Source organism: Pagrus pagrus (assembly GCF_965226575.1).
Source record: "Pagrus pagrus genome assembly, chromosome: 21".
NCBI classification, from domain to species: domain Eukaryota; kingdom Metazoa; phylum Chordata; class Actinopteri; order Spariformes; family Sparidae; genus Pagrus; species Pagrus pagrus.
This window is the reverse complement of record NC_140208.1, coordinates 14,200,604-14,271,603: the sequence shown is the minus strand read 5'-3', so window position 1 is coordinate 14,271,603 and position 71,000 is coordinate 14,200,604. Positions and strand designations below refer to the sequence as shown.

General features: G+C 42.8%; 5 protein-coding genes across 15 annotated transcripts in view; 3 read left to right on the top strand and 2 right to left on the bottom strand.

The window, feature by feature from the left end:
- Positions 1-10,920: 10,920 nt before the first annotated feature.
- Positions 10,921-17,123, bottom strand: LOC311250598 (heparan sulfate glucosamine 3-O-sulfotransferase 2-like). Its single transcript, XM_084342424.1, has 2 exons — positions 16,371-17,123; positions 10,921-12,317 (listed from the first exon to the last, which is right to left on the bottom strand). The coding sequence occupies exons 1-2, from the start codon at positions 16,859-16,861 to the stop codon at positions 11,699-11,701; spliced, it is 1,110 nt and encodes a 369-aa protein (XP_084198550.1). The 5' UTR covers positions 16,862-17,123; the 3' UTR covers positions 10,921-11,698.
- Positions 17,124-22,868: 5,745 nt separating this feature from the next.
- Positions 22,869-26,634, top strand: LOC311250469 (uncharacterized protein). The gene is made up of 4 exons (XM_084342167.1): positions 22,869-23,044; positions 25,081-25,276; positions 25,371-25,558; positions 26,013-26,634. The coding sequence occupies exons 2-4, from the start codon at positions 25,087-25,089 to the stop codon at positions 26,055-26,057; spliced, it is 423 nt and encodes a 140-aa protein (XP_084198293.1). The 5' UTR covers positions 22,869-23,044; positions 25,081-25,086; the 3' UTR covers positions 26,058-26,634.
- Positions 26,635-33,924: 7,290 nt separating this feature from the next.
- Positions 33,925-43,263, top strand: lrrc4bb (leucine rich repeat containing 4Bb). The gene is made up of 3 exons (XM_084341673.1): positions 33,925-34,600; positions 39,124-39,710; positions 39,817-43,263. Exons 2-3 carry the CDS (start codon positions 39,468-39,470, stop codon positions 41,806-41,808), a joined length of 2,235 nt encoding a protein of 744 aa, XP_084197799.1. The 5' UTR covers positions 33,925-34,600; positions 39,124-39,467; the 3' UTR covers positions 41,809-43,263.
- Positions 43,264-57,015: 13,752 nt separating this feature from the next.
- LOC311249927 (testicular acid phosphatase homolog) lies at positions 57,016-65,514 on the top strand. The gene is made up of 12 exons (XM_084341367.1): positions 57,016-57,101; positions 57,384-57,514; positions 58,586-58,681; positions 60,352-60,438; positions 61,505-61,660; positions 61,910-62,008; positions 63,462-63,557; positions 63,997-64,129; positions 64,417-64,499; positions 64,610-64,716; positions 64,982-65,163; positions 65,366-65,514. Exons 2-12 carry the CDS (start codon positions 57,425-57,427, stop codon positions 65,473-65,475), a joined length of 1,239 nt encoding a protein of 412 aa, XP_084197493.1. The 5' UTR covers positions 57,016-57,101; positions 57,384-57,424; the 3' UTR covers positions 65,476-65,514.
- A 149-nt stretch (positions 65,515-65,663) lies between these two features.
- The window catches only part of LOC311249926 (myosin-binding protein C, fast-type-like), a 25,685-nt gene continuing 20,348 nt past the window's right edge, over positions 65,664-71,000 (bottom strand). For all 11 annotated transcript variants that reach the window (XM_084341356.1, XM_084341359.1, XM_084341360.1 and 8 more), the window contains 11 exons: positions 70,920-71,000; positions 70,592-70,780; positions 70,354-70,488; positions 69,980-70,147; positions 69,701-69,789; positions 68,466-68,661; positions 67,799-67,938; positions 67,462-67,621; positions 67,177-67,313; positions 66,797-66,983; positions 65,664-65,815 (listed from right to left, as the gene is read on the bottom strand). The exon at positions 70,920-71,000 is cut by the window's right edge and continues 24 nt beyond it. In XM_084341356.1, the coding sequence (XP_084197482.1) occupies positions 65,790-65,815; positions 66,797-66,983; positions 67,177-67,313; positions 67,462-67,621; positions 67,799-67,938; positions 68,466-68,661; positions 69,701-69,789; positions 69,980-70,147; positions 70,354-70,488; positions 70,592-70,780; positions 70,920-71,000 (1,508 nt within the window). In that variant the 3' untranslated portion in view covers positions 65,664-65,789. The remainder of the gene's footprint in view (positions 65,816-66,796; positions 66,984-67,176; positions 67,314-67,461; positions 67,622-67,798; positions 67,939-68,465; positions 68,662-69,700; positions 69,790-69,979; positions 70,148-70,353; positions 70,489-70,591; positions 70,781-70,919) is intronic.

Genomic DNA, 71,000 nt, shown 5'->3' with positions numbered 1-71,000 from the left:
ATCCTACACGCTGGACTTTTGAAATTAGACATTTAAATTGGCAATATCTTAAAGAGAGACTATTTTACTTTTGATAGCACGTTCATTCTCTTAATGAAAAATAATAATTCAACACAATCAAGAGTTTTGCTGCTTCAGTCGTAGTTGGTGTGGTATGGCCACTAGCTCATGTTGGCTAATGTTAGCAGACATTAGGTACTGTAGGTAATTTGCAATATTCAGAAGCTAAATCGTTACTTGTGGGTCAAATTGGCTGCTAAGTTAGCTACATACAGTAGATTAGCTTTAAATTACTGCCAATTCATACTATTTCAGCTCTGAAAAATAAAAATATGCTATTCAAAGATAATGTTTGCAGTTTTATTAATGGTGAGATTAGTTTAAAGGCAGCTTGAGTTCATGTTTGATTTGACGTCCAAAATCTTTTTGTTTGTCTTCTCAGCAGTTCTTCTTGTTTCCAGCTGCTATGTCTTCAGAGTACACGATGAGCCTGCCTGTCCACCTAAGTGCCTTAAAATAGCAACGAACACCTTGCATCAGAGAAAATGAAATCAAACAAAAATAAATCACCTATCATAAAAGCTTCCTCTCGCATTATTTTTTCATTTTCTGTTTGTTGGTCACTCTCAGAGTTCGAGTCAAGTCTGAACTCTGAACCCATTCTCTCTATTCAGTTCATCATCTATAGAGGATTTTAACATCACGGCAAGTAACAGCCTACACCCAGCCTAATGTATTCTCCATGCGAGCGTCTTTTTCTCTCCACCGAATGAAAAACAAATTCAATTATTCACTTGTTTCAGGAGCGAGCGTGTCAATTATTTCTCTCCTTTTGAGTCCAGCTATGCAGTTACTTTAGTTCCCTTTTAATTGGAGATGAAAAATCTAGCGAGCCTTGAGTGCAGGCGGAGAGAGAGCTGCTTTTTAGGCGATGCAATATACATGACGTGTCATGTGGGACATCCACGGTTGAATTACATAACCCCCGAGCTGTGAGCGGTGCCTTGAAAACAACTTTAACACCCAAGGAGACTGTGCTGTTGTTTGTGGACCAGAGGCAAGTCCCATAAACTATCAGGACTCGTCCTTACGGCATCCTTCAAGTGTCATTTATGATCACAAAAGCCTTTTTCGTGTAATAGAGCCGTCAATACAGAATTTAATCTGCATCATCCCCAACAGATTTAATTGTAAAATGGTTTTAACTTGAGTGTTATTTTCCTCAGACTTCCTCTGTTTCTGCTCAAGATGGCTGAGGATGTACTGAGGATAAACCTTCACCTAAAATGACTGAGACCCAGCAGCCACATTTCTCCCACACGCTGCTGCACAGTCATTTCTCCTCCATAATGCACAGAAGTGTGTAGCTGGAATCCCGAGGCCTCGCCAACACAGAAGACTCATCAGGATGCAAGAGAGCAAGGTGTGAAGTGTCAAAGTTGGACATACAGCCAGCGCATGTCTGCCTCGCTTCCTCTGACACTCATCCTACACCATTGGCTGTGCGAGGAGTGATTGACTGAGAGGTTGATTATGCTTCTTCCAGCCAGGTGGTGGTTGGCAGGCAGAGAGACGCATATCACCAGATTGCTGCATCAGCCAAAGTGTGAGGCCACAGTTTCTGGCACCAGCGTGTCTGGACGAACATCACAGGAATAATAAAAAGATGCAGGGACGTCAATCACCAACCAAAATGTGTTTTTTCTCCTCATTCCGTTGGCAGAAGTCTCTTCATCTAGTATCTTGTATCATTAGAGGCTTTTGCCTTTTGAGCAGTGCTGAGACGGAAAGACAGGCAAGGCTGAGCGGGTAAAAAAAAAAAAAAAAACTCGAGGATTCTTGGGTTCTTGTGGGAGAAGGGGGAAAGTCTTTGATGTTGTGGAGTTTCATGGAGGCAAATAACACACTTTGATATTTCATAAGCCATCTCTGCTTAAAAAAAAAAAGAAAAAAAGAAAAAAGAAAAAGAAATGCGGGCACAAACATCTCCACATGCACCCTGTCAAAGATTAGGTTTGAATTACCACCCAACTGAAAGATTTCCAGCTATTTTGGATGCGGGTATTTGTCTTACACACGGCACAATTTTTTTTATTTTTTTTCCGAAAGTTCCAATTTTCCAGGGGACTGGTGAGCGAGTGTCTGTCCTGTTTGATTTCCTGAGGAAGGTAAATCAGTGTTTGGATGAACATAAAAGGTAATGTATTCATAAAAGCTGTGATGAGTGCAGCTGTCTCCAGCATCTGACATCCAATCTGAGACAAGCCGCCTGGGGAGGTTGGACCATCCTCCGCAGTGTGCGAGTGTGTGTGTGCGTGCGTGCGTTGATGTTTATTGGGCACAGCAAAGAATTTATTGTCTGATAGAGAACAATTTTAATTCAAGTGAGGGAAAACACTGCAGGTAAAATCACTCAGTATTTCCTTAAACTGCCTTGATATGTTAAACTAAGACTCACTAATAGGCAGATCTATCATCAGTGTAGCTCAGTATTCGAATAAACAGGATTATTTTTTATCAGATTATGATTGAAGACGGGCAGTCAATGAAAAATACTAGTAGATAAAAATGTTGACCTAACAATAAGGCTGGGCGATATACAGTTTCATTGCTGAGCGTTGTAATAAAAAACACATTATTTGGATAATAGTGAATATCCTGAGATGAGGGGCTAAATTGCATTGTGGGTAATGTAGGCATTACGTTTAGCGTATTCACAGACTTCCTTCCGCAGCTCCCAGAAGTTATAGTGCCAGGCTACAAAATAACACCGTTAGCTTAATAATTTAAGTACACAACCAAACAAAAGGTCTCGTCGTTTTTAGGCATATTAATGCAGAGTTGTTACATATTGTATCTTTAAACAAATTTGATGATTATCAGTACAATATCATGCATCACAGTTATTTTAGGCCAGAATAACCCTGAACCCTTGAATTCTAGTCTATCTATGTTTAATGTACTAATGTGAAATCAATAATACTAATCAGGGCTCCTACACTGGATGCATTGCTGCGTTTAACTTGTCATTTAGGTGCATCAGCACATGATTCAAACGCACCCAATAATACATTTTAATTTAACTTGTTTACAAATTACGTAAATGTTTGTTAAAAGGAATAAATGTGCAGAAAATGTTTTTCTTCATTTAAATCACAGCACATGCAACAAGAAATTTCAATTAAACATCTGACTTGCTGAATATCAGGCGCACCGGTGCGACCAACAACAATGTTTAGTCTCACCCTGGAGCCCCTGTCATAATTTGAACCTATTAAATACGTTTTTAAAAGCCCAAAGAAAGGCCATTTTGTAGCAGTCCAATTGTTTGTGACTTGCTATTTTACTTTGTTTGGGCTGATTTCCCTCATGACTAATTGTAGGGGATTCAGATCACCTGCGCACAGGTGGGGAGACTGACTCCTGATTTGAGGAGTGGAAGCAGCTTGGGGCATTTCCCTCCACAGCCAATCAGGGTGTCATCACACCCTGCTTGAAAGGCTTGAGAGGTGGGAAATGGCACACCGGTGGCTCTCATACTGAATCTGCCCCTAAATTACGGAGAACCTCATTCCTCCTTAGATTTCTCATCTTTCTTGAGGGAACTTTGTTCATTTGGGGAACCCCTTAAAACCCAGGCCCCTTTACACCTTCAGTTTACCATTTTATTTCCCTGGGGCTTGTCGGAGCACATTTCTTTATTATAGCAGGAAGAGGCACTTGTTCATTATATCCAAAAGAGGCATTTTTTTGTTGGTTTATTGTCTTAAGTCTTTCTCACCAAATTTTAGGGAGCATTTAATATTTGTCTGCAGGCTCTCACACTTGATCTTCCCCTTTTCTATACTTTTTTGTATTTATAATATTTGTCTATGCATTTGACTGATGTGTAATTTAGACTAGCTCCACAAATTAAAACAGGCTTATGCAGGATCATTTTGCAATCTTGAATCTCCATAATCACAGCCCTCACCCAGGGCTCCATATGTTGAAGAAAAACCCTTCTTAGTGTTAAAAATGCAGCACAGAAATGTCTCCCCGATTGATATGAGTTCCAATTTTCTCTTGATCGGGGTTTAAAAGACGTGTTCTCTCCCTGAAAGAATCATTTGGACATTCAAATGAGGAAGCAGAGCAACCTCTATCACGCTTCCCTCATTGTTGCTCCAGCTTTGTGAGGCATCCCGCCTAGAGAGCGCTGCCACATGATGTAAACCCCCATCAACATCCTAATGCGCCGCGTGTCGACTCAGGTGTGTTCTGGAGTCCGGGGGTTGCTGATACATCAGATGTGTTTCGCTTTTTTCTGCGACTGTGAGGTTCATCTGGCAGCCTTGGGATGAGGCTTGTTATTCTCCTCAGTGAGACACGAGGCACGCTCTCTAATTAGAACACATCTCCTGGTGAGAGAGATGCTGAGGTCTGACTACTCCTCCAGTCTAATCAGTTATCCACCTCACTTTAGCTCCTGCGCAGGAAACAGACTCCCGCTCGTCTGACAAACGACTACAACAACAAGGAGATGGCACTGAACAACTGTTTCTAATTTGAAGGACTTTGCAGAATTTCATAGATGCAAATCTTGAAAGGGCACGCGCCCAACAAAGTCTCACATCTTTGCCATCTTCCTCCCCGCTCTCAGCTGGAGACGAGTTAAAAAGGGGCGGCAGGGCGGCTGTTGATTTGTAACATCGATGCAAAGATGTGAATACAAATGAAAACACCAGTCAAGTTGCAGCTTTTCGACGAAGTCTGTCCAGACATTGAAGAATTATAATAAAAGGCGGTGTAGTTCTTGTCGAAAGTGGGAGTTAGCACTGTATTGTTTTCACTTAGAGACTATTTCCCCAAATTAGTACAGAGGGATGATAAAGAGCTTCGTCACATGGTGCACCTGAGGCTCAATATCAGAAAAACCAATAAGCTTGTGTTGGATTATTTGCTGAGAGAAACAAAAACAGAGTCAAATTCCTTGTATATGTTCACATTTGGCCAATAAAGCTGACTCTGATAGCACTGAGGAACGTGTGTGATTCACACACATGTTCCACCGAGCAGCACAGGAGATCTCTACAATCACCAAATGTGAAATATGGTCCCAGTCTCCCCCTCTGTTCCTGAGTTATGACATTGAATAATGACTGGAAAAATGTTTTTGCAGAACATAATAATGATGTCACAGTGGGTGTATCTGATATCGCTGTGTTTGCGTACCTGGAACATCATAATTAATGTGCTCCCGGACCAGGATTTCAACTCACGAAACAGCAACAAAATCCACATGTGGAGCAAGCTGCTGTGGCTCGCTCAGGAGGCTGGGGTTCGTATCCTGTTAGGAACAATATTAACATGGTGTCCACTTATTATTTTCATAGTAAGTTTGTTTATTATTTTTCATTTCTTTTCAGTTTTCTGTGGCGGTTCAGGAAACTAAAATTCTTTAAGAAAAGAAAACATTGTTTGGGTTAAAATACACCCTTTACTTTGTGCACAGTGCTAAGCTATGACCTTACAAAAAACGTGATTGGCCGGTTTCAAGATGACCTTGATATCAACATGGCGATATCAAATCATGCTGTCACAGTAGAGGTGACCTTTTATTTTAAGAAAAACATTTTATTTTTGCTGTTTTCGTGGCTTTATTAAACAGGACGGCAGAGAGGACAGAGACAAAGAGACAGGAAACAGGATGAGAGAGAGAGAGGAGGATGACGTGCAGCAAAGGGCCACAGGTCAGATTCAAGAGACATTTGTATGAAATTGAGTTCAAGTTCTTGAGTTGTGCCAAAAAATGTGTTACAGTGACCGTTGGCTACCAAAATCTACTACTAGAATAGGTTAACATGCTTAATGCTCAAAAAACACATCAGTTTTCTCATACTGTTCACTGCTGCAGCCCTGTGTTCCTCCTCTGTCTAAAACGCTCTGTTTTAGCTCCTGTCTTTCCAAGCCCCGCCTCCTGAATACCCAGTCTACTCTGATTGATCAGCTTGCACACGCCTGAGACAGTAGTACAACAACAGAGCAGCAGTGCTAAATTCATTCTTACGTGCCAAACTAGCCGGTAGGCATACAGTATATAACGCAGATGTTTGACATGGCGATGAAGTGTGATGTCACCAAGTCACGGATGTAAAGGCGGGACTACTGACGAGGTGTTTGAGGAGCAGTGTTTTCTGTGGGAGAGAGGAGCTTCTGTTGGTGCAGACTTTGACCTTTTTTAACTTTCAAGATCTTTAACATGCACAAGAACCTTTACAGTATAAATCACTGAAGGAAAGGAAAAAAATGAAAAAGTAAAATAAATTGCTTTCTTATTGTGCTGTCAGGTACCGTGTTGAGGGCAACAGACATACATCAACATAAGACCACAATGACCTTTACCTTTTGACTGTTGACCATCACAATCTAATCAGTTCAGCCTTGAGTCCAAATAGACGTTTGTGCCAAATTTGAAGAAGTTCCCTCCAGGTGTTCCTGAGATATCACGCTATCACAGACAGACAACCCCACAACATAACGCCTCCGGCCACGGCTATCCTCGGCACAGAGGCGTAAAAAATGTTTTCCGGCTTTCAGCATGGCCTCGAGCTACAAAACCACACTGTTTTGCCATAAACATTACATGGCAGCGTTGGCCGACATTTAGAATGAGCTTCTCCACTTCGCTGGTTTCCTCCTTAAGCTTAATAGAGCACATCACATGCACACTCTTATTAAATGTCATCCCCACAGACCGCACTTCCAACACTGGTCTGCAAATAGTTGTACAACATGTATCATTCCGTACTTGGGACTGTGCCACAGTTGTCAGCACTTCATTTTAATTTGGTCTCCAAAGCCACTGGTGATTTCGACCACTGGGACATCCTGTCGGCTGGAGAAGTTAAACTATTCTGAAGCGTTAGGACTGAACGAGGTGTGCTGCTGAATCTCTGCCTCTGCAGTGTCAGCTGCTGTCTCACTTGGCTACCGGGGAACCTCATTCTATCTCATGCGAGCAACCCGGGCGAGGGACGAGGAAAGCTGTGCGAATACTATTTTAATTCTGCGCGGTTTTAAATAGAGCACGCATGTAAAACGAATTATCCTGTAGGCATGCATTAGAACTGTTTTAGCATTGTAAACGATCGTGAGGGGAAAAAAATGTGCGATATTTCAGGGAAGGATTCCTTTTGCCACCGCTTCTATCTCACTTCTGAGCTCATTAAAAATCCAAAAGAGGGAATGTTTTAAGCCACATTAACCAGCAGGGATTCTACATTATGTGCATGAAGAACATCAGTGTGACATTTAAACACTCTAAGTCTGTCTTCAGCCACGGCGCTTCGTTTTTTTTCGTTATGTTTTTGGTGTTTTGGAGAAAAGTAGGCCTTTTCTGTTTTGATAAGCACACAAAAAACACTCCTGCTTTTTTTTGCATTATCAATATCATCATAAAATGATTATCAGGATTGCTCTTAGCCTCTTTCTTAACCTCTCTAAGGAGTGTGGGAGATAAAAAAGAACAAGTCTTAACCCAGCAATAATAGAGCAGCACACTAAAGTATTAACGGATCCCTTCAGCTCCTTCAGGTAATAGCACATGATGTGAATTGTACAATAAGGGAGAAAAAATATTTTCATTAAAAATGTAAATAAATGTGCTCAACACAGTCGGCAATAACCTCGTACAGGGATATGTTGGAAATCATTTAATCATAATGTTGTGAGTTTCAGTTTGAGTTTGTACAAATACTCATTAAGCTTAACAAGCACCTCATTAGCTCGAGTGCAAATAGGTCACATCACAGTGCTCCAAAATGCAAAGGATTTCATGATTTGCATGGGCTGGTTCCAGAGGGAAATTCATATTTGAAAAGAAAGCTATAAGTGTGTGTGCACGCGTGTGTGTGGGAGAGAGCGAGAGAGAGCGAGAGAGAGAGTTTTGACCTGCAAGCAATCTCTGGAGAGCCGTTCACTCGCAGAGTCTAATCAGACTCCGGCTGATGCTTGTTCTCGGGGATTGCTCCTCTCCAGCCCTCAGGCCTAATTAGGACCCATGTGTACCATACAAGAGAGATGCCGCTCACTGTGACGACTGGATAGACGCTCACCTGTGTGCACAGAAAATGAGCTGCCGGCGAGCATGATGACAAGACGGGGCATCAGAGGTGGTGCAGCGACACTGCCTACGCCCCCCACCTGGAGGTCGTATGAGTTTAATGAATGTCAGGGACGGGGAGAGAGAGGCTGTGAGGAGGGAGAGACGGTGAGAGAGAGAGAGGAGGCAGACGTCTGGGCTGAGAGAGGGTCACAGACAGAGGAGCATCTTTTAAGGTTTTTCTCTTAACAATGGACTGTGACCATTTGCAAAAGGAGGCAACGGATGAGGAAGAAGAGTAGCCCGAGCACACGGCGGAGTAAAAAATAAGAACAGGTTTTTAGGCTTTTCTCAGCTCAACCGTCTGTATTTCTTTGTCAAACACTGAGGAATCTTCAAAGGGTACTCTGTTACATGCAAATTTCAATGGTGCTTCAGATAAAGTAGTGCTCAAACAGATAAAAGTAGCAGACTTCTGAGGTATGTAGATAACAGAGAGGACCGATATGTCCCACATTTCACTGCAAGGGAAAATATTATTAATGAGTATTATTAGTTAAGGAAACAGATTTTCAGAGTTCAATGCTCCGACGTCTCTCACTTGTGATATTGAAAGGAACACATGAAAAATGCTGGGTGAATCTCTTCTGCTTTGTACTCCTGTACTCTAGTGAACCCTCGCCGTCTCCAGTGTGTCTGCTCAGTCTTGTGTAGGATCTGCATTTTATGAAATGTATATAATTCTTGCCTGCTCTTGTGTCTATTCAGATATAATTTTGGAAGTGTGATGAATATCCGTGAAACCTAAGCTCCAGTGTGTGGGATTTAGTGGCATCGAACGCTGAGGTCGCAGATGGAAACCAACTAAATACCCCTCGACCCCGGTGATGATACACTAAAGAAAACGTTTGAATTTTTTAACTTAATTTCTGCCACTAAATCACCCTAAATCCTGCACACTGGACCTGGTTTCTATGCCTCTTCCTGTTTCTGTAACTTCCCAGAGAGAGTCTGAGAGCGGGGGAAGGAAGTCAGCGAACGAGACTCAATGTAACGTGAGGAAAACTTTAAAACGTGACCGTCTCTGTGAACATTTCTGAGTGACGACAGAGAGATTTTCATGGCAATGGTGGTTGTTTAAAGCTGCAATACGTAAGAATCGGCATCCTGTCATATACACACTCAAAAAAAAAACGGGGGGAGCATATCACCAGAATAACCGCTAACTGTTGCTACTGTTTGTGACTTAGCTCAGGTAGCTGAGCAGTCAGCAGTTCACATTGGGAGCTCGGGGGAAAGGAGTACAGGACATAAGGAGGTAATATATTTGGATTCAGAGGAGAACAAAACTTAAACTGTAGGTAAAATATACTGTTAAGTATTTTTAACCGAGTACATATTGAACAAGTCGGCCTACAAGGTGCAGTCAGCCCGGTACAGCCTGTACACTCTGTAACTACACTGTAATTACAGTGAAAGAGTTATGAAAGGGACCAATTTATTTTAAAGCCTGTATAATCTGTAACTACACTGTAATTACAGTCAAACACTGTACAAGAAAAGCTTGCTCTCATATATTCAGTGCTTTGTCCTGATTATACCACAGCTCATAATCTGTATTCAAGAGCAGCACAAAACAGAGAAAATTCATGCCTTTTGTTCAATTTAAGAATAGTATTCTAGTTACTGTATGCTGTCCATCGAACCTCACTTGAGTTTGTCTGTGAGTGAGAGCATGTGTATTCAGCTTCTTCCACAACTATTTATTTTTTTCCCAGTATTTGATTATCATTCTAAAGGAAGAAGAATACATGGAATAAAAAAGGTGAAATCTCTGGTCCTGCTTGACGATTTTGATCATTCATTTCTAAATCGTCCGCAACGAGTGCAACGATGTTGTAAGAGCCTGGTGCCTACATTACCCACAGTGCAGCGTAACTACTGAGCGACATCGCTGGATGCTGCTTATCAGATTACATGCAGCTTCCTCTGCAGCCACAAAATGATTTATGCTACTTCTTTCACATATGCAGCAGTCCTCCCCAAGACCTGTAAACACACTTTAATGTGCAAAATTTGTGGAGTCACCCTTTAAAAATATTACTATAACCTGTAATCAGGTAGGTAGATTCCAAGTCCCTCTTAAACACAATTATTCCCACTTATTCCCTAACCTGCCATCTTCCTCCCTTGTAAATACATACTAGAGGTACTGAGTGTTATCTATAATATCAAGTTGTGTAAGATGGACTTTAAATTCCTCATCATTTTCTACACAAAAGCATCAAATCATGAGATATACTCTTACGAAAGTAGTTTTTCTTTTGTTTGCACAGTACTGTGTCAGGCTCGAGCTCGGACCGTCTGGCTTTAGTATTCAAACCATGTCGCCAAATCTCAAACTTTTCCCTGCAATCATGTGACACGCACTCCCAGAATCTATTTGATAACCTGCCACGAGTAGGTGTTCCCTGCTTTGTCTTTGAAAAGTGATTGAAATTCCTTACACCTACACCCACTCATCCACCTATACCACCGCCGCCGCCGCCGCTGAGGCACACAACAAACCTTACAGTGAAGCAAACCTCGAGGGATGTGTTTCCACCGGAGATGTGTAAAAATGTAAAAAGACTGTGTGGTCTAATACGTTGAAGCCACAGCTAACTGAATGAGAACAGGGAGGTAGCGTCGAGCTGATTGTTTTTTGAGAGGCCTAAAATTCAAATCGTGTCACAGATTTTCAGTTTAAGTAGGAAGGGATTAGCAAAAGTGATTCCGCATGCATTTTTTGCGAAATGCAAATTCCAGATGAGACAGAATTATTAATCACATAAGTGTATTTGTGCTTCTGTTTCGTTTAATGGAGTTCACGAACAAGCATCGAGGGTGAGGCGGTGATTCAATTGGCCTTCAACAAAAATACAAACATGGAGTTTTCCAATAAAGCACAGAGAACAAAGTGGAGCGCTGCGTGTCACAGCGTTTTCTGACTTCTCCCATTCATGCTGGACGAGAGCAAATCTCTCGCCCTGTTTGGAAAACTGATGAGACCAACAGTAAGTGATATGTGGTTTCTCACACTTGCGTTATGGCTTTACATTTTCAGATTTACCACCACAGAGCTGCAGCTTAATTCTGCTCTCCCTGAAGACTTCACTGACATTTTCCAAGGTCTTGCTTTCAAGCCCTGCCTTGATTAGTGAAGCAGGTTTTAAGAGGAACTAATCCCTTTGCCTGGAATTTCCTTCCTTTTTTTTTTTTTTTCTTAAATAAACCAGTCAGCAAACAGGGGATCTAGTCAGCAATAACACACGGTAACGGGAACAGGAATGATGTGCTGCTGAAGCTGAAGTGACGGCTGCGTCGAGCAGAGAACAGGATGCTGATGCTCGCTGGTAACTGATCATTACGAGTGCAAAAGCAATGTCACCCTAGATTTTGCTCTGTTCATTAGTGTCACTTCAAAGAATAATACTGCTTTTGCCGTTTCACTTGAAAATCGTCTAGAGACTGTTGTTAGCTATGCGCCTTAGCTGTGACAGATTACTGTAGGCGAAGAACATTTGTGGAATACATAAATCTTTCTTGTACCGATTAAAAATATGTGTCAAACCTCTACTCCCACTTGAAATCATGACCCACCATTTCATAAAACTTGACATTGTAAGGTCTATAGAAGTCCCGCAGCTGATCGATGGCGTCTCTGTCTATCTGGACGTGAGTTCTGCCCTTGGACTTGCCCAGGCAGCGAGGCGAGCCGCTGCTCTCCGGCTTCTTAAGGCAAGGGAAGCCCTTGGTGCGGTTAAAGTAGAAGTGTTTGTCGGTGACAATTCGCTTTAACCCAAGGAAGTCTTGCACCCGAGCCAACTCCCCTGCCGGGTCGGTGATGAGACGCTCCCCGCTCACAAAGTGGATCTGAGCCAGGGGGAAGTAGCGGAGCCAGTTCTCCAGGTGCAGGACGTACAGGCCGATCCGAATGGCGTTCCAGGACGTGTCCACAATGCCCAGGCTCTGGTTTCTGAATGCCAGCTCCTGGAAGCTGGGCAGGTCGGGGGTCTTGGTTAAAGTCTGAGTGTAGTCGGATATTGCACGAGTGACGGGGTCCCGCACCACCACGATGAGCTTGGTGTCCCTCGACATGGCAGAGATCCTGTGCGGCGTCTCTTTAGTCACGAAGTAGCTCGGTGTCTTCTCCATCGTGATTTGGCTTTCAAGAGTCCTTGGCATTAAACCTCTGAATGAAAGATGAAAACAGAAAGTGAGAGTTCCAGTTAAATAAAGGTTTCTCATTTGCATTCACATTGCTTTGAATATTTTTTCTTTTAATTTCTGTGCTGTTTTTGAACCGCTTACATTACCACAAAGGCTAACAGCCTCAGACACAGAGGACACGGCGTCCTTGCATTCACTCCGTCAAAAGCAAAAAAAAAGTGTATATTTCATGGATATTTAGGGCAGGATTACACAAGTGAGTTTCAAAGGCACAAAAACCAGCCGAACTGAGAAGCTCCAGTTTGGCCATGAACCCAGTTTCTCCATGTAAATGATAATAGGAGCTCTGACGCAAAGTCACAGTAGTCTGTTGTCACAGGAGACTTGTCTGGCGGACAGCGCTCCGGTGCATCAGCCCAGCATGGTTCAAGAGTAATAAATCACCATCAATGCAAACAGAACACATATAGAGGAGTGACTCTGTTCGGTTACTTCTGGGTCCTCAAACTGGGTCACTGTAGTCTTTGAAAGAAATGACTTTAACAGGTTCGGCTTCAGGAAGTGAAAGTTTGAGGACACAGTGTTTAAACGGGGCCGCGATTAGCGATTATTTTCATAATCGATTAATCTGGACATCTTTTCAATTAATTGTGTTAAGACGAGGCATCTATGCAGGACTGAAACTGTCAGAATGAATAAACTACATTGAACCAGGCTGCCTTCTTCTAGGCTGGAGATCCATGGTGATCCTGGCCAGCGGCCACCGGTGTGGGAGCAAGGCATGTCTAGTTGATCTAGGCACATTTATTTTTAATATTATTTTTGGTGCATTTAATGGAATATTAATTTATTTATTGAGCCTTTTATTTATTTATTTGTTAATGTCTGTCCTCCATAGGGCAGCATGGCATCACCAAATGCTGTATGAATAACATGCACGTCTTCAGTCAGTTTACAGGTTACAACAAGGCATTTTCTACTTTTTCTGCACGTATGTCATGAAGTAAATATGACAGGGACTTATCAGGGACTTTATATATCAATTATCAAAATAGTTGGAGTACTAATAGCATCTTTCAAATTGTGTAAAAACCTGATGAAGACATGCCATGTGTTACCTCCAGGTGTTACCTCCTGTTGTGTTTCCTCATCTGCTCTGTTCATACATGTAAAGAGGCTGCACTGCTGACGGTTCAGTCGTGTACACACAAAAAGACATCCCTTTTTCACAATCAAGTAAGTTTTACTGTATGTTAACTTTTGGCATCGTGCACCTGGAATGCTTTGATTTGATACGACACTGTACTGCAGTATAAAGTCGATTGAAACAGCTGGATAATGAGCACTGGAGCGTCAAAATGGACACAGCCCATTTAACAGAGTACAGATGAATTTCCTGTGCCTCATTCTTGAAAGGCTTGTTGTACCAAAAACAAGCTGTGAAGTAACTTTGTTTTCCACGGCCCACCGTGCTCTGCACTGTAGCCTTGAGCACGGCATCCGACTCGTTTCATTATCGCATTTCTCCTCATTCGCTTCTCGCCAGTCGAGCCTCTTTATTTATTCTTTTGTTTCAATATTAATGTGATAAAACACAAACATGCACACAGCCTCGGCATTGAGAACGCATCTCTAACTATTCCAAAAATGTGGCCTCTATTGACGAGCTGTTTCCGGGGAGCAACTGTTTGTTTTGAGCGGCGCTCATAAGTCAGCGCGTTGGCATGTGACCTTTCCTCGACGGCTCGGACAGCTGACAATCAAACCGCGGTAATGGGCGAGGGTTCACATCTGGATCACATCTCTGAGACACATCTCGGAGATAAAAGGGCTTCGGCTGCCAACCGTCCTGAAGACTGCCAATTAGTGGAGATACTTTCACTCCATAATTATTTCATAATACCACTGATACTTGGCCCTCCTGCAGGCCACTTGACAGCCAATCATTAACGTGGGATGTATTTGGGAGTTGATCTGTGTGATTGTGTGCATATGTGGATATTTTGTGACTAAACCAGAACATATTAGCTCCAAATCTGTCATTAAGGAGTTTAAATAATGATGTGGGTGTTTCACGTATGGAATATTTACATTATATATGACCACACTAAGTTAAAGGTGCTTCATGTAACATTTAAGCAATCATGTAATCATTTACCATGACCCTCAATGTGAGATGTTAGTTCAGCCGTCGTATACAAACAAGGCATCAGCTCAGAGGCCTGCCAGCTACAGCAGGCCTGCTCACTGCAGTTTACACTGTTCGCCTCGAGAGGTTGGATTTTATGAGAAATCTGATGAATTGCTCCACAGTACATCAAAAAAAAAAAGGTGGCCACTGTTCTGCCGATGTAAACAGAACTCAGTCCTCCAAAGTTTCCAGCAATAAGAATGTGAAATGAGTCGAGAGACTGCGGAAAAACACGTCCGGCATGTTTACCCGCCTCAGAACATAATCTATACAGAAAGGCAGCGAGGGGAGAGAGGGAGAGAGGGAGGGAGGGAGGGACAGAATCAGATTTTCTGACAGCGAGTGGCTGATTTAGTGTGAAAAGCGGTTTTAATTTTCAGACACTTGTGCTGATATAACTGGCAGGAGACAGGGGCCGCCATTTGTCTCAGCTTTCGCCTTTCATCGAATTATTCATTTCTTATTTGTATTTTTTTCTTTGGAAAATTCCATCACTGCAGAATTTAAATAGGTGTTATGTCAGGGACCGTCCTTCGCAAGAATAGAAATGCCATTCTATACCGACTAGGCATGGGAATATATGAAGATCTTCATGTCACGAAGGATAATCATCTAAATACTCTTAAAGATGCAGTATGGAAGAATTTTAGTTTAAAACATCCAAATTACGTCAAGTTATCAGGATGATGTGGGAAAAAAGTTACAGCTTTGACGTTACGTCAATGCGTCCAGGTAATGTGTTGCAGAGATGGCTACTGAAGTTAGCATGCTAACCAGGTAGCCCCAGGCCTGAAAACGTCTTTCTCCTGTGCAAGTGGTGTACGCGCCAACGCTCCGCCTAGCTGCACAACTAACTGAGCTAACAAGCTAACAGTAGCTACAGTCATAAAGAGAATCCAGTTAGCAGCAGTGGGCTTCTCTGGTGATGTGCTGCCCCTATTTGTATGCACGAGTATGAGTTTAACAGGTGGCCAACTCTTACATAATGCACCTTTTTTAATAAGGTCACAGGTCTGCATTAGGCTGCACAAATAAAGAATAAATACATGGTGACAACATCATCTCCCTGTCCACTGGTGCACTCAGGGGGGCCTTTTTATTTCTTTCGCCCCTGTCCCTCAAACATCCTGAGTCCACCACTGTCCCTGTCGTTCTATTTCATACACTCTGCTATAACACACCAATTCTCCAATTTAACTTGTGTCTGTGGGGGATACAATACAATGTGCAAGCTGTGCTTTCTGCCATACAGTCGCTACAGGCTTAGGCAAGTCAAAATAAATGAGGAGACCAATATAGAGCTGTGCGTCAGCGAGCTATACAGCTTTTTCAAGTCATTTACAGTATGTGAGGATATTCATGATTATCCTGATAATGAAAATTCACCAGGATCAGATTATTGTGAGTGATACTGACAGCAGCACATAAAAACTAGAGAGAATAAAAGTCCAGTTGACTGTACTGTCCAAATATCTGGCATCATCTTTTAGATTACGGAGCAAAATAGTCATATAATATGTAATGAATGGCACATCTTCCATGATTTAATATCATTATCATTGAGTAAGGCTGAAGAGGACAGGCCTACAGGCATTTTAGGATGATACAAGCACAGCTGACCATCAGCCTTAAATGTCCAGAGAGACTCCCTGCAGTCTTTGAGGGACCTCAGCCAAAAGGCGACATTTTAACTAATTAAGGCTGCTCATTAGTCATCCCTCATACAGAACTGCAAAACTGTTGGAACAATGTAGGAAAATGTACAACTCATCACATGAGCAGCCTCACTCTCTTAATTCTCTGCACTGAACTTGATTAAACTGTAATCCAATTTGAGATCAGATCCCATGGCCTCGCACCTGCGCAGGTGAGACGTGCCCTTACCTGTACCACTCCAGCCCTCTGTCATAGTTCCTGTCGAAGAAGTGCGTCTCCGTGCCGGCCGCTCGCACGTCGGGATGAATCCTTATGAACTCCAGCACGGCTCTGGTCCCTCCTTTCTTCACACCGACTATGATGGCGTTCGGCAACTTTTTATTCCCAAACTTTAGATTGCTCATGGGAGGACTGGGCGTGTCGTTCCTGACGATGTGGAGGGTCGCAGGGGGTCTCTGGTCGCCCCTCAGCCGAGATGCCTCAACGCTGCTCGGCTGCAAGACGCACGACAGGGACTTCTGGATGCGCCTGTTGGCTCCATCGGCCGGGGCGCGCTGACAGCTGGGCGTCGGATCACCTGACTTTTGCATGATGGTATCGGCAGGGAAGAGCGCGCTGTAGCACAGATATGACAGGAAAAGGGAGAGTAAGCACATGGATGTTCTTGTGAGCCGGTGTGAGAAGGAAAGAAGTCGAGTGAGGAGGAGCACGCATGCCATCTCTCCATGGATATGAACAGCGCATGATTTTCTTGAGTGATCTATAATCGCTCCGTCCTTTTTTCTGATTGTTTTAGTCGCTCAAGTGGCCCCGGGGAAGAGATCTCAACAACTTCTGCGCCTTGTCAGACGGCGGTCAACACTTCCATCACTTGGTCCTCGCAGCGTTTTGAACACAGTCCCTCTGATCTCCTCTGTTCGTGCACTGAGAAGGCGTCCTCCGCTGCGCGCCGAGTCCAACTCCTGCACGTCTCCATGGTCATCGCGCACCGCGCCGAGCTGCGCGCTCTCTGACAGCTCCAAACCCCACCGAGCGACACGGAGATATTTCAACACGGTGACGTCAGAGCATCTAAAAAAAAAAAAAAAGTATTCAGCTCTCCCCTCAGCTTCTCACTTCTCAGCCCGCTGCTGGGTCTTTCTTGGCACAACACTGACGCTATAGATGCTGCACAGTATACATTTAGGCTTACCATAATGAATGCATCCCCATGTGTGGATCTATTTCTCCCAGCCAGGATGAGGTTCAGTATAAAATTTGAATGAGTTGGCTGATGTAGGTGGCAAGGGATGAAGCAACACCTGTGATCAAAATAGACATTTATGCCAACTTCTGGCTGAAACTCACACATAAACATTCATGATTTGATCGCTTGCATGACACAGCAGCACCACCCTCGCTCCACAGGAAGCCGGGTTATCTCTCTTTGTCACTTTGTGTTCATTGACACTGTGAGACAAGTGATGGACAGGAAGATGCATATGAGGCGTGATGAGGCAGGAGGTAGAGAAACAACAACGGCAACAACAAAAAGAGAGGGGGAGTAAAAAAGCATCCGTGTTCCTTATAAGCACAAGTTTCCGCTTTTCTGTTATGATCTCAGGTTGAATTTCTGGATATTGAACTTAAAGGTGCAGTATGTAAGAATTGGCCACCTTTAAAGGAGCAGCATATCTCCAGAGTGACTGCTGCTAACTGTATCCTTTTTATACATCCATGCTACTGTTAGTAGCTGTTGTTAGCTCAGTTAGCCATGCAGCTAGCCCAACTGCCAGGGCAGTGTTGGTGTTTACACCGCTAACACAGGAGCTTTGGACAGCTCAGAGAAAAAGCTTTTCAGGCTCGAGGCTAGCTGGTTAGCATGCTAATATCGGTAGATATCTCCTCTTTACAATATATAGACGTCTTTGACATAACGTCAGTTCATTCTTCACATTCTGTTGATAATTAAAGTTAAGTTTGAATGTTTTGAACTACAATTTTTACGTATTACACCTTTTTAAAGGAGCACTGTGTAGTTTTGGAAACAGAATTAAAAATTCAAACAATATTAATGAGGTAAAAATACAAACTCAGAAATATTTATTTTCTCCATAACTGAATAAACAAGCTGTTATCAGAGGAAAATAAGGTCCCAGAACACTGTTTGAAGCTAGACAGGTGGCAGGGTCCGCCACATATCAACAAAGTAACAGTATGAAACTGTGTTATCCTTTTAAGGTCAGTTTGTTTATTCAGTCATGAAAACAAAGATAGTTTGTTTATTTAGTTTGTTTTGGCATAAAAAAAACAGCCAGTGAATCTTCTCTACAGTTTAAAAACTACATAATGCACGTTTAAAAGTCAGGTTTTAGTTCACGGTGTGTCCGTTCTGGTGTTCATGTTCTATCAACTAGCTGTCAGTTGAATCAGTGCTTCAAATCAGTGCTCAGTGCTCAGAAAGATACATTTGTACATAATAAATTTAAGAAGAAAATATCATTTATTTAAGTTTAAAATGTGAACATTTATAATTCAGCGTCTATAACTCAGTGAACTCCATCTGACTGCTGATGAAGAGGTGTAATAAAAGACCTTGTGCCGAGATTAGTTTCTCAGTTTCTGTTCAAAAATTCAATTTTCCAAAAAAAAGAAGCTTTGAACCTCCGAATAGGAAAGTTGATGCTCCACTGACAGCTAATACTTCATACTAATACTGAAATGAGTAGTTGATTCGAGCAAAAGAAAAACAATCTGTGACTGTTTTGATAATGAAAAGGCTGATTCCATGGTGTTCGCAGTCTTCTTTGTCTAATCTGCATATCTTTGGATTTTTTGGCATTTTTTACTTTTTTATGACTTTTTATCTCCCAAACACGAAAACTTGTTAGTTACAGCCCTGATACGTGACATCAACACATCCTTTTGAATAAGTATTATCAATTATTTTGGTCATATATTTGAGTAATTGCAATAATTCATAGCTTTAAACCGCAGTCATTTATTTATAATCGTTTATGTATTCTTTCAGAATTGCACGACAAAAACTACTGTTTTCACTTGATTTCCTTTCATGACTTGAAAAAAGTGCCATTGATCCTAAAAGGATTTGCTGGTGACAGTAACAAACATTGTGCCCACATGTGTTCATGTCAGTGTCCCTCAAATAGATTAAGTTACTTTGATGAAGGTTTTGTTTGACGAGCAAATATTTTCACCATAACGTTATACATTTTTATTGTCAATCTAGAGTTTGAAGGTAAATATAACAAAAATCTGAACAGAACTGTCAGATTTATTGGAGGCGCCCATCTTAGACACCAGAGTGGCAATGTTATTAACACCTTAATTGAGGAACGTGCAACGTATACACACAGTATCAGCCTTTGTCTTATAGCTAGATTTTCATTCCTCAAGTCAGGGTTTTAAGATCAGGTGATGAAGCAGGACCCTCTTCATCATGTCCGCTGATACTGAGCTTTAGTATCAATCCACGTAGAATGCACACAGCCCATAATCAGAAACTGTGCCCTTTAATCGAGCCCTCGGGACTTCTGTAAGGTTGTGATGTCACAACTGTACAGTCACCGCCCCCAGTGATGCTCCCAGCACAGACATAGACCATCTTCACACGACAGACATTTTCCTCAGGGTGGGAAGCTCGAATTATGAGATATTATTATTATTTGGGGATGTAATGGTGCTGTGTTCAAGGTTGCAAGTCACAAACGCGGGGAATTTGACAAATTGTTATCATTTCACCACTTCTTAATTGATCATCAACAGAAAAGATGGTGGATCGTGAAAATGTTGAGGTAAATTTGGCCTTATTTCAAGGTAAAACAAGGAAGTGGTTGAATGCCAACGTTAGCTTAGGGGTTATCAAATATGTTGTTTTACCTTGAAATATGGCCCAATGTCTCCCCAGATTTTCCAGTTCATCTTTATCGTTGCTGATCAATCAGGAAGTGGTGAAATGATAACAGTTTGTCAAATACAATGTGCATCCTACCACCCTGATTGTGATGTCAGAGGAAAATGGCTGCTGTGTGAGTAGGATCTATGCTTGCAAAAACACCAGCAGAGCAGTGCATGCTCAGGCCTGTGAGAGCTGACCAATCAGAACAGACTGGGCTTTTCTTGAAAGTGGCCTTAAAGCGACAGGCTCTAAACAGAGCATTCACACAGAGGCTGAATAGAGGTGCTGCAGCAATGGACAGCACAAGAAAAATAATGTGTTTTTTGAACAATAAAGGATGTATGAATCTGAAAATGAACATAATATGGGACCTTTGAATTAACACAAACCAGTGGTGAGGTAAAGCAGTAAGTTTAAGGTCAAGGGGTTCGGGGTAGCAGTTTTCCAGTTTGTGATCCAGCCCTGAACTCAAGCCTGTGTTCTGTTGCAGCCTCAAACCAGTAATCATGCCCCTGCTCTTATTTGGCATCACTCCCATCTTAGCAGTGGAAGTGTCGGGGTGTTGTGTGTGAGCAGAGTGCGCGGGGCGGGTCATCCCTCTTAGTTTCCCGATGACTGATACAAATGCAGACAAGCCCGAGGAGGAAACAGGAGAGGATAAAAACTCCCAGGACTGCAGAGACGCATGGGGAGGAGTCGAGGTGTCACACAGTGGTGCTCCCGCGGGTGTCTGCGCCCAATCTCAGAGGCCTCTGATTAAAGAATGATTTATAGGGGCTGGTCGGAGAGGCCCGCTCAGCAATCTGTCTAGTGAATGAGATTTTTCCTCAAGAAGAGGGCGGGTAAATCAAACCTCGGGTGCGAGGAAGGCTGCAAAGCTCGGCGACAGGACTCAGTGATTAAATGTTATAATCACCTCTGCTGAGTGTGTGGCTTGTTTCCGACGCTTGTTTTTTATTGGCAATGCTGGAGCCTCAGATCAGTTTACCCTTGGTTTAATTTACAGAACATATGTCTTGTTTAAGGTCACGGCAGAATAGAGAGTAATCCTCCTTAGACTGATGAAGTATGACAGAAAAACAATGTGGAACCATTTATTTCAATGTCATTTTATACAGTAGAAAAGATCTTACAGGAAAGGACACATGTAGCCTGTAGAAGAGAATTAAAAAACAGCCAGTTGTTAAACTTTAAAGGGAACAGCGCAGCCTTTATGTTGAGAACTAGAAGCAAAATTCAGTTTGGAGAGAAGCTGGTTTTAGCATAAATTTGCACCAAGCGATTATTAGATTCCTGTAAGCTCAGCTATGACAGGACACGATGTAAGCTTTATGGAAAACAAACCACACGTCTGTGAAAGCTGTTTGTCTTAATAGTGTTGTTCCTCTTTTGGAGATGACTGAATAAAGGCCATACATCGTGTGCCGACTGACCACTCCATCAGCAGCCGTGCTCATTTATCAGGGGGCGAGCGAAGCCTGAGGGGGAGATGTCAGCTCGTCCTGACTCTGATCAGACGCCGAGGGCAGATACAGATGATCAACTTTACATCACAGATGGATGAGGGATCACTCGCACGGATACAGTTCACACCCCCCTGTGAGACGGTGCACACACCGACTTGTTTTGCTTGGTGACGAACAGTCAATCACAGGGATGGTTGTGGGTCAGAACGTCAATTAACAGTTTTTTAATATGAATGTAGCTGGAACGAGACTCCATTGACTGATATTTCAAACTAAACAAACAAGCACTCATACTTTCATACTGTTTCACTTTGTTTAGCTATATGTGGCGGACCCTGCCACCTTTCTAGCTTCAAACAGTGTTCTGGGGACCTTAATTTCCTCTGAGAACAGCTTGTTTATTCAGTTATGGAGATAATTAATATTTCTGAGTTTGTGTTATTACCTCATTAATATTGTAAATATTAAAATTCTGAGCTTGAATTTCTTCTCCAAAACTACATAGTGCAGAACCTAGCATCTGTAGCTGAACTAGTGACAATGAAATGAAAACCGACCCTGTAACAATCTCAAGAGAAAAGTAGAATCAGAATACGGTTGTAATGATTTAGTCAACTCCAAAACCTCCAACATACAAATAAATCCTGAACAGATTTCAGTCAGACACCTTAACTATCAGATTTCTTTCTTTAATAGCACTGATGAATAAAATGAGACACAAACTGCCTCAATAAGTTAACTCCTCAGTAAGGAAAGTCGCTATTGGCTGTCCTAAAAGTCACTAAATGACGTCATTACCTAATTTGCACAACTGGCCATGTGCATTTAATTGTAATGGACGCTGTAGGAGAGAGGAATAACGTCGTGGGAGAGATAAAAAACACCCTTAATATGTTTAGAACTACAAATGAACTTATTTTAGCGCAGTGATTTATTTTGGACACAAAAAACTTTACATTTACATCCGGGCCGGACTGTGACCCGGGGTGGGACCAGCCGGCGGCGGCTCCGCGCATGCGCGACTCGCAGTCTGGACGAGAAGAGGTGAAGTTCTGCTCTGACTGCAGCTGGGAAGCGCTGTTGAGCGAGGACTGGGCCGCCTGTGAGTGCCTTGGGACGGGCCCACGGCAGCACCCGCTGCTCGTTGAACGATACGTGCTTTCACATAAGTCTCCACAAGTCTCCAAATACACCAGAAAAAATTCGCGAGATTTGTCGCTAGTCCCTTTTTTGAAAAAGAGTCGCTAGAGGGCTCTGAAAACTCGCTAAATATAGCGACAAAGTCGCTAAGTTGGCAACAAAAGCTACTTTTAGATCCAGCAGAAATATACAGGGCTTCTCTGCAGGCCTGTTTACACCTCTGCATGCTTAATAACGTCACAATACTGCCACCTGCTGGTCAGATGATGGCAGTGCACCCACAGCGCGTCATCATATGTGTTATCTGATGTGAAAGCGAAAGCGGTGAAGGACTAAACTAAACTCTGCTCTTCCTTTTACACTCCAGAGGACAATTCCACTATCAAACGGCCCAAACAGTAAGTAAGCTCAAACTATCAAATGTATTACTCCTGCAGAGTAAGAGGAAAGATGTAGAGCTACACAAAGAAGTATCATGTGGGGCTTTGGTGGAAGAAATGTTCAGTGCGTTTACTAAAGTAACAGCAGGCCTGCCTATAATACAGCATAGCAGTAGGCTACTTCATTACAAGTCAAAGTACAAAAAGTGTTAGAAGTAAAATGTACTTAAAGTATAAAGAGTGAGAGGGAGAGATAGTTTGAATTACTGTATTTACTGTGGTGGAATAAATAACTCTACTTAAGTACAGTTTTGAGGTGTTTGTACTTTACTTGAGTATTTCCACTTTCTACCACACCCTGCTTCCACTCCTCTACATTCTGGAGACAACGATTCTACTTTTACTTTTGTCTGATAATCATAAAAATGCTGAATAAAGAGCCAATAAATCATCCAGGTTGAATATTGGTCAACCCATAATATAAACTATATACATACTAATATTGAAGTACATTTAATTTAAGACAATTACTTTTGATACATTTAATATCAGATACTTCTAAGACTTCTACTCAAGGACTATTCATATGGGGGCGTCTCATAGCTCACCTGGTGGAGCATGTACCGAGGCTGGGTCCTTAATGCAGGGGCCCCACTGATTCCAGCTGCATGTCATGCAACCTCTCCCCCCTGTTTCCTGTCTGTCTTTGACTGTCACTATCAAATAAAGGTCAATTATAACAACAACAACAACAACAACAACAACAACAAAGTACTATTCATTTAGGTGATTTTTACTTTTAGTATAAATTACTTGGGGCAGGATTTGTGAAAAAATAAACGTGCATTTTAAGTTTTTTAATGCTAATGAATGATGAAGCGTTCAAAACCAAAAATAATAAGCCCACCCACATATCTCTCCATTGCCTTGAACAGGCTGTGTGCTGCATAATGTACTGCAATTCGGCCCGAATTTCCCGCGCAGTCTTGCAGACGTGACGTCAGATGACGCTGAATGCGCGTCCTTGGATGCAGGAAGAAGACAAGTGCGATGGACCCAAACTAGTGTTTGGGTAGTAATGGATTCTGCTACGGCCAACAAACAACCCACCACCACACAAAGTCCACTAAAAAGTCATACTAAGAAGAAAACAAAGGTTTTATCAGCAGCACGTTGTGAGTCGAAAACGAAATTATGACCAAAGCTGGGCTGGCACCTGAATACACATCGGATACGCGTTCGGCTCATGGAGGCAGCTTCAACTTGAATTGGGACTGAAAACAGATGCTGATTTGAAAATCATATGAGATAACCAAGGACTCGGAGTGACCTAACATGCAAAGTAGCGTTAGCTGCAAACATGTAACTTAGTCCACCACTGTGTAACACTGAATAGTTACAGACTGCGCATTTTCCACGGTCCTTTAGTCTGAAATCGAATAGGGACCGAAAGCCCAACCTGTTATCCGGGAGGTGATGTTAGCAGCTGGCTGTAGCCACAGGCTAATGGTTTGTCTGTGTCTGTGTAGTAGCCAGCTTGGCTGATGGCTGCAGTTACCCTAACGGCCGCAACGGCCGTCGTGTCACTATTGAGTCTTATTTCTTGATCCTGCCCCAAGTTCCTTTAAATGTAGCAATGCATTGTAAAACATGAAACTAGTGACTACAGCTGTCAGATAGATATAGTGGAGTAAAATGAACATTTCCCCCTGCACAGTAGAATAAAGTAGCATTAAGTACAACACATTCATGGAAAATGTGATGACAATGCAAACAATAAAATTGAATACCTTGTGTGTAAATGTTGGCTTCACCTGCTCGATGTTTGGGGTTCTCAAAGAAGCTACTGCTGTGTGTCATAATAACAATATTACTTGCAAAGTCTCCTCTTCGGGAATTGAGAATGCAAACCTTCCCTTTACCACAAACTGGGATTGCACCGTAATATTAATTGAGGAAAAATCATCGAAAGTATCAGAGATAAAATTATGTTTAGTTTGTATTTTAAACAGTAAATAAAACTTACATTTGACTTTTACTTCTTTCTTTTTCAGGAAAAAATGAAGAAAAAAATTTACGCATACATAGCCGGAAACACTTTGGACGCCCATGTGAAGTTTCTTAAAAAGCTCAAAAAAAGAGGTGCAAAGCAAGTCGATTCACTCGGAGAGAGTGATGCCACTATTGTCTTCTGTCCTATCGTAAGTCGTTTTGAGACTGACGTTAATTCAGCAGTATCCAGCGCCGAAGGTAAACATGCAGAAACCCCATTAGACGTAAAAATCCTGTAATGTTTTGTCTTTTGGATGCAAACTTTGACCTGTGTTTTCTGTCTGTGTCAAAGAATTGGGATGTAAGGAGGTGATTCTGGTGGCGATGCATCACACCTTCAACAAAGACTACCCTTTACCAAACCAAAGAGGACTGAACAACCCCGCCATCACACTCATGGTGGACTGTCTGTTCTTTGAGACCAAGGGACTTTTGTCTTGTGAGTGCAATAAAAAGGCAGTCAAGACGATCTGTAAACAGGTAATCAAACCTTCCTCTGTGATGTTGTAGTGTATTAGTATATGGTAAGTACTGCAGTCAGTGTGACATGATCATGTTTATTGATGCTTGCCTTTAGCTTCAAGGTCACAAATAAGACCAACCAGGAGTCGTGTTTAGAACGTGGTGTAATGGGGGACGTCAGCCTCTGGTGGCCAAAATGAGTATTACAAAAACAGACACATCCTGAAAAAACAACAACAAAAAAACGTTTTCACAGATGAAAAAAATGGAAACATGATCCTGGCAAAACTTTTTCCATCTTTTCCTCAACCTGTTTTTTCTAACTTGCCTCTCAGGACTTCCATAACTAATAAAATACTGTTATTACATTTTTAGCCAGTTTCTTCATAAATGAGGGAGATATTTGTGTCATACTTTGTGTTTCTAGATGTGTTTACTGTCTTAGATTTATTTGTTTCTTTCTTTTTTGCAGTTGGGTCTTCCAAAGCGTCTCAAGGTCCTAAGTTTGGGGAAATGAAAGAACAAGTCAAATCCAAGGAATTAAGAGGGAAACTACAGCAGAATTGAATCAAATGAAGGAAATTGCTAAAGTAAAAGCAGATCAAAGAGACAGAGAGAACGAAGAGAAGCCAGCTCGACATTCACAGTCTTGACTAACCATGGTGTAAAATAACAAAGTACATTTTCCTCCAGGACTATACTCAAGTACCATTTTGATGTACTTTTACTGTACTTGAACATTTCCATTTTCTGTCACTTGATACTTCATTTTACTTTACTTTTGTTACTTTAAGTGTATATTGATGTTTTTACTTGTAACAGAGTATTTCTGCACTGTAGTATTGTACTTAAGTACACAATTGGAGTACTTCCTCCTCTGATGCTCTTTAACTGCTCTCTATTTCAACTATGAATGTGATTGCTCAGTGTTTTATTTTATTGTCATGATGGTCAAACAACTATGTGCTGCTCTGTTGTTATAACATATGAGACATTGTTCTGCTTCATTCCATGTAATCTCACTTGTATCTCAAATTAACATATAAGCTTATCAGAGTACCTTGTAAATGCCTGAATAAAGCAGTTGATACACACTGGACTCATTTCTTAGCTAGATTGGCTTTACAGCAACACCCTCCCCCTGATGTTGTCAGTAAGACAGAGGTGGAGAAGCAAAGTCCATCCCCTGCAGTTACATTGATCCCGCGCTCATTCATCTGACTCTTCCTCTGCTGTTCACTGTGAAACGCTTGGAGCTGTGTGTAGGTTATTAGTACCAATGTCCTGCACGTGTTGTGATGGATGGTATAAGCTGCTGTTAGTGCATTAAAAAAAAGAGACGAGGGTTAACAAGACTCCAAAAGAGTCATTTTTGATCAAAACAGGTGCTATATAAATAAAGTTTATTATTATCATATAACCATGATAATAGTCTTGTGAGGTTGGACTTACTGTGACACTTTATAATAAGGGACACATTAACCATTAATTAGTTGCTTATTAGCATTAATATTAGTAACATATTGGCTCTTCATTAGTCATTATAAAGCGCTAATTAACGTCTTATTCTGCATGGTGAAATTCTACAACTACAAGGCCATTAAGTTAGAGTTTTCCCTCAATAACCTAAAGCTAACTTCCCGTCCATTGTCCAGTTAGCAGTCACTTACATCCTCTCACCACATGAAAGCAGAACGCTGATCGCCAGACAGAGCAGCAAACAGGAGGATCCTGCTTTCCTCAAGCAGACAGGACGGCCCCTTTCTGGAGTTCTCTGTCCTGATTGGATAAAGTGGGCAGGGATACCAGAAACTGTCTTTACTCTTTCACTTCATGAGAAGGGGGAGGAGAGACACGGGTCACTGACCAAACACTCTATAACAGTGATTACTGTTGGAATGAAATAATATATGCGTCTGAATATACACACTGTATGAACTTTAACAACTATTGTACCCTTTGATTTAAAGCAACATTATGTAGAAATTTATTTTTTGTGCGATTTGGTGCCCCCCACAGTTTCTGACTGCAACACCACTGTTGTAAACACACATCTCAGGTCTGTAACAATTTGTCAGATGTAATGTGGGTGCTGACTACAAACAAAACTCATTACATCATGACAATGTTGAAATCTTGTGTGTTGAAGCAAACATGTATGTAACACTGTGATCCTCCCCTCACATCACATCACTGAAGGTACACAGTACAAGAGATAGGGGGGAAGAGACATCATTCACTCTATCACAAGACACTGTGACATCAAAATGATTATGAAGCTGTTATTTTAAGGTGAAAAAAGTAACATAATGTTGCTTTAATTCCTAGCGTGCGCATGCTTTCATGTCCACAGTGACAATGTTGACATCATATTTCATGGCTGTCTGCCTTCTTGCCTTGTGCAGCAGCGACTTTGCTGCCTTCACTTCCCCTCCTGCTCCTCCATTTCATTGAGGGTACTTTAATGATGAAGTTGTGTGCTTGAATAAGAATGCTTTGCTGAAGTGTGCAAATTCTGCTGAGGCAGCAGCTTGGCTCAGTGTTGGACACTGATTCCCCTGGGATGTTCTGTAAATCGTATGCTGATCTGTATGATGCTCTGACTCTTTGTCTTGCTGACTTTGTTGATTCTTCTGAGGCTGGAATAGTAAATCTTCAAGGGGTGAAGCTCTGTATTCTTTCCATGTTTTGACCCAGATGTTTGGCAAAGGTCTGTACTAGATTTCGTATCCTTTCTTGGCGTCTTATTCTGTGTCATTTTTCATCTTTAGCATTTGATAATTGTGAGATTGTGAGATTATGATGCCTTTCTGTAACATCAAGCCTGTGTATGGAGTCACCAGTCAGCTATCTCTGTGTTCTCTGCTGTAAATACTCTGTAATCCCAGCAGAGCTGTTCTTCCTGTGGAGCATATTGTTGCTTTTAAAGCTGCTCTTTGATAATGAGGCTTTTTAGTTTTTTTTATCTTTAGGATGTAGGGCTGAGGTTATGGAGTCTTTTCTGTTTCTGTAGTTGGTAAACACAAGCTTGGCTACACTTTAATACCGTCATCAATCTCCCTGTGTTTTTTGTTGGTCCTGCTCAGTGCATCTGCAAAACAAAATCATTGCCTTTAAATGCATTTGGAGCCGGCGCTGTTTCTACGTGAGAGCAGCGTTTGGCCTTAGATGAAACACGTTTGTTTAAGTTGCACTCCTTTTTACATGTGTCGTGTTGTTTCAGGATGAGGTTTGTTCAAGCATTTTCAGCATCAACGAGTCTCTTTAATGGTTTGACATTTTGGAAAATATAGTAAAAATATTTTCTCGAGTACATGTTAGATCTTGTTTGTTAAATCCATGACAAAACTAAAGTGATAAAATGCACATTGTTGTTTTAGGTTACGTGCCAGACCTCTTCTTGGCAAGGCATGTTCCAAAAGTACTTGGAGAGTGATCGGACGAACCATCTACGTCAAGTTCAACCAATCGGATCAACAGTAGCAGAGAACTTCCACCAGCGGAGCAAGTTGGTGAATCAGACTCTTACCATAGCCTGTCAATAAGAGCGACTTTACCATCGAGAAAAGCCTTCAAAGTTGTTCTTCGCTCCCTCGTTCTGATTTAACTGATGCTAGCAGCTTATACGCTTACCTCTTCATGAGCCACCATTGTTGTTTTCACACAAACAGTCGCTCCTCTTGCTGGTCGTCTCATCTAGACCGTGCCCGTAACCCTAACCCTAGGACGCTGATTGGTAAGACACCTGTTTGTTTGGCCACATGCGCTGCTAATTTACTGTACGGATACCAGATTAGTATCGATCCTCTCACCCAACTCTCAACAAGAAACAAAACCTTGCAAATTGTCAAACTATATCCCCAAGTTACACAAAGTACTGCTGGCTGACTGTGGAGAAGAGGTGACCTCTGCCTTTGGAGAATTCAATGTAACCTGAAGAACATCATTCTCATATAGCCTATAAATGAAAGCCCAAGTACATGCAGTGCAGCATATTTTTATATCTTATTCCCATTGGCAAGTTCAAGCCTTCCTACAGCTCGAGTGGCCAAAAGGAGCCGCCGATTTCACTTCCTCCTGTATCAAGCGTGAAATAAAGGATGAACTGTGTTGAACAGAATAAACCAGGCGACAATAATGCAGTACTTAAATCTGATGGTTTTTCAAGCCAAAAGTGTGTTGTGTATGTGACACAAAATAACATCTGGGAGGGAATTTATGTGACTGCACTTCACTCTGCTGCTCACAAGATGGCAGTTGAAGATGGCTTATTCTTTGCATTGAAGCACAGAGGCTGCTCGGTACTGTAGGCCTTCACGAGCAGCAGACTCATGAGATATTATCGACAAAGTTGATGATTCAAATTCAGAAACTTGGCTGTAAACGTACACATGGACGACAAATAAACAGAAAGTAATGAATTCCACGAGTGACATTGTGTCTGCAGCAAAACTTGTTCTGGTGCACGATAGAAAACGTGTTTATGGACTTCACTTTAAGCTACAGGAAGATGTCTGTGAAAAATAACCATTCTATCAGTATTGGTCTTCATATGACGATTTCACAGCTGTATTTTCTAAAATAACAACAAGAAGTGACAAAAGTGTTTAAGAAGAAATCATGTCAGTGTTGTTCTTACTACAGAAAATTATGTTTTTTGTTGTTCTGTTTGTTGACTTAGCTAGTTTGACATTCTTGAACGCACCCTGACCTGAAACACTAGAATACATCCTGTTTGCATCGGTGCACATACTGCAGGCCCACATCTGCATATGAACATGGACACACGCCAACATACACACACACACACACACACACTAACACACATGCCCTCGCGCTCATACGCACAAACACACTGTGTACAAACCAAAAGTGAGTGCTCACAGACAGGAAATGATGTCAGTTCTTGTCTCCAAGGAGATGGAGGCAGTTGCTAAGATACTGTGACACTAGGATTTTTCTCTCTATTTTCTCTCCCTCTCTGTCTCTCTAACACACACACGCACGCACACACAGGCGATACGCACACACACACAGGGATGTCACCACGAATAACTCGAAACTCTCCCTTGTATCTCTCTTATTCTCTTGCACAGATGGCAATGAGCACCAATCCAACTTTTTTTTTCTTTTCTTTTTTCAGTGATACTTCTAAAAATAACCATTAAAAAATATCGCTTTGTTCACAATCCCAATTGGACGCTCGGGGCCATTAGACAGATCACTAATGCCTCCTCACCCAAATCTAACATCGACGCTGCTGCTCCAAAAAATTATCCACATTCTTAATCTTTTGCTTTGAACTGCGTGCAAATTACTCCGCCACCCACTTCCAGACTGGTGAGGCCTGTAGCTAGTATCCCGAAACGATGGAAGTGATGGATGTGTATCAGCACCCCTCCAAAGCCTCTTCACAGTGTGAGCTGCACCTCTCTAGTGCTATCAGCATGCCACATATGTCTTGGCACTAGCATGTTGCTGCCAAATCCTCATCGCCCTCCCCTTCTCCTCCCCTGTGGCTCCAAACACAGCATTAAGAGTTTATGGGGTTTGGGCTGTATTGGAAATGCCATGCACTCGTCTTCTGGATAGCAGGATTAGCTCTCCTCGCTGTATTTCTACTCCAAGAGCCTTCCTGTACTGATGACACAAGCAATACAGCGATGAGTGTTTGTTCATTTACTGTGCACAAATGCATGTCCCTCTCCCTCCCTCCTCTCACTCCACACACACACACATGCTCTAGGGTGCCTGCGCGCACACACACACAAGCGTACCATACATGCATAAGGGGGGATATCAGATTCAATGTGCAATGACACAGTGAGGACATAGTGGAAAGAGGGGGGAAGGAAGGAAAGAGAGAGGAGGCACAGGGTGGGTTTGGCATGGGCGGCGTGGAATCATTTTTTAAATGGCGCGGGGGTTGGAAGGCAAAAAGATGCACGGAGAGAGGAGACGACGGCTCTGAAAGGCAGCCAGGGTCGGGCCGAGAGAGGCTGGATGTGGGCTAAGATTTCAGCATGAGTGATAGGGAATGAGGGAAGAAGGGGAAAGAGGGAAAGGAGGAATATCCTCTGCACCACTGTGTGACTGGAAATTTAATAGAGGGAGCGAGATAGAGGGAGAAAGAGAGGGAAGGAGAGAGAGGTAGATGGGTGGGAGAGAGAGGCAGAGGAGGGGGAGGGGAGAGGAAGAGAGAGGCAAAAGGCACAGAGACCTCATTGCTGTGCGGCTTTCAGCAAAAGCTAGTGGTCGTGAACAATGCTCACTACGGCATTCACAGAGAGGGAGGAGGGGAGGGAGGGAGGAGCGAGGGAGGGAGAGAGATGGAGATGGAGAGGGGGGGAGAGAGTGTATATATCTTGGGGGTCTTTCTGAAGCATAACTGGCCTTCTCTGTCCTTTGACCTTTAGTGTGAGCTGAGACAGAGCAAAGATGCACTGAGATTTATTTTCCCCCGACACACACTGCTCTTTGGTTGTGGATAGAGGCTACAGAGGGTGCTCCTCTTCTCCTGCACAAACTGAAATAGATGCTATCCACCTTGCAAAGGGGGGATAATGATGATAGGAGCTAAAGCGCTCGACACATGTGGACACACGCATGACAAAGATCAATACGGGGAGGCCACTTAGAGAGAAAGACTGACGTGTCTTCACCGGCTCAAGCATCTTTATTGGCTAATAACTTGCTGACAGTCTTTGCAATTTACTAATTAAAGCATGCACCAGCAGCAGACTGCTAAACTCTTACTTCATATGCACATTTTCAGGGTTTATATTTTGGTTTTATAATGTGAGACCTCACCGGGCTGCAGAGTGTTTGCTCTCCAAGTCTGATGCAAGTAATGAGAGCCGTGGCTTTCTTATGCACAGCTTTAAAGGTGCAATGTGTAAGGATTGGCGTCTTGTCGAATTCGCACTCACAACAAATAGGGGGCAGCATATCATTACCATATCATTACCGATAACTGCTGCTAACTGTAGCTACAATTAGCTAGTTAGCTCTCTGAGTCTGATAGCAAATAATCACAGCGGGGGCATCCTTATGCACAGCTTTGAAGGTGCAATATGTAAGGACAGGTGTCTTGTTGAATATCACTAGAATAACCACTAACTGCTGCTAACTGTGCGCTGCTGTTGGCTAGTTAACTCAGTTAGCAGTGCAGCTTGCAGTCCAGACTGGGAGCTCGGAGCACCAGGGGGGGGGTTTGCTGTTTACACTGCCAGCACAGGAGACTGAGACGGGCCAGGGCTAGCTGGTTTGCATGCTAACTGCAACACAATACAAACACGTCATAATGTCAAAACTGTTCAGCTATTACTTCGCATTATGTTGATAAATTTATTTAATTATTACTGAGAGCAAATAATCACAGTGGTGGCTTCCTTATGCACAGCTTCAAAGGGGCAATATGTAGGGATTGTCATCTTGTTGAACATCACCAGAGTTACTGCTAACTGTAGCTACTGTTAGCTAGTTAGCTCAGTTAATTGTGCAGCTGGTGGGAGCTCAGAGCACCAGGGGAATGTTGGTGTTTACAATGCTAGCACCGGAGTTTTTTGATGGAGACGGGCCAGGGCTAGTTGGTTAGCATGCTAACTCTAGTAGATATCTCTGCAGTGCATAGCGTCAAAACTGTTATTACTTTGCATTCTGTTGATATATTTAGTAAAGGGGCAACATGTAAGAATTTTGGTTGAAAACTTTCAAAACTTTATTCAAATTATCAACATAATGTTGAAGGAATGACAATTTTGACGTAATGACGTCTATGTATTATTTAGCCAGTGAGCTGCTAAACAGCTAGCCCCGGCCCGTCCCAGTCCAAAGCGCCCGTTCTAGCAAGGTAAACAACTGAATTCAACAGATGGCCAGTTCTCACACGTCGCACCTTTAATTACTGAACGTCTTCAATTAAAAATCTTACATACTGCGCCTTTAAATCCACCACAGACAGCTGCTTTACTCATATGCAAAGACTGCAGAAAACAGACCCCATTAGTTAGCTAGATTTAATCTGAGCGGGCCATTACTAAAATGCATGTGCTAGCGCCGCACATTCATTATGGATATGGACATTAGTAGGCCTACACAACTCTTTTAGGCTCAGTGGAGCACAAATGTTTCTTTACTGCAGCAACAGCAGTAAACAGGTATGTGTGACATGGTGATTCACAGGGCAAACTGGGCAAGAACTGCCTGAAAATCTCACAGAAATGGGATGAAAATGGCAGAAAACACACTGACTCAATTTATTCTGCTGATCATTCAGTGCTGCTGAGTCATATTAATGAATATGACCACACACTCATTACATGCACGGGGCTTATGCTGCTGCGCTGGGGATATGAGCCCAAACCTGCAGACTAAAACAAACCAGACTGCCATGAATCTCACAGCATTCAGCCTTTAGATGGAGAGATTAAACGCTTAAATCATCTAAAGAGCGCAGGTACATCCGTCCATAAGTGGCTGCTGCTCCTTCCTCTCCGTCTATTCCTCTACCGCCGCCTTAGTGGGATTCAGACCGAAACATACGGAATGTGCGTAAAGAGCCGCTTATGCTGGACGCAAAATGCTCTGCCCACCGGGCGCCGTCGCGTTTGCTGCCTGCGTTCCTCTCCAAGGATGATAAGGCGCATGGATGCACTCGTCCCAGACCTCGTTCCTAAATGTGATAATACTAACATCCTCTTCTCCAACGAGCCCTTAATCTGATCTCTTTGTTTTTGTGTGTGTTTTTTTTTCTTTTCTTTTCACCCCTCCGTGTGTGCGTGCGTGTGTGTGTGTGAGCGTGTATATGTGTGTGTGGATTGTGTTCATCTTTAACCTGCCATCGCTGTAGCCCCCCGCGTTGCGTTGGCGCTGCGGAATAGCCTACGAGAACAAGAGCCAGCTCTCAGCCGTGGAAACAAGCGAATCAATTTAGGGAAGAGGAAGAAAAAAAAAGGAGAGGTAGATAGCGAGGCTGGAAAAACTGGACGATCGGGAGAAAGGGGACGAGGGGAGAGAAAACATCGACCGTCCTGACGCCGCAGCCGCCGGAACATTAAGGTACGTGTATATTGGGCATGTACAGGTAGAAGGGGGCTGAAATGGCCGGCGTAATTATTGCATTTTGTTACCTAATCTGCATTGATGCTAAAATCACTCGCCGGACGATCCGGATTGAATCATAAAAACGTGCAAACGATGCACAGATGCCCGGCGATTCAAAGGAATAATTAAGAAAAAAAAAAAGACTCAGTGAGCGTCGATGTCAGCGGAATGAAGCCGTGTTACAGTCAAATAACACGGCTCCTTATGTAAGCCCTGTGCGTCTCACACGTCCGCACATTTTTCCCCCCAACAATTTCTCCAGAAACATCCCCGAGCCCGTCTTGTGTATGGATTATATTTGGGTGCAGTCGTGTTGTCGTTACCCCTCGAAGAGAGGGAGAGAGAATGGGATGCAAGCCATTTTGTAATGCAGCATGTGCAGAATTAGGCCTATTCAGAATTTCAATTGCGCTCCCCCGAAGAAGGTGCGCCGTAGTGAGCGCAGCTGCATAGATGAATAAGGCCATTCTGTTGAATTGTAGGAGATATTATGCTGGAGGCTATATGATGAGGAGAGGTTGCAGATTAGACGCTCAGACTGCAGGAGAGGAGCAGTCAGGTTGTGGCTCTTTTTTTTTTTTTTTTTCTTTTCTGTTTATGAGAGAAACAGTTCAATGTGATCACCATCAGTTGAAAGTTGGGGGGGGGGGGGGGATATGTTTGGTGTGTTATCTCTCTGCGTAAAAAAAGGCACCAAAAAAAAGCGCTGCTTGTGGTGAAATGCGCCCCATCCTGCCCCTGATTCCCACGTCCTGAATCAATCTAGTGTTGTCATAGTTACAGCAGATGATGTTGGCCCTGCTGCACCTGTGTCGCTTTGTGCTCATCGAGACCATCTGTAAATACATGAGGTCTAATTGGGCCTTGTGTGGGCACACACACAGGAAACATCCCCACAAAAACAACACGATTTTTGCCCCTTCATAAACCTTAATGACTCCGTCGTGGAGAGGCACGGGGAGGGGGGGGGCATTGATACAATCAAGGCGCTTACGATGATGTGATTAGTTTGTAGCAATTGGTCAGCAGCTTGCAGCTAATTTGTCTTTTCACGACTGAGCGCTTTCTCAGGCCTGATCGAACAATCGATATCTACATGGTTGCAATCTGCTCTTGACATGGAAAAACGGCGAAGATCAAGATGGAGAAAATGACCTGTGAGGGAAATTGTGTGTGTGTGTGTGTGGGGGGAGACAAATACAAGCTTAAGAAAACACGTTGTGCACAAGGCCACTGATGGAGGAGTTGGCAAGGTGTAATGTTCTGGAAAAAAAAAGAAGAAGGGGAAAAAAAGAGCATCATCGGTGGATGCTGGTGGAGAAGTTGAAGAAGGGAGGTCAAGGCAACAGGCGTCCTGCTCGCAGATTCAAGGTCTCTCCCTTAATACAATTCGACCCTTTATATAGATTGTCTTTAGTGACTTTTGCCACTTAATGCAAAGATGATAAGCTAAGTGTTATTTTGAGAGGAAAATGCACCAATCAGTTTACTGCTGACAGCTTCCATTTGGTCTGAAAATGCGTCTTTTGCTGTGATGATTTGCATTTTTGCCATTTTTTTTTAGATGAGCATCAGAATGCATTTTTGCTCATTTTCCATAAATTTACATTCTTGGACAATAGACGTATCCATTACCTCTACATTAGTACAATTTCAGGAATTGTAGCAGTGGCGGGAGAAATTATGGAGTGGCATAGCTAATGTTGTCAAGACAACTCCATCCTGAGGGAAAAAAAGACAAAGCACCACCTTAAAGGGGCACTATGTCGTTATGGAGAACAGATTCAAACTCAGAATTGTATTATTTACAATATTAATGAGGTAATAATACAAACTCAGAAATATTTATTGTTTCCATAACTGATTAACAAGCTGTTCTCAGAGGAAAATAAGGTCCCAGAACACTGTTTGAAGCTAGAAAGGTGGCAGGGTCCGCCACATATAAACAAAGTAAAACAGTATTAAACTGTGTTGTCCTTTAAGGTCAGTTTGTTCATTCAGTTTATTCAGTCATGAAAAGAAAAAGAGTTTGTTTATTCTGTTTGTTTAGGAAATGCAGATCTTTCTCTTCTGATTAAAATGTCTCCAAAACTACGTAGTGCACCTTTAACAGTACCTCAAATACAAGTTCCAGTGTGTGAAACACAAATTCTGGTTTCAGACATCAGTTATTTGACCTGCTGTATGTTGACGATACGTTTTGATGCTTCCATGAATCACTTTCTGTTTTGCTAATCATAACTATCAAACCACCGTCCTGGATCAGATACAGCTCTGACGTCTGGGACATACATTGAAATTTCTCACCTCAGTCACATTACTGAAATGCATAATCACCTGCTGGATGTGGATGAGACAGAGACTCCTCAGTGTGAAAACCAGCATAATGACGAGCGCTGCAACATTTAAGTTATCAACGTCCTCTTATTAGAGATGAACGTGTTGTGATTCCCCCCGAGGCAGTTACATATGGGACGGTTGTGGGTATGGATGTGTGATCATCTGTGTTTGTGTGTGTGTGTTTTAGAGAGAGAGAGAATCTGTGGGATGTGCATCTGAAAACGTCTATTTTTAGCATTGCACTCCCTTATGAGCGTTCTTAATAGCCGCTTTAAGAGTTCTCAGAGCTATGTTTTTAATATAGACTGGTGTTGACCTAATCCTCAGACCTTGTAGATGCGAAGATTCGTGGCAAACGTGTTCCCTCTGTCGAGATGTTGAAGGCCAAGGTTCAACTATGTGCTTTCTCAGGCTTCCCTGAATGTATATTTTAATATACAAAACTAGTTTTTCAACATTTAGTACATGAAGGCATCGACTGAGGCAAAGACGGTTGATTTTATAGCTGATTTAACACCAAAAACACTGAGCTTTAAGTCAAATATAAGTGGATTTAGGCCTTAACGGTGCTGCTGAAAGGATTTGAACAGCAAATGCTCATCAAGCTCAGCTAAACACAGTAATGTGGAATAGGGCACTGGACAGTAAAAACACAAGATGGTGAGTGAGCAGGTTGCCACAGCAACCGTGTTTCTAGGAGCGCATGCATCGTCGCTGCATAGGAGAGGAGATGCTAAGGACTGCCATGGAGCCTTTTCAAAAATAACCTATTTATTAGACAATACACACATTAGAAACATGTTTCCAAAAGTGATCTTATAATGAATGTCAGCAGTGATAACACTGCGGTCACTAATGTGACAAATAAAGATCTCATTTGTTTTCAACAGACAACCAAGGCTTGTGACTGCTAGAGAGATAGTGTCGTACATAACGTGCTCGAGAAAACAATGAACACTTTCTATTTGGTCTGATCATTGTAGGAGAAGCAGCCCAGCCTTTTCTAAATTTAGTGCCGATGCTTGCAGCCATTCCTGCTTTAAGAAGATTGTGACGCTCTCTTGACCAAAGACACACAATCACACATTTATCCATCACAAAAGACAGAAAAGTGTTTTGCAGCATCTCTTTTTTTTTTGTGCTTGTTGGCATTTCCATATTTGGCTCATTAACTCTAATGGTTGGGGATCTTGTCTGGTTGTGCGTTGCTTATTGTGCACAGCATGTGCATTGCAGTAAAATTTCAGGAGTCAATAATCATTCCTTCATATCTTAATTGCTAAATTACTGCTGCTGCTTCATGATGGATTGCATGAATCTCTGCATTAACCTGAGGTCTCTATGAGTCCCGGCGGTAGTTGTAATTGCGTTCAACAAAACATTGTATTCTTTTTTTTTTAGCTAAATTTTTGACAAGACAACAGAACGGTCGATTAGTTATAATACCTGACTTATTCACTGTCCATGCTGTTTCTAAACTGAAAACAGTTCAAAAAGGGCCAAGTCCACAAACACAGACAACCCAACTGAGCCCACGAGACACAACCGTGGACAACACAAAACAAACACCCCAATAAAGACAAAAAATTGCCTCAAGTACACCAGTTACATCTCAATCTACCAATCCATTACACTAGGTGCCAGGATAAATTTAGTCTGTGTTGTGGCGATAAAGGAGACGAGGAACAACCTTGCATTCCTTTAAAAGTGATATTCCACTTCAGCCAGTACGTAGACTGTGTGACCAGAAGCATACCAGTATCATAAAGTGGATGATGACACTGTCGTCCTAATGGCTCTGCTGCAGCCCTTGCGACCCAGCTTGAGGTTTTAGAGTTTTGTGGCCATTTCAGACCATGACCCACATGTTAAGTTCAACCTATGAAGAAAATGGCAGCTGACTCACCAGTTAGACTACAGGCCACAATTCGAGAGCCACCTCCTTAGAAAAAAAAGCCTGACCAAGCTTGTCATCGACTGTGGGGATGGGACACTGTAATAGTTTGAGATTTAAACCATTCAGTCCTTGGAAAACATGCATGAATATGTGCTAGGCTAATATCTTAAAGCTACTGCACTGTGCACTTACTTGACCTCCTTCCTCTCTCTCTCTCTGCTTTTCTCTCTTCCCTCTACAGTGAGAAGCCTCGACAGAGACAACACTTTCAAGAGCAAATCCTCCCCCAAACTTGATATTCTAATAATTGTCATGGGAACAAAGATTACACGGTTCCCTAAAATGACAGAGTAAGGTGTTTGATAGTCAAAGAAGCATGAGCAAAGTAAAATAAGAACCTATCAATGATAAATAGAGCCTTTAACACAACATCACACTTTATCCCCTCAATTTTTAAAGTGCTCGAAAGAGAAAAAACAGAATAAGAGCAATCAGTATGAACATCAAGATAAGCACTTAGATCCCCTTGTTTGGAGGTGACTTATCAACATCATAGCAATAGGGGTGGGTCATGACTCAGTTGCCATGCGTCTTGTCATGGTGACCAGCCCCTGTACCCCTTCCCCCCTCCTCTGGTTGGTCCAGCTCTTGTTGTGGTTTCACAACCATGGACCTCAGCTGACAGAGGCAGCGCCCCCCTGCCCCAGCCTCTGTACCTGCTCCAATCAGGCGAGTCGCGTCATCTGTACAAGGAAGAGCTTAGATCAAGTCCCAGAGAGTATTTCAGAGAACACAAGATACCTCAATCTACAAGAGAACACAATTCAGGTAAATATCTACAAACAGACCGACACATGCACTGAATTCATATATTTTGAAAGCAGTAATTCTGATGTTGCTACAACATGCCTCCATGTTTTTGTTTCCACACCAGGTGATCAAGTCTGACACTTTTAAGCACCTGCGGCATTTGGAAATCCTCCAGCTCTCCAAGAACCACATCCGGCAAATTGAGGTGGGAGCTTTCAATGGCCTTCCTAACCTCAACACACTGGAGCTTTTCGACAACCGTCTCACAGTGGTGCCGTCACAAGCCTTTGAGTACCTCAGCAAGCTAAGGGAACTATGGCTACGAAACAACCCCATCGAGACACTGCCGGCATTTGCCTTTCACCGGGTTCCCTCTTTACGCCGTCTCGATCTAGGGGAACTCAGGAAGCTGGATTTCATCTCAGAGGCTGCTTTCGAAGGTCTGGTCAACTTGCGTTTCTTGAATCTTGGCATGTGCGGCTTGAAGGACATCCCTAACCTCACCCCCCTGGTACGACTAGAGGAGTTGGAGTTGTCAGGGAACCAGCTGGGGATAGTTAGGCCAGGATCTTTCCAGGGCCTGGTGTCGCTTCGCAAGCTGTGGCTCATGCACTCCAGAGTGTCAGTTATCGAACGCAACGCCTTTGATGACCTCAAAAACTTGGAGGAGCTCAACCTTTCCCACAATTCCCTGCATTCTCTGCCCCATGACCTCTTCACCCCTTTGCACCAGTTAGAGAGGGTACATCTCAACCACAACCCTTGGGTGTGCAACTGTGATGTTCTGTGGCTCAGCTGGTGGCTGAAAGAAACAGTCCCCAGCAACACCACATGTTGCGCTCGCTGCCATGCGCCCCCGGGTCTGAAGGGAAAGTACATCGGGGAACTGGACCAGAGCCACTTTACCTGCTATGCCCCAGTGATTGTTGAGCCACCCACTGACCTCAACGTCACTGAGGGCATGGCTGCTGAGCTGAAATGTCGCACTGGAACCTCCATGACCTCTGTGAATTGGTTCACTCCAAACGGCACACTGATGACCCACGGATCATATCGAGTTAGGATCTCAGTGCTTCACGACGGAACGCTGAACTTCACTAATGTGACCGTGCAAGACACTGGGCAGTACACTTGCATGGTAACCAACTCTGCTGGAAACACAACTGCAACGGCCGTGCTCAATGTGTCTGCTTCAGACCCCAGCAACAGCTACAGCTATTTCACCACTGTCACTGTGGAAACAGTGGAGACAGTAAGAGGAGATGAGGAGAACTCAGCGAGACAGTACATTAACGAGACCTTCATAGATTTTCCTAATCCTACTGTCCAAAGAGGGGTGTTGGAGGGCCGACCTGGCATCACTATATCGCCTTCTCTCTCCTCTCTTTCCTCACTGTCTCCACGAGCCAACAGAGCTACTGAAAACGCAGTGACTGTGTCCATAATGGATGTAACTAACATTCCAGGCCTGGATGATGTAATGAAAACAACTAAAATCATCATTGGTTGCTTCGTGGCCATTACTTTTATGGCAGCTGTAATGCTGGTGGTCTTCTACAAGCTCCGGAAGCAGCACCAGCTACACAAGCACCACGGCCCTGCCAGAGCCATCGAAATTGTCAATGTGGAAGATGAGATCGGAGCCGGGGCCGGGAGCGGCATCTCAGGGGGTTCGACGATGAATTCTGGCACTGGCGGAGAAGGAACCCTAAGGATACATCACCCGGAAATAGTCAACCTTCCCAACATTGGGCGTACAGATACTCTCAACCATTACTACAAGACCCATCATTTCAACAACAATGTGATGGGTCTTAGTATTGGCCCCGAGGGAATGGGACCAGGAGGGATGCTCAATAACAAGAACCAAGGCATGGATATCCCCATCTCCTGTACCTCTGTCCCCATCTCTACATCTAATTTGCTCTCCTCATCAGGCAACGGCACCAACACCAACCCCAGTATGTCCCCACCACTGCCGATGTCCCTCCCCATGCCTACCATGGGCTTACATGGATCGATCAAGGGTTTCATGGGCCAAAACCAGAATCCCCAAATGGAGCCCCTTCTCTTCAAGGGGAGCTCGAAGGAAAACGTCCAAGAGACTCAGATCTAAAAAACAAAAAGCGAGAGTATAGAGGGAGAGTGAGCACGAGTCGGAGACAGAGAGGGGATTGATGTTGGGTTTATGCGCGGAATGATTAGACACTAGAGTGCATTGACATTACACCAGGAGAGAGGATAGACTGACACGGCAATACACAAACACATAGACTTATCCGTGACAGTGTACTGAGCCAAGGATTACCACAATGGGCCACTTGTGTTTGTAGTAACGATCATGGCCATGGAGATCAAGGAATGGACATTGCTACAATGTAAATCTGTGCCAAAGCAAATGTTTTTTGCAGTTTCTACAAGCTGTGTTCTCATAGGGAAAAACTAGCCTTTCAGAGTAATCAGTCCCCAAATCGTTGTTGGCCAGCAGAGATGAAAGACATGCATAGCTCTCACCACACTGAAGATCGGAGATATTACAGAACAAAAATCCAAGAGACATTTTTCTTCCACACAAAACACAAGCCACACTCTCTCTCGAGTGACTCGACAGACTCCCTCAAGGTGACAATTATGTAGGCATAAATAGATGGACAAAAAGGTACAGTGCAGTACAAACTACTGTGAAAAATCCACAAATTATATAAATATATTTTCATTTAAATATGTATCATTGCAGACTCCGATGCAGAGATATTTTGGGGTGGATGTATAAGCTGGTATAGTTTGTTTCTTTGTGAATAATCAGGGGCGGTGATCGTGGAGGTTGGTTATGATACATGTTTTAAGTTTGGCTACTTCTCAGAAACATAAGGGCTCAATTGCAACACTCATTGTGAATCTTTGAATTGGCTTTGTGACATAAAGTCCATTTAGGTTGTAGAACAGTAAATGCAGATCTCTGTTTGACAAACTTTATTTCTGTTGCTTCAGTAATAATCATGACAAACTTTTTGTGTTCTGAGAGTGTATTATGTATTTTGTAAAAGCCAGCGACTTGGTATTTGAATCGACAATTCTGATACTTAAATGCCAGCATCAAATAATGGTAAAACAATGTTCCACAAACACGGAAAGGTGATCCGATGCAAAGACCTGTATGGGTAAAATAAAGTGTTGACAATGTGTTATTTGAATCAGATCAGTAGCCAGATATTTGCTTTTAGACAGGAATTTGATATGACCTCCGTGCTCATGGTTACCATAATCATGCCATAAAATGCTGTCGTAAGGATGATTAGACATCTAACTGCAACAGCATTCAAGAAGGGATTAAACATCCATCTTAGGATGATTGGAATGAATGGAAATGTACAGTATATTAATAATAATAATGTCTGGTTGTATGACAATTGTAAGATCCACATTTTTACAGTGTAACTTTCATATGTTAAATGCCATTTACGCTTCTTGCGTTTCAACTATGTATTTCTTTATTTTTGTTAGTTTGATATAATGTGTACAGTTGTCTAGCCATGTATCATTACGTGTGAAATAAATCAATCATATATTGGGTTGTGGCTGGTCAATATGGCAACCACATAAGCAAAGAGTGAGACGTTATGCAGGCCTCTGCGCTAAACCGGGGTTGAATGTATGGTTTGTGGTTTAGCCATTAGTCATCCTGTTAATGATAGGTGCCATCTGCTCTATTAACACGCTCAGACAGGCTGTTAGTCACTCTCCTATAGATGTTCTACTGCTTTTTGCGAAATGAGTGTTTTTAACAGAACAAGATGATCTTATTCTTTAACAAAGGCACTTTAGACCGAAAATAGCCCCCACTATGCTTCTCCCATTCTTTCACGCCAGTTTGAAAATGGGAAGAAGAACCAAATAGAGACATATATTGAATAAATTGCTAACATTCATCAAGCAAGAACCTAAAATGTTTGTTGCAATTGAGCACAAACTGGACATGCGAACCAGTTCCTCCTGATAAATGTACCTGAGATAGTATTATGAACAAGATCATATCAAACATGGTTTTAAGACTGTAACGCAGCTCTGTATGTGATTTCGCTGGGTTTATTCTGTTGCATATATATATAGGAGCTGTTTTTTATGTGAGTGATGATGGTTTTTCTTATCAGCAACGAGCCCACACTCATTGGAAGAAAAAGGAACGCCGAGAGATAGTAATAATGGTGATGATAACGTGAGTGATGATATCAGACAAAAACCCAAACCAGATTGGACTGTCAAAGAGGTTAATCCATGAAAGGAACATCTCCTACATCAATGCACACCACGTTCCTAATGTTCAATGCAAAGCCATCCTCTAGAAAAGGTCTGGTTTTTACCCAAGATGCCATATGCAAAACTGATCGATCAAATAACTCAGGTCGTCTAAATTGCAGCCATGTATTTTCACAACTTGGTGTTTTTGTTCCTTGAATCTCATTTAAAATCCATAGTAAATGTAAATGTGTTGCGACCCCGCAGACACATCGAGTGAACGAGGTTCAACTGTAGCCCCACAGAGACACAAATAGAATATAAATGAAGGCTAAAGACACAACATATGGCCGCTCCCTTGATGTGCTACATTTGGTGGCTCTGCCGCCAGATTTCAAAGAGCATACGAGATACCGCCTTGTGTGCCGCGCGTGAGGGTAACGTTCCTGCATGTTAACCGTGGAAACAATCTTCTTACCTTAACACTACTGTAGCAGTGCTTCATTGTGATGGTGACTCACCTAATCAGCACAGAAATGTTCCTTTCATACCTCTGGACATCAGCCCACAGTTATCATCATTATTATTAACCTTTGGAGGATATGCAGAAGGGCTTTGTTGCATCTTAGTATAGTGGCTGCCATTTTACGTATAGAACTTGATGCGATTTAAAAGAAAGGCTTGTGTTATCATTGAAGATCAGACTGGAATCTGAGTATGTGCATATTGGGCAACTGTACCTCACTGTATTATATGGTGGTGAAGTGATGCAGCTTGGCTACAGATGGAGTACTGGCATATGTATATCCTCTGCACCATCCGTTTGCTTCAGCCCAGATGACATTTCTTGGTTTTTGTCGGAGGCAAAACTCCGTAATGAAACGGATTATCATATCTGAGACACCAAATTGCAAGACGAGAGAATGGACTGACCTTTTTTTGGTCCTTTAAAGGTAAGAGGTTCTGTTTGATAAAATACTATAAAAATAACCTGGGGTCCGTTTTGAAAGCTTTTTAAAGAGAAAGAGGGAGAGAGAGTGAGAACAGTGTTAAGCTCTAGAAAAATTTAGATCTCTTTAATACAAAATAATGATTGAAAAAAATGTCATTTTGTGTTTGTTTTGTTTTTTTCCTTTTTTATTTTCCAGTTGTTGGTTGTATCTCAGTATGTGATATTCTCAATTTGGGTCTTTATGTATTGTCATTAAATGTAATTTTTTTCACGCATTCATCCAGGTACACAGTGTGGCAGAGGAGTATTTTCTTCAATTATAGCAAGATCAACATGTGCTGTACTTGCACTTCAATGACTGTCATACAATGACTGAGAGGTATATTATTTCACTGTTTGCTTCTTCTGTGACTTCGATTTTACGCCCGCTGTAAGGAGTAATTCTGCTATTAGAGACATATACCACTTTCATTCTTTGTTGTGATTTCATCCTGCAGAGCACCACAACTAACTAAATGAGAAATGAGTTAACAAGTTTAACATGATGATGTTTCAAATAAGTTATTGCGTGAAATTTTATAAAACAAAATGAAAAAAAGTCTGGAACAATAATTGTGTTTACCCTGTATTTTGTCACTTTTTTTGTTTTCACACTTTAATCAGGGGGACAGGAAACACACTTTTAAAATGAGATCGTGGTTGTGCACAATTACAGTATATTGTTATAGCCAGCAGCTTGTCAATTAAAGCAGGGGTGCCCAAACTTTTTCCCTCGGAGAGCCAAAGCTGAAACTTATGACAGACCACCGGCCAAAAGTGAGCACCTTTTTGTGTTAAGACGTAAAATGGTACCATACAGAAGCTAAGAGTGAGAAAAGACATTCTGGTGATGCATTTACTTTTAAATCTGATCTCAATTGTTTTCACTCCTGTGTTTGTGACTTGAGAAATTTTGAAACTTGCTTCTCAGGGCTTCTGTAGCGGTGCCCTGAACTGGCTAACTTCCTGCACAAAGTGTCATTCTGCCCACCCCTCGCCAACAAAAAAATGAGAGATCCTACATATTTAAAAGACATTTTCACCTAACAAAAAGCAAAACAGCTCTGATTTAAAGCTTTCAAATGAATTTGAAGAACTTAGATTTTAAAAAGCGAGTTAAAAAAGTGCTAGCAGCTAACAAACGTTCAAACGGTGGAGCAAATTGGAGACGTTGCAAATTCCCTAAACTGTGAAGATCTGTAATCATGAAAAGTGATTGAATTATTTTATTAAAGGTGCACTATGTGGTTTTGGGGAAAGGGCTTAACTGACTCACTGTCTCACACAAGCTGAATAAACAAGTTGACCTGAAAGGACAACACAGCTTCATACTGTTTTACTTTGTTACATTTGGCGGACCCTGCCACCTTTCTAGCTTCAAACAGTGTTCTGGGGACCTTATTTTCCTCTGTTAAAATTCTGAGTCTGATTTCTTCTCCAAAACTGCACGGTGCCCCTTTAAAGAACAACACAAACTTCTAAGTTGCATTATAATGCCCGAGGCGGTTCTCATGATTTCCCAGGAATACGTTTCACCGATCTATTACTCTTTGCCGATTGAAATCCTAATAACAAATTAGTGGCTAATTGATTTAGAGGGGTGGATGTAGAAGTACAGTCATATTAATCTAACAGATTCAACACAACGCTATTATGCGCTGTAATCACTGCAGCATGGTGACCGCCTTAATAAATCAAATGGCCCATCATGTTACATTAGCGTAATTGTACATTAACCCAGCTGACATCTTTTATTATTAGCATATGTTGCAAATCTGACAAATAGTTCAAAGGAAATCAAACAAACAAATCAGTTCCTTTAAATGTTTATCCTCCGTGCAAAGGCAGGTGTGAAAGCAACCCAGTGGATCTGACTAATTTTCATGCTGGCTAAGAACGCGCACGTCACAGGGGCTTCATCTATACCATTATCACCAGCTCTTATATCGAAAAATGTTGACAAAATCCAGCTCCGTTCCTCTGATTCTCCCTGTTTCATTCTGCTCTCCAGTTCATCTGCATGTACCAGATTTGGTATTTTTAAACTTATTTCGAGCCCCGAGGTGAGGTGAAACTGTATAGACGCATCACAGATGTCCACGCTGCAGCGCGAGTCCGGCCCACGTTACGAAACAACAACCTCGAGGGACTCGTGTAACAACAAATGCATCAGCCACGAAGCATGACAGTGAATTTGAATTATGTTTAGATAAAATGTTTGGGCAGAGAGATTGTGTTTGAAATGTCTTAGGGGGACGCTATGCAAAGTCATTTTCATGAATGCAATTGTAGTTGTCTTGTACTCTGGTCCCCGGAGATCTCGGCCCCCCATGAGTCTCCTTCGACGCAATGTGGCCTAGTAACAGTAAAAGGCAGCTGTGGTTGAGTGTTTTCTGAAGACTGTAACCCAAAGCAAAGATATCAAACCATACGTTCTGTAGCACCTTGAGGTGACTAATTTTGAGGCAGATTATTAATATCTGTGTTTTGCAGCTTTTTGCCGCTCCTCGGCTTGTGTTAGCACTGAGCAAACACATAATGAATGCACAGAGAGAACTTGAAATTGCCTTTTTTTCTTGCTGTGTTTGAAAAGGGTAACGCTCGTATGAAGTGGGGGGGCTGTGAAGTGAGCGAAGAGTGTGTGCAGCAGAAAAGAATACATTAATATGCACTGAAGATGAAAGAGAAATGCAAAATGCAAATACATTTTGAGCATTCTGTGATCTTGGCATGAATATAATGTGATGGAGTTGGGTCATTGTGAATTAGCAAAGGTAGAGTTTTTCGAAAAAAATGACGCCTTCAGCGGCATGAAGAAAATGTATTCGCAGGAGGTGTTTTTATCAACATGAACAATGCGGGGTATTAAAAAGAAAACCTTGATTTCTGTTTGGAAAACATCACATCCTCCCTGAGCGGTGCATCGACGAACTCCCTTCGCAGTCATCTTCTAGAGATCCGCTGTGCCTGCTCCATCCTCCCCTTTTCCCTATGCTGTCTTTTCCCTTCAAATTCAATAACCTCCCAGCTGTGTGTTTCTCCAGGGATTCCCCAGCTCCCCTGGCCCACAGACAGACTGCGGAGTCTGTGGGGAACCTGACACAACATAAACTCCACTGTGAAGCAGAGGTGTCAGAGTCTGTGGGCTGCATCTCCACTGATCCAGCAGCCATGAAAATGCGTAAAAGCCTTTTATTTCCTCACACTTTAAAGGCCGCGGCAGAAACGACACATGTGCTTAACATGAGCGCAGTGTGTTCGGTGTACGAAGCGTGAGTACAGATTCTGTGGCCTATTTAGGCTTTGCCCGCGTGAGAATGGGCTCCTCGGAACCGCTCAGCTCGGACTGAGAATTCCAAAGTATTCTGGAAAGTATGAGGAAGAGATCACAGTGACCCAGTTGGACTTATTTTGCGTAAGATGGATGAAACAGAAAACCAGAAGCCTTTTGATTAAAAGTCTGCTCTTTGTTTAAAGATTCAGTTTTTGACTGTTATTACATGAAACTATGTTGGTGAATTATGAGCTTACTACTGCTCTCAGAGGGCTTTCTCATACTGTACTGAACATACTTTGCTTTTGTTTCGGTCTATATTTAGACTCCCTCTCTCTTCTCCAAGTATCATTAGAAGCCATGCGGCAGATCCTTTGACTTGGGAATATTGTTTCTTTCCTCACACAAAGATCTAAAAATTAATAATCCAGAGAGAGAGAGACAGAGAGACACACTGAGAGAGAGAGAGAGGATACACTAGAATACTATAGGGAGGCTATATTGGTAGACATGCATCATGTGTGCTTCGCCGGCACTCAGGAGCCCGTGTAACACCAGACAGTTCTTAACCTCTTCTGGGGATAAAACACTCAACCTGACCAACAAGGCATGTCATCCGGAAAAAGGAGAAATCTGTTTCTTTTTTCCTCTAAACGCTGCTGAAGTGTGTGTGGAATAGAGATGCTGTTGTAAGTGTGCGTATGAGCTTTTTATGTCAGGTTTTCACATGGTGTGTGACATTTTTTCCCCCCCCTGTGCCCGAGAGCTACTAGCTTTATTTATGCATGTATGTATTCATGCACATGTTAATGTGACATAAGAAATTACATTTTTTTTTGCCCTTAAAGTAATTTCGAAATGTTAAAACCGCTGCTTTTTCACAGACTCTAATTTGCTGTAATGGGTCACAGACAAAAATATCTCTCTTGATGTTGAATCCAAATGAAAATCTGAAGAGAAAAAAAAAAAAAAAACCTGCACACAATGGGGTACTTTATAATTCTCTCTAATCATATTATACGTTACCAGAAATAACAAAAAAAAGGGAAAAAAAAGGGCCGTCTATAAATATCTCAACAATGATGTTTGCTACACTGCAGGCCGATGCTGCAAGACGTGAATTAAAGTAATTACTTTCCCATGAATATTTTGTTTCCAGCATGCATTATAAACAGACACTTCCCGTGTAATTACTGGAGGAAGGTATGTAGCAAATTGTTCCCCCGTGCATGCACTCCCACACACAGACACACTCCTCAGACACTGAGCTGATGTTGTTTGTTAGATTATTACACTTACTTGAGTATTGATTTACCATAACTGCAGATAGGGGTAATGTTTTTACTTTGCATCGTTAATGATGTGGCATGTTTTGCTTTTTGTGGCTCTCTGAATTATGTAGTAACTTTTACTTACCCTGTTGATGCTTCAGTACCTTCTACTTTAGTCTCATTTTCATCTCTGACACTAATTGTTAAAGAACGAGTTCGTCATTTGGGGGAATACAGCAAGTCGCTTCCCCGCTGAGAGTCAGATGAGAAGATTGATACCGCTCTTGTGACTGCACGCAAATGAAGCTACAGCCTGCAGCCGCTTAGCTTAGCCCAGCAAAAGGACTTGGAAGAGGGGAAACGGCAAACCTACCCACCTACCAGCACCTCTGAAACTCACTAAATGACATGTTACATCTCGTGTTTAAAAAAAGGAAGTGTAGGAGCACATGTGATGGAGTCTCCACTAGCTGCAACCTCATGATGATGATAAAAATCCAACCACTCACTGGCCCTGACCGAGAAGTAAGCGAATAACCCCCCTTTGAAAACCACAACCTGTTGTTTTAATGTGTTATTTTGTGTAAAAAATTGAGATAAATGTCTTAATCACAGGCTGTATTAAAAATGGATGTTGTCCGCTGTGTGACTGTGTAATGCTGCATTCAAGTGCTCCTCGGATTGTCCCACTTCCAGAGCTCAAAAGTCATCCTTCTGACTTCGGTGTGTGTCAAGTCAGAATGTGGCAGCAACATGGATGATGTTTTGCATTTCATCACTCAGAGCATTTAAACAACACATTGACATCTGTTTCTGGTATTTGAGTGACAAGAGGAGCAAAGGAAACGGATCGTGTAAGCCATGAAATATATTTCACAGATATGCATTTACCATCAACCCAATGTTCACTTTCGTCCGCCATGTTTCAGCGTCACGATGTCAACTCTGTAACTGGTTTACTAACATTTTCTCCGGCTTTCTGAGTTGACAGTTTTAGAAGAGTCGCACAATCAAACAATTTTATCCCAATTCAAGTAAGCCAGGGGCTAAACCAGAAGTAACCCGGCTTGGTCGCGAAGGGTGCATTCACAGTTGGCCCAGTTGTTCCGTACCATAAGCACGATTGTCCCTGCTCCCCAGTCCCCCGCTTACCTGCACTCACATTGCTCCGAGCACGGTTACCTCTTGTACATACGTCATCACGTCATAGAACGGTCACACCACAATGGAGAACAACACAGAACATGACATCCTTTACTGACTTTTTGTGGCTTATTTTGTGTCGTTTTGGTCATAGACAGCCTCTCACATTCCTGGATTTCTTGATTATGCAAGGCGGTGTAATACGTATGAATATGCTTCATGTCCTTGTTGCGCGTCCGTGCTTGTGCATGAGCAACTGTACCGTGCCAAAGCACACCTCTTCCAACCGCGCCAGGGCCAAAGAAGTGTAACGTGCTTGGGCACAGTACGGATAAGTCTCTCGTGGCAGACTCTACAGACCCCACAATGTGGAGAGCCAGGTAATTTTATACCCAGGAAGTCAAACTTTTTTGACACAGCTGAGCAGCTTTCATAGGAATGAATGGGGCTCTGTATCCTGTGACGCTGTATCCAGCTCTCACTGGATGAGCTAGACAGCTTAACCTTAAGTTTTAGTATTTTTTTAAAGAGTGAATAATGTAAAATTCACCCCCCTACAGTTTTCATCCATGGAAAAATTAGCAAGACTGCTACCAAAACTGTTTTTTGTACCAGGCTGTAAACATGTTATTTCTGCTCAAGTGGCCATTCAAGGAACTGCAGTTTTTGGCACTTCCGCACTGTCTTCATTTTTCAGCCCTGGAGGATGCTGCTTGGTTTTAATAAGTGAGCTTTCGAGGTGTATTTTGTTAACATAAGACCAGCTATTCGCCCTATTTCCAGCTAAGCTAAGCTAACAGGCTGCTGGCTGTTGCTTCACATTTACTGTACAGACTTCAGAGTTGCATCGATCTAATCATCAAACTCCCAGAAGAAAGCAAACAAGCACATTTCCTAAAATATCAAACTATTACTTTAGATCACTCTGGATATTGGCTTACACATTCTGCTACTGTAAAATCTATGCTAAATAAACTTTAATAAAGTGATATCGACGTGCTGTTTAAGTACGAGCACTCAGGGATGAATTCAGAGAAAAATCCTTGCCAGTAACAGCGAGCAAAAATGGTGGATTTCCAGTTATTTTTTTTTCACTCTTACTCATATTTTCCTTTGCAGGTGGGATGCCAGTTGTGTGTGACAAAATGTCTCAGAGTTATTGAAGAAAACTGCTTCGTCACCGTCTGTAAACATTGTTTTTTCTCTGCCCGGGATGAGATCAGCGTGTGGGGTATTTCACTGGACGCTGACCAAAGTCACGGAGATCCCCTGCACGGATAACACGACGACACACGCATCCAGGACCAACCCATCTTTCTGTCTCTCGCATCCCCCTTCCTCCTCCCCAGCTCGCTTGTTCTCCTTCTGTCCTCAAGAAGGACATTTTTGTCCCATGGGGGATAACAATATTGACGGGGAGAGATGAGTTATTGATTGAGAGGAGAGGACGGGGAGACGGTTGACATGCAGCAGACTGCGCTCCGCGTCCCAAACAGCATCAGCATTCTTACATGTGTTTGTATATTTTCACATCAGCCTGCGCCGATATGAATCTAGTGAGTTTCGCCAGCTTGTCAACCAGACAAATAGGTTGAGGAGAGAGGAGCATGTGGGCGCTCGTCTCCTCTGCGGGGCCACATGAGCTTTGCCGCTCGCTACAAATCTTTACATGTTGGGAAATTGATGCAACAGTGCTTTGTTCCAACGCCTTACGATATATATGCAGAGATAATGAGATTGCGTTCGGTCCTGATTGAATGGGATGATGACACCGATATGAAACAGCTCTGGTCTTCCCGTGGCTCGTGTGTTTAATCCAAGCAGACACATCATCCTGACACGTGGGTCATTTGACCTGCATTGATTTGAGCTGATTGAATCATTGGGAAAATGTGCTTAGTCTCCAATGATTCAGCCCCAAAACTGATACAGGAGCCTCTGTTTCTGTTTCTTCCCAAACGATGCTCATGAAAAGGCCGGAATCGTATGCGAGCTCTGCAGAGTCGGTCAATGTCACAGAGGAAAGAGAAAGAGTCAAACGGCTGAGCGGAGACATGTCTCATGTGTCATTTTGTGGAGGTTATCAATGACCGTAGCAACATACAGAGCAAATACATTCCCACTGGCAATTATGCAAATGTGGATGTGACATGTGAGCCGGCGCCCAGCGTGATGCGACGAGAGGGGAATTCACCATCACTTGGCTGCTCTGCCTGCTGCTGCTGCTGCTGCTTGCTACCATTAGCATTAGCATTGTTCACACATCCCCTCATCTTAGGCCGCTTCCACACCCCTCCCTACCCCCACCACGTCTCCATCCTCCATCCTCCTCCATCCTCCTCCTCCTCCTCCTCCTCCTCCCTGCCTGCGTCCTCTCTTTCCTGTTCTCGCTGCGGTGTTGCTATAGCAACGGAGAAATGTGGGAATACCTCCGTCCTTCAGAGCGCGGGAGAGAGGGGCGGGGGGGGGGGGTGAGACAGAGAGATAGAGGCAGGCAAGAGAGGGGGAGAGGGAGAGGACGGGAGACAGACAGAGAGTGAAGGGGGAGACAGAAGAGGAGACAAGAGAGGAGAGAGAGAGAGAGAGAGAGAGAGGAGAGGGAAGAGAAGGAAGTGTGGAAAAGACTGTTAATTAAAAGACAGGCGAGCGAGTGGCCGTGACTCACCGCCTGAATGGACACCATTGCCTGTCACTTAGCCCCTGACTCCAAGCGTTTGTCCCCCCTCCTCATCCTCATCCTCCTCCTCCTCCTCCTCCTCCTCCTCCCTAAAAGCTATACCCTCCCATTGATATTCAGCCTCTGTGATGGAGACCGACCGACTGACTGACTGGAGGCGTGGGTGCCAGCGTGGGTGGGTTCGACTGAGATGGCACCGTGTCGCACAGCCATGGCGTAGCTTCACGCTGGGGCCCTACGCATGCCATTTGTTTGACGATCCATGTGTTTCTGGATGTCTCCATTTGTAGTGAGGCTGCAGTTTCCATGACAACGCCCGGACTAAAATAGCACCCCGCTTTCCTCACACCCCCATCCCTCTCTCTCTCTCTCTCTCTCTCTCACAATACACTCATAACTGTTCATTCCTGATCTCGGGCCTTGTTCTATCAGGCTGCAGATGTCCCACACTGCTCATCGCCATTCATCATATGGATTGAAACACATGAAAGTAACCTCCCCCCCAAACACCCCCCCCCCCCCTCCACGCCATCACCATCATCGCTGTCACACACACACATACGTGCGCGCACACACATGCACACGCGCCATCACTTCTCCTCCCACCTCTTATCTCCCATTTTCAGTCTCTCGGTCGCCCTGCAACAGATTCTGTCAACGTGCATCAACCCTCTGCGTTGCCATGGCGACGGTCTTGAAAATCACTGCAATTATTTCAACAAAGACAAAAAAAAAACACACTACAGCCACTCGGGAGAGGGAGAGAGGGAGAGAGGGGGGAGAGAGAAAGGGGGGGAGACAGGGAGGGAGAGTGAGAGGAAGGGTGTGCGTGTGTGTTATATGTTTGTGTGAGTGACAGCAAGAGATGCAGAGTTGTGAGTCTGTGTGTGCACACTGTTTAGTGACCCTTCAATGAACTGGTGTGTATCAACTGTAGCGTTTTCTGCAGCACACGTGCATATGTCGGTGTGTGTGTGTGTGTGTGCGTGTGTGTGTGTGAAACTCCTTTCTTTTCCTCCACTCAGACCCTTGAGTATACATATTGCATATGTTGTCCTGTAGATCAGTGCAGGTGGACTCACTGACCCATTTGTACAGGTGCATAGTTTTTTCAAAGCCAACCTGTACCAGCTACCGCTGTGCGTGTGTGCGTGTGTGTGTGTGTTTGTGAGAGACAGAGTGAGTTATAATACGAGTCATGGGAGTTTTGCATTTTTCATTAGTTTAAATTTTTATTTTCCTGTTTTAAATTTTCAGTTCAGTTTTGTTTCAGTTGACTTCCAGGGTGGCTTTGCTCACTGGGCAACACTTCACAACAACTATCTTTAATACATGGTACATTTAAAGTCAATTTAACACATCGTAATAAAAAAAAACAACTAAAATTTGTACTGAAACTAATACAAAATAAATTTAAACGAAACATTTTCAACTTATAATTGACTTAGTGATAAGTCCTTTGTATAACGGCCATCTGAACAATGTTTACAGATGAACTACACAGTATTTTTTAACCATATACATGTATAAGTATTATCAACATCAGCTGCATCTGTGTATAAACAATCCACTATATTTAGAGATTTATACATATTCACTACATAAATGTATTCAGTACATACACATGTTACATACTTAATATTATGGGTTGACCGATTATTGGCCTGGTCGATTAACAGATCTGATGTTCAGCATTTCTCTGATTATCAGAATCTGTGTTTTTCAATATAAATTAATTTAAAAATGCTCTTTTTTGGGCTCTGCTGCAAAGTAACTAGTAACCAAAGTTATCAAATAAATGTAGTGTGGAAAAGAGTACAGTAAAGTAAGTAAAGTACAAGTCAGAATTGTACTTAAGTATAGTACTTGTTTAGATGTACTTAGTTACATTCCATCACTGCTGCTATTTGACTATTGGTTGGTTAAAACTGCAGCGCCATGCTGTTTCAGGAGATTAAGCTTTTAAAGAGGAACATCTCCACCAGAAGATAAATGGGAGAGCCACAGTTTCTCTCTTCATGTGCTTTGTTTACAACAACAGAAATCTATAATATCACCTGCTGTATGCTTTACCAACCAATACAGTCCTGTACAGGTTCAACACCAGAAAATAACAAACGTGCTCATAATTTCACATTCTGCACTTGTTAGTTGGAACCAATTTAAAACACTCGTCAGTCCAAGAGGAAAACATGAAATGGACCTCAGGACTCAGGCAGATATCTCTCGTTACTCTTCAGCACTGTGCAGATCTCACTCTGCACATTTGTGTCTCTTTATCTGTGGATCTGGCTATCTATAGCAGCAGTCCTCTCACTGTCTCTCACACACACACAGACACACACAAACACATGCACACCAAGGTTATTATAGTTAGTCTCCTTTTGTACTCACCCACAGTTTCTGACTGCAACACCACTGTCATAAATACAAATCCCAAATTTGTAACAATCTGTCTGACGTAATGTAGATGCCAACTACAGCTACATTACATCACAACAGTGTTACGTGATGAAAACTTGTATCTTGAAGTAAACATGTATGTAACGCTGCGATCCTACCACTGGTGGACTCGCAGTGAAAGTGACCATCTGGCTGCCCCTATGGTAGATAAAACATGTTAAAGTGCCCTTTAAGGTGAAATGTATCACAACTTTCTGGTGCCCCCAACAGATGGTGCCCTCTTTATTTTTTTCGCCCCTGCCCCTCAAACATCCTGAGTCTGCCACTGTGATCCTACCCTCTCACTAAACATAGTGCAGAAACAAGTGATGGGGCGGCGGAGTGGGCGAGACACAGACACCATTCACCCTATTATAAGACACTGTACCATCAAAATGATTGTGAAGCTGTTGTTTTAAGGTCAAAAAGTTACATAATGTTGCTTTAAATGTGTTTTTGCCATATGAAGCAAAACATGTCACCAAATCTGCGTTTTTAGACGACTTCTACTGCTGCCTGACTCCTCTGAGTGTGTGTGGGGCCACGTGTGTGCTCCATTACGTCTCGATAAAACTGATAAGAACATTTACGTTGCGCTGACAACCCTCCTCTGTGACTACTGAGCTGTGTTTTACAATGTACAACAGATCCTATCTCACACTTATCAAACATGATGTCAACGCCGTATAGCTCCACATCTTCACACTCGCTAATCCCATTGTATCCCACAAAGCTGCTTTGATACTAACAGATACTTACATGTGTGTCTAGTCAGGGAAAACACTCCAGGCCCTGTAATTTTGGGGCCAAACCCACGGCGGATGACATAGCAAGTTATAATGAATGTTTGTGGCCCCGGGCGAGCGTGCATGTGTGTGTTTACGCGTGTAGGAGTGCAATTTGAGAAGCCAGGTGGGTGCTTCTTAACTTAGCCCGCTTCTTTGTCATATTCTGAAGCCAGACTGTCCTTAAGAATACACTGTGTGAGCGTGGCTTTAAAGTGGATTTATACACAGCGAGGGGCCCAATATGTATTTTTAAGTTCAGAGGCTGACTCAAATATGTCTGCCAGGAGAGGGAGGAGGAGGAGGGGGTGTCTTGTCACTGCACATTGGCAGAGACAGTGATTGGGACTCTGGTCGCAATGAAGTAGATTGGGACCAGAAATCCCTGGGGAGCGAGAGAGAGGGAGAGAGGGAGAGAGGGAGAGAGACAGGAGGTCAGGTAGGAGGGATATAAAAGCGCTCCCTCCTTTACTGGAACATGCACTTAATGTCAATCTGGGTATGGCTGAAGACTTGGGATGCACAGCGGTCCGCTTCTGTCCGTAAGCCCTTTGACTGAAACTGCACAATGTGTGAACGAGTATGCTGAGGTAAGTGCATGTGTTCGTGACTAAATCTATTTTGACAGGACGTTTTGTTGTGCATGTGCTGTTTATGGCATCACGTCCATATATTGTTAATGCTGACAAGTGGACTGCGCTGCTGTGATATAGTATTTCTTTTTTTTTTTAGGAAAACATGACCAAGCATGCATATTTTATGTCATATGACTTATTCAAAAGACACATTTTGCACAATTTGCCTCATTAAAATGTACCAGTGTGTATGGTATCATGCTCACCGTGATTTGTTATTTTCCCTCATGTGAGCAGCGGAGCTGTGTGAAGGAGGTACACATCGACGAACCCAAAAAATGTGGAAGTTCCAGAAAAGTTCTGGCTGTTTATTCCTCCTCTGTTGCGTCTGCCTGACCGAGTGTCGGGTGCTGAAGTTTGTCGTTGCTGTAAGTCTACCCAGTTTTCTGACTATCTGACACACTATGGTGATTTCATTTTTTAAGCTCTCTCACAACAGTGTAACCGCAGGAAAAATGTTTGTACGACATCACTGACAGGATTTATTTGTTGAAAGCCAGAATTTTAACACCATCTGGAAGCCACTTTGTATCGCACAAGAGTGACATTACTGTACATTGCTGCATTTTTCTGCTCAGTGAGCATTATTATATTTACACATTTATGTCACAAAGGATTACTTTGAGCCCCGAACTCCAGCAGTGTCAAGCATATCTCTCCCAGACACTACTGCTTTGTTCATAAACCTCTTTGCATATCTTTCTTTAACGCCACAGTTCAGAGTGAAAAAAGACGACTTGAGGATTTAAGTGAAAATCACAAATGTTGTTCTTCAGATGGGACTTTTTTTGTATTTAATTTTATTTTTATTTATCCTTTTCAGTGCTTTAACTGCTCCATATTTTTACCCCCGTGTGTTTTTCACTTACAAATGAGTCTGTCGGCTGTTACACTAGCAGTTAAACATTTAATCTACACTATAACAGTTACATTTTATTGTTTTTTTAAGTGAATTCTCATAATTCCTTCTTTTAAATATATTAATTAAACTATTTCATTCTATTTTCAGTCTGATATAGTTCAGTTCATGATCTTACAGAAGGTGTTTCGCATCAAGAAAGACAGTGACTGAAAACAAACCATGACTCTGTTGACTTTACTTTGTGGTCTGCGTTATCGTGACGCTTTACTAGAGTGAATTACATGTGAATCACGTGTCCATAATCCGGTTTAATCAACCTGTGTGTCATGTTGACTCCTCAGAAAGTGAGTCCCCAGGTTAATAATACTAACCGAGCAGCGCCGGCATGTTTGTCTTGATGTCATCATCAAAATGACTCTTCTGTGTCTCAAATCCAGGCTGAACTGTCTGACATCACAAGTTTCTATTTCTGACTTCTGTCTCAGGGCTTATTTTCCCTTTAATTACACAGTGTAATGGCTGGCACAGCAGCATGACGTCTGCATCCGTGTGACATAATCTGTTATGACTTTTAAAGGTGTTCCGACACGGTGATCGATCTCCAATTGAGTCGTATCCCAGAGATCCTCATGGGCAGGAGGTGTGGGCTCAGGGCTTTGGACAGCTGACTGAGGTACTGGGTGTTTGTGTGTGTGTGTGTGTGTGTGTGTGGGAATGATCATTATTTTGTAAAGGGTCGTAGGGGGGTACTGAAAAAAATTTAAATAATAATAAGTAAACATAAAACATTTTGTATTGACTCAGTGTACATAATCTATTAAGCTCAAATTGTTTCCAAATTAAAAAAAATCGGTCATCAGCTATCCAGCCAGCTATTGCTAACTGTAGCTGCTGTTAGCTAGTTAGCCCAGTCAGTCATGCGGCTAGCAGTCGGGAATCTTTGCAACACATTACATACTGTAGATATCAGAACTGTTGTTCCAATTCTGTCAATAGTTAAAAAAAATTCCTTTAATGAACACTGGAGTGAGTGAAGCATAATAACATTGGACAAAAACAGAACAACATTTCACAAAACACAACAACATTATAGAAACACCTACCGTGCAAGGAATCGCGAGATCACGTGATCATGTGGCCGAACCGTCAGTGGTTGGACCAATCAGTGTCCAGTGAGGAACTACCAGCAGCTATGGTCATGGTTAAGGTGTGCTGCTAGCATCATTTATCACAGAACTTGAGAGGCTTGTATACCTAGAAGCATCTTATTCTGAGATAAAACAACGTACTTGATACACGTTAGCTAACGTTAGCATCAACCTGTTTTGAGTTAACATTACTGTTCGATTAGATCCAATATGTTTCGCTTTCGAGTTGATTTTGTAGAATTAATTTTACACTTTACTGTTAAATTGTGTAACACTGTCAAAGTGGTTGAAAGCTAACAGGTAAATATGTTGTTTTACCTTGAAATATGGTCAATTTCCCACCAGATTTTCCCATTGTCTATTCAGTTTCTGATTTGTAAGTGGTGAAATTATAAACTTTTTCAGATTTCCTGCGCTTACGCGACTTGCAACTTGCAACGCTATCCCAGCATCCAAGCTTCCCGCCCTGAGCGTGACCTCAAACAAAAATGGGCACATTGCAAATACGAGTTAAAATACTCTGAAACCTTAATTAATAACATAATTTGACCGACAGTCGATTTCCCCAGCAGCCTGTTACCTGAAAACAAATGCCCACTGCACATGCCAACAGTCTCTCGCGGTGACTTGCCAGATGGTTCTGTGTTACAGAAACGCAGCAACAGAAGAGAAAAAACATTTTGAAAAGTTGTTTTGTTTTTGTGAAATGCTTTGGACCTCACAGCCACCGTACTGGAGCTCATCCCAGCATGAACTTGGCCGACACACTGACCTTACTCGTCCGTAAGTCATGGACAGAAGGGCACTTACAGAATGAAGCCTATGAAGTCTAAACTCCTTGTGTATCTCTATATTAACTTAAGTGCAGTTGCCTAAAATGACTGTATACTTCACTTCTGACCTGTACAACATAAAATCAGCCCCTAATAATAAACTTAAATCTTGAGACGGAAGAGAAGCTCGTCGTAGACTTTTAATTAAATCTCTTCCCACTGTGACATTGTTCTGCTCTCAGGCAATTAGCCAGTTTACAGTGAACAAACGTATTATTTCTGGCTCCCCAGTAGAAGGGCTGAAATTTATTATTTTATGCAAATATGTTGAACGTGACCTTAAATCTGCCAAATCTTCAGCGAAAGGTCAGATTGCGCAAAAAAAAAAAAAAGAAGAACATTGCTGGTGATTTTCCTTTCAGCTGGGCATGAAACAACAGTTTGAGCTGGGCCAGTTCCTGAGGAGGCGTTACGGGAACTTTCTCGGCGAGGACTACAACAACAGAGAGGTCGGTGTCCATTTGTGTGTGCATGTCGGTATCTGCCTGTTAGTGTCTAGTTGTCCCCCGGTGTTGGCTCGCTGACGTGTGTTTCAATGTCACCTAGTGTTGTCGCCACACGTGTCCTTTGCTCCGACATGTGAAATTAAGCTCATGTGTGGCCAGGCACCATCTGTAATGGCTGTAACAACATACACTAAGTTAATGAGCATGACTCATATTGGTGATATCACTGGCGTCGCCTTGTAATATGCTCTAACATGTGTGCTAATCTTGCCCCCGGGCTCCATGTACAGTACAGTTGGCAGCATGCATGTAGGTTCAGTGTGCCCCTGGGCTGCATGCTCAGCATACTGTCATCATGGAGATGTGATTTCCTTTTCCTGCCTCTGTTTTTCTTTACCCTTGTTGTCTTCCTTTTTTTTTTCTCCCTCTTACCCCTCCCCCCGTCTCTCCATCCTCACCTTCGGTCCTCTTCTCCCTCTCTTAAATAACACGCAATTACCTCAAAAATAACAACTCCTCTCAGTACCTGTCATTGGCGATTTGTCGCCCAAGTCTCAGTCAACTTGCGCCGTACCTTTCCCCGCGCTGCCATGTCTGTTTTAATTTGACAAAAGGAAGGAGGGGTGGGGGAGAAGCGTCCTCGGCATCACAGGAACATCCAACCTTATCAGCGTGATTTACTGTGTGCAAAAACCTGACACAGGGTGACAGAGAGATATAGACGGGCGAAGGCTGATGTCAGAAGAGATCACAGCAAGAGGGATCTTTCTCCCCCTCCCTCCCTCCCTCATCCATTCGGATCTCTTCTGACTCCCCTGCTCTTCATGTTAAGGGAATACCTCAGTTGACTAGGGATAAATACAGCTCGCTCATGATACACCGCCGCTTTGCCGGGCGCATTTATTTAGCATCTTTATCAGACAAAAATAGAAACAACTGCGAATGCAAATGCAGTTCTTTTGAGTCCAAGTACATTTCCACTTTCTGTACCAAAGTAAACTAATCCTGAGTGTCTCATTTGGAATCAGTACCAACATTTGCTCCCGTTTTAATACCGTTCTCCCTGCAGTTATATGTCCGGAGCACTGACTACGACCGCACTCTCATGAGTGCCCAGGCCTGCCTTGCTGGGATGTTCCCTCCAACCAGACGCCCAGCTCCCATCATGCCCCAGTTACTGTGGCGGCCTATTCCCGTGCACACCATCCCCAGGGCCCAGGACAAGGTGGGCTGCTGAGCCACATAAATATTTTCTTTATGCAGCACGGCTGAATGGAAACTTGCACAAGTCAATTCAAGTCTCTCTCCGTGGCCGCTGCCTGTGTTCACCTCGGCTGTGAACCTGGCGTCCTGAACTCCCCACTGTTTTAGAGTGTGAAATGAACATATAATTGTGCCCAGAAGACTTGCAGTACCTGCAGTAAATGTGCGCCATTTCCACTGATGTTGTGCTGTTGTTTTTCGATTTCTCAAGCTGCTGAGGTCTCCAGGCAAAGACTGTCCGAGGTTCAGAGCGCTGATGACGGAGACCTTTGAGAGTCAGCCCTACCAGAGGTTCCTCAGGGCTCACCAGGTGAGACAAACCACAGAAGAAGACAGTCCTGCACTGTAACTCGTCCTCAGCAGCTGTTCAGTGACGTGAATGCTCACAGCTCAGTTCGTGTTAAACATCACTTTTTTCCATGAGTCATGTGCCTCATAACCACTAAAAACTTGTTTGCAACTCTGTTGTTTTTTTGTTTTTTTTCCACCACCACAATTATATAATCAAAACTGCTGTGAATAATACTCTTCCTCACCTCAGCTGCTTCGGTTCTGCTTACCCATGCCTTGATTTGTAAATTAACAAAAGCTGTGAAATGCACATTTCGCCGCAGAGTGAAATATATACTTCACAGCTGCCGGTGCCAATGCTATCAGCACCTCCAGTGGACGTGTTAGTTATGCCGTAGACATCATGTCCTCTCAGTGATTTTCTCAGGCACGGTGACTCCGTTGCCTAGAAAAAGCTGCACAGTGCAATTTCTCTCACATTCTCCGAGACGCTAATTAACGGTTGGATTGAATTAGATTAAGAATTACAATGAAAATGTTTTAATTAAACTGAGTCCCATGTGCTGCCTGCTAAGGTGGTGTTTGAGACGAGGACAGGGCCTCCTGCATTGAATTTTAACACCCTCTGCTGGATGCACAGTACCTGCAAGTCTGATACAAGAACCAAAATGGTGCCATTTTTCACTGTGTTGTCTGACCAAGAGATGAACTCAGAGAAAAATCACTGAATCATTAAACGCGACGAAGGAATTAACGTGTGCAATTTTCTAAAAACTGAAACTGACGAGAAGTTATTTTAGTGCGTCTGCAACAACCTCCGAAACAAAGGAACCCATAAAAATGGTAATTTACGCGTTAGAGTATTATGAGTGAGAATGTGAACGAGACTAACTGACTGTAATTTTACTGTAATTAAACATAACGTATTTGTTTTTTATTTTATTATACTTAACACATAAAACCCCACTTCATTTCAGTGAGGAATTGACTTCGTAGTCCACAATGGCAGCTGGAGAGCGTAGTTACTTAACAGATTAAGAATTTTTATGGAGAAATCACATGACAAGCTGATGAGAACTAATGCATAAAGACAGAACCAGTGGTTCCCGACCTTTCTGGCTTTTGACCCACAACAAAAGCAGTGTTTAGGTCGGCCTCATGTCATGTTTCAGATGTCTTTGAGTCGTAAGCTTCCTCACCAAAGACAGATTCCCCTTCTAAACTTCTCACAGGGTTTCATTTAAAAAAGTTTTCTTCTTCATTAGCCCACTATTCGCCTCACAACCTCCCAGGATTTATGCAGTGACCCTTTGAAAACCCAAACCTCCCAGGTTTGGAGCCACTGGACTGAACTACAGAGCTAAAATGTTAAAACCAGCTCCACCTTGGATCACGTTCAATGTAAAATGTTACAGCATTTGGGTATTGATGCCATTTTTAAACTAATAATGTCATATTTCTTCACATTGCAGAACTTTGTGGAGGGACTTTCCAACCACACTGGCTATCCCGTCTCCAAACTGGTTGGCAAAAAAATATGGCGGGTCTACGACACTCTTACATGTCAGGTATACTTGATATTTCATAAACACGCCGAGGCCCGCATGTTCTCCGTTTTACAATTGCTTCAGTTGCTGACACAAACAGCAGCTGCAGAGCGGCGAGGGAAATGAGAAGGGATCTGTTTGCTTCGACACATCTGCAGAGACATGAGGAGGGGGATGGAGCGTGGGGGGGATTTTGATACATACAGTAAGACATGAATAGGACAACATATTGAAATGATAATTAAAGCATTGTGAGATGGGTGGATTCTAGGCCAGGTTGAATGCGCTCATTCACACTTGCAAAATGAGCATCTGTTATCTTCAGACCGGCGCTAAAAATAGCCGGGATAATAGAAACGATGAAATACAGCCATTTAAAGACCCTTTTGTTGCCATTCATGTGTTGTGTAATGTGATTATTAGCATGATGCAGGGTAATGAATCTTTTTTTCTTGTGCAGAGGATCCATAACCTGACTCTCCCACGCTGGGCCACCCAAGACGTCCTGGACACCCTGAAGAGAGTCGCATCGTTTGAGGTCATGTACAGCATCCACAGTCACAAGCGGAAAGAGAAGGCCAGGCTCTCGGGAGGTGAGGATTCACATTTAGAGGCAATTAATTTAAAGCAGTGCGCTGAGGAAAGTGTTATTAGAGTAAAAACGCTCTGCCGTTGTGACTGCTGGCCGAGGCTTTGTTTACTTCTCTGACAGTGTCAAGTGCTCGGTCGGGTTTCCCAAAAGCATATTAGCACATGCGAGCTAATGGGACGAGGATGATTACAGCGCTAAGACAAAGGTGCTCAACAAGGTCAAACGGATTGTGTTGGTGTTTGGGAAAATTTCATTTGCACTGATGACACCGATGTGTTAATTTGCCAGGGGTCCTACTAAATGCCATTCTCAGGAATTTCTCCAGGGCTGTAGAGCAAGGGAGCCCTCTCAAATTCATTATGTACTCAGCTGTAAGTCCAACACACTCACACACACATTTGTAATCTATTGTGCAAACCGCTGTTTCACGTCTCCTCACCTCCTTGTTTATTATCGCCGCGATGTTTGTTTTTCACTCCAGCATGACTCGACACTCATCACCCTCCAGGCGGCTCTGGACGTGTACAACGGCCTACTTCCTCCTTATGCCGCCTGTCAGCTCTTCGAGTTCTACCAGGAGTATGATGGGTAATGACGTCCTGTCACTTCGCGCTCTCTTCTCTTTGCATGTTTAATTACACTATGTAGGTCAGACGGCCAAAACACACCCGCATTTTTGAGTGATTGCATCCAAGCGCTCCAGTGCATTTCTGTTTTTCCTTGTCAATTCGGTGGAAATCTGGCAGCCGTCCAGGACTGCAATGGCCAAATTAGCGCATGATACAAATCCATTTACATAACACTAACCACAACTGGGTGTCATCTCATTGTGTTAATCCTAATAAACCCCCAGTTCCTATTCTCTGGAGCTGTATTACCACAATGACTCCTGGCGCGACCCCTACCCCAACCCTGTGCCAGGATGCAACGGGTTGAACCCGTGCCCTTTGCCCTTGTTCACTGAGCTGGTGAAGGATGTCGTGGCAGACGACTGGGAGGCTGAGTGCGGGTTCAAGACCAAATGGTCGGGAACAGGTGAGGATACATTCTCACGCCTCTACATATTTTGGCATCACTGAGGTTCCGCTGCAATATGTTTATTCCTGTGTTCACTTCGGGGACCAGAGTGCAGATTTTCTGCACAGGCTGTCTGATTTAAAAATTATCAAGGCTTTTGGAAAGCCTCCAAATGTTCTGCATTCACATGTACCTAAATAAGGATTGTGGTCTCCCACAGGTGTCGTAACCACTCTTGCAGTGGCTGTGGGCCTCCTGGCAGTGGCGCTGTTGTTCAGCATAGGAGTGGCTTTACACAGGAGGAGAGCACACTACTCCAGGGAGGTGTAGCGCAGACAACTGTCACACATGTGCCAAAATTCAGAAAGGTGCTTCTCAGCTGTGAAAACAGCTCTAATGTTGACAATAATAATATGAAATGTATTTTATTATTTAGATTCTGATTTTGTGTGAATGAGGTCTGTGAGCTCGACAGCATGCACATGAGAAGTCAAATAAAATCAAAATAGATAATTACGTATGGCAGGCATGACTACATTTTATTTGAATCACTCTCAACAGTGTGTACGCTACATACATTGCTACATTCACTGTTCATTCACTGTTTGGTTCATATCATTTCACATTCTTTGCTGTTCGATTTCTCACTTCTTGTCTGGGTCGGTGGCAACTGTGGGACAACAGGACAGATGATGAGTGTTAGGTTTTGTTGTAACAAGCTCAAATGTAAAGCCAAATATTGTATATGTAAGAATCTTCTTCATATCCAAATTCAAACAATTTATTTCTGTGCAGCTGTCATTGTAAACACAATGAGCTTTTAGCTTTAAAGGGGCAATATGTAAGAATTTATTTTGAAAATCATTCAAAAGTTAAAGGTGCACTATGTAAGAATTGGCCACCTGTTCAATTCATACTCCAACATATAGGTGGCAGTATATCGCCAGAGTAACTGCCAACAGCTGCTAAGTGTATTCTGTTTATACATCCATGACTGTAGCTATTGTTAGCTTGTTAGCACAGATAGCTGTGTAGCTAGCCGGACAACTGGGGGAGTGTTGGTGTTTACAGCACTAGCACAGAAGCTTGGACCGCTGGGAGGAAGAGGTTTTCAGGCCCGGGGCTAGATGGCTAGCATGCTAACGTCAGTAGATATCTCTGCGACACAGTAAGTAGCTTTCTTCAACACAACTTAAAAAGTGTTATTTCATCATATTCTGTTGATAATTTTAGCAATCGTTTTTATGTTTTGAACTAGAATTCTTTAGTTTTTTATGTTGTTTGTTTATGTATTGCATTGCAGAGATATCTGCCGAAGTTAGCATGCTAACCAACTAGCCCTGGCCCATCCTGATCGAAAGCTGCTGTGCTAGCGGTGTAAACACTATCACTTCCCTGGTCCCAAAGCTCCCAGTCTGAACTGCGAGCTGCAAGGCTAACTGAGCCAACTAGCTAAGGGCAGCTACAGTTAGCAGCAGTTAGCAGTCACTCTGTTCATTTGACATGTGACCAGTTCTTACATATTGCACCTTAGTGTGCATTAGTGTGTGTCATGTAATCAAAACCTACCACCTAAAAATCGTCTGTGTTTTGCACTACAAAAGAGACTCACCTCGCTCTCTAATTACCTCCTCCTCCCCTCTGTTCTTACCTCGGATGCTCAGCTGGCACTCCACTTCGTCCTTGCCCAGGTCGTTGACAGCCATGCAGGAGTATTTGCCTCCGTCAAAGGTGCTTGGCCTGCGAATGTTTAGGGTCAACACTCCCTGGTTGTTCTGCATCAGGTACTTAGGATCCTCACCGATGATCATCTTGTTCTTCATCCAGACAATCTTAGGCTATGATGAAAAAAATCTTATTGACATATAAATGAGTAATAGATTATATAAAGTAGATTTATTTTTATTACTAAAGGTAAATCTGCGCACAAGTCGCTCTTACAGCCGACTTCAGACTTTCATTTCTTTATGACAACTGGCAGCCTCCACCAGTGAATCATGCTCCACAGGCTACTTTAACATGCATGTTTACCCTGGGGCAGCCTCGGACGGCACAGCTGATAGCAGTGCTGTATCCGGCCACTACAGATCTGTCAACCAGAGGCTGAGTAAACTTGGGCGAACAGGAAACGTCCTTCTCCTTGTAGGGGTTTCGTTTTAACTCCAGGCCTATGGAGAAGTGTGGGAGAGCAGGAAAATGTAGTCAACCGCCATACATCAGAGCAGAAATGTGAAGTAAACTCGACATCTCCAGTCCTGTGTGGGAAAAAAATTCAAACACACACATATTGTACTGTACATAAGCATGTGCACACACCTGTCTTGGCAATGGTAGCCGTGTTCTTGCTGAAGCGCGGCTCCTCGCTCCGGCCGCAGAGGTTTTCACTGTAGACGCGGAACATGTATTCGTTGCCCATGATCAGATCTGAAGCCGTACAGTTTGGCCGTCTGTTGTGCTCATAAACAGTGAACCATTCCTGGAGGGAGAAAATTGGAGCTATTGCATTAAAAAGACAAAGATCACAAATGCACCAAACACTGGCTGGAGGTTATCTCAGCATTGTTGTTGAGCCTGCCGGACCTAAGTGGACATTTTGACAGGTTACTATTGGGACGATCCTGGTGTCAAACGCCACCCCTTCTCCCTCACTCACCTTCGTCTTCATGTCTGCCTTCTGGATGGTGTATCCAGTGACCTCAGAGTTGCCATCATCCTTGGGGGGCTCCCACTCCAGTGCTGCATTGAAGCCCCAGATGTCTGTCACCCTCACGTTCACAGGAGGTCCAGGCTTTTCTGAACAGATCACACGTCAGATGTTCAGTACATTTCAGCTGTCAAACCGAGATACTTTTCAGATACATTTCAGATTTTCTAACCCTGATCCTAACAACATTACAAAGACATCATAACATCAAAATCTTCATATTCTGTTGATAATTTAGGTACATTTTTGTATGTGTTTGCAATTGTGGACTGTTGTGCTTCCATAACATGACATCTCTCAGGCTATTTGAAATAAAATGTCCAAAATACATATTTAGGTTGTTTACTTAAGTTCAGATTTCTGTTCTGGAAAGTTCATTAGATAATGCCTCATTAGCATATTAACCATACATTTTCAGAAAACTTGTAATGCAAAAAATAATTGTCTCAATGTATGTATCAGCTGTCAAAGTTGCATGGTGATGTCTCTCTGTTATAATGTCTTCCCTTATCACCTGGTGTCTTGCCTTAATAGTTCTCACTGACACTGACACATATAGAAACAACATTAAAACACACACAGCGATGGATGTTTCCAGCTGCAGAGACGACCATACCAATGATCCTGATGTCAACAGTGGCTCTGTCCTCCATGTTCTCGATCTGTAGCACCAGCTCATATTTCCCAGAGTGATCTCTCTCTGCTGAACGGATGAAGAGGATGGTGTCTACGTTTGTGCTACGGACGTTGACCATCTTGGGGTCAACGGGTTGACCATCCTTGTACCAAGTTGCGATAGGGCGTGGCTTACCCTGCAAGACACAAAAATGATCCATTGTTCAGGATAAAAGGGAACAGCTTCTCTCAAGTGACTGACGGCACAAGATGAAAAAAAAAATCTATTTAGTTTTCAAGTAGTAGATGATAACTTCTAATGTGTTAGCTGATATAACTCTATTAAGGTCTTTGTAATAAACGTCAGTAAATAGGTGATATGCCCTTGAAGGTCCTTTTAAGCTGCGTTTTGACATTATTATGTCAATCAACACATTTAATGTTCGACTATAGGACATTTGTAAGCTCTTATAATCCCCCTAAAACAGCCACCTGTCCAGAGCTACCTGTCGAATTCATTCTTAAAAAAACGGGGCAGCATATAATTAGAGTAACCACGATCTGCTGCTAACTTTAGCTGCTATTAGCTAGTTAGCTCAGTTTGTAGTGCAGCTAGTGGTCCAGACTGTAACTTGGAGCACCGGGGGAGAGTTGAAACGCCTAACTTCAGTAGATATCTCTGCAAACCAGTGCATAGACATTATAATGTCAAAATTGTTATTTCTTCACATTCTGCTGATAATCTTAGTTAATTTTTGAATATTTTCAACTAAAATTCTTAAATATTGCACCTTTAATAAGCATCTTATAAAAGACCTATAAGGACCTTATTACCTATCAACTAATGTTTATTACAAGGACCTTAATTTAAAGTGTTGCAAGGAATCTGCCCTTTTCTGACAGAGTGTCTCACTAAAGTTGGGTGGGTCATGAAAAGGGCAACCCATTACAATGAATAATAAGTGCAAAGGGGTTTATACAACTTTTCCCCATCTGCAGTAGTACTCCCCACCACCTGTAAATGGAGTTCCTCCTTTAAAGACATAATACCTATATTTGTTAAAGTGTCTCACAGCACCCTCCCAAATGCCCAAATGTTCTTACAAAAACCCTCCAACATCTTTGAACGTAATGGTGCACTCAGGTTTTCTTCCTACAGTTATTTACTATTATATTATATATTGTAGCACACATTAACACAGCCTTTCCAAACCGTAGCACAGGTTTGTTTCTAACCTGGAAGGGGATGACCAGGTTGATCTTTTCTCCGACTTTCCTGATGTACTTTGTCCTCAGCTCACGCGGGAGGCGGATCTTAGGATATTCTGAAGCAGGAAAACACATCTCATTAAGTATTACACTATAAGAGAATCAGGCGCCCGTCTATATAAACCAAAACAAGCGCTATAGACGTTGACTCAAAATGCTTAAGTGCTCTAAGTCAATATGACATGAAATATGTAAACATGTGCTCGTTGACTCACGTCTGTCCACAGCTCCACCTGACTGACTCACCCATGATCTCACGGATGGTGACGGGCTGTGCCAGTCTAGCAGGAGGACTGCGTCCAGCGAGGTTTACTGCCACCACCCTGAAGTCGATCTTCTCTCCCACGGGGAGGCCGCGCACCACATATCCCTGCCTCTCACAAAGTTCCTGGTTTGCCACCACCCACTCAGTGCCTGAAATAAAAGAGAAGTCCATGCAGTATATGACAGAGAGTGGGAATTGATTCTTAGTTGTTGTGTTTTGCTATTGGGAGTCTGACCTGTACCACTTCAGCTATTAAACAAATGCCCTTAAGTTATCATTTGTTTAAAGAATGCTGCTAAATTGTCCATAAATGTTCAAACTGTTATATTGGAAACACAATGTTCTGCCTCATCACCTCCTTCCTTGCAGTATTCAATGACATAGCCATCCAGGCCCCCAGCTCCAATCCTCTCTGGGGCGAGCCACTTCAGGGTGCATGTGTTGTCCGTCACATCGTGCACCGACAGACGCGTTGGCTCGCTAGTCGGGGCTTAAGGGGTAGCAGAAAGAGAGAGATTCAAGAGAAGCAGTAGGTTGACTGGCACAAAGGGAAGAACAGGGAAAGATGGTGTTAAGATGGCTGTGGTACGTACCAATGGGCATGAAGGGTTTGGAGGTGATACTTGGCGGAGACATGCCGATGCTGTTGATGGCAAACACCCTCATCTCGTACAGAACACCTTCAATCATCCTCTTAGCCTCATATGTGGTTGACTCGTATACATCAAAGTTGAGCTTTGTCCATCTGCTGGAGCCTTTCTTCTTCCTCTCCATGAGATAACCTGATAGAGGAGAACAGAGAACACATAACTATGAGTAGAATAAGAATTTAAGACACACATAAACCCGAGCATTTAAATTAATATTTCATATATCCAGACCATTAAACATGAAGTGGTTAAGAAAAAATCCATCCTTTACCTTTGAGCTGTGCACCGCCATCAAATGCGGGAGGGTCCCAAACGATAGTGGCAGTTTCCTCTCCCACTCCTGTGCATTTCA

Excerpts from the sequence above, each read along its gene's own strand:
- lrrc4bb (XM_084341673.1), top strand. The coding sequence starts at position 39,468 with ATGCGTCTTGTCATGGTGACCAGCCCCTGTACCCCTTCCCCCCTCCTC. Across the intron at positions 39,711-39,816 it reads TACAAGAGAACACAATTCAG|GTGATCAAGTCTGACACTTT; the intron begins GTAAATATCTAC and ends TTTCCACACCAG.
- LOC311249927 (XM_084341367.1), top strand. The coding sequence starts at position 57,425 with ATGTGGAAGTTCCAGAAAAGTTCTGGCTGTTTATTCCTCCTCTGTTGC. Across the intron at positions 58,682-60,351 it reads GCTTTGGACAGCTGACTGAG|CTGGGCATGAAACAACAGTT; the intron begins GTACTGGGTGTT and ends TTTTCCTTTCAG. Across the intron at positions 63,558-63,996 it reads ACGACACTCTTACATGTCAG|AGGATCCATAACCTGACTCT; the intron begins GTATACTTGATA and ends TTTCTTGTGCAG.
- LOC311250598 (XM_084342424.1), bottom strand. The coding sequence starts at position 16,861 with ATGGCATGCGTGCTCCTCCTCACTCGACTTCTTTCCTTCTCACACCGG. Across the intron at positions 12,318-16,370 it reads AGAGGGCTGGAGTGGTACAG|AGGTTTAATGCCAAGGACTC; the intron begins GTAAGGGCACGT and ends TCTTTCATTCAG.
- LOC311250469 (XM_084342167.1), top strand. The coding sequence starts at position 25,087 with ATGAAGAAAAAAATTTACGCATACATAGCCGGAAACACTTTGGACGCC. Across the intron at positions 25,277-25,370 it reads AGCAGTATCCAGCGCCGAAG|AATTGGGATGTAAGGAGGTG; the intron begins GTAAACATGCAG and ends TCTGTGTCAAAG. Across the intron at positions 25,559-26,012 it reads TCAAGACGATCTGTAAACAG|TTGGGTCTTCCAAAGCGTCT; the intron begins GTAATCAAACCT and ends TCTTTTTTGCAG.